The following is a 72,089-nucleotide window of genomic DNA, read 5'->3' as shown; positions in this document are numbered from 1 at the left end:
CTCAGGCTGTAACCCTCTGCTGTGGACTGAATGCTTGTGTCTCCCACAAATTCATATGTTGAAGACCTAATCCCCAATTGGTAGCATTTGAAAGTAAGGTCTTTGGGAGATAAGTAGGTAATGAGGGTACAACCCTCGTAAATGGGATTAGTGCCCTTATAAGAAGAGACATGAGAGAGATGATTTTTCTATCTTTCCATGATGTGAGGAAACAGCAAGAAGGCATCCATGTGCAAACCAGGAAAGAACCCTCATGGGGAATTAAATTGCCCAACACATTGATCTTGGACTTCTCAGCCTCTAGAACTGTAAGAAATAAATATTTCTTGCTTAAAGCACCCAGTCTCTAGTATTTTTTTATAGTAGCCCAGACTGACTAAGGCACCCTCAGGATACACAGGAGGGCTTAGAAAGGCAGCAAAGTATTAATGCACGGTCTAACTGGATCTAACTAGACAATATGCAGCACATTATGACCAAAGCTGGAGTCTCAAAAAGTATGTCTTTATTCATTCAAAAATATTTGTTGAGCACTTGTTACATGCCAGGCATCGTGCTAGAAAAAATAAAGAATTAAATACATACAGAATTAAAACACAGTCTCTGCATTGGGGGTATATTTATGGTTGAGTGGAAAAAAATACACATAAATAATTATAAAGCATTGTGAAAACTTTTATAAATCTATAAAAATAAGGTGATATTTCTTTTTGTTTGTTGCAGTGTTGTACTAAAATGGTCAGGTGGATATTCTTCATATTTGAGGAGTACATTTAATATACAGGATATGTAGCAAGCCCAAAAATTCAGCTTGAGACCATAAATAAATAATCACCTGTCTGGGCTAAAAATTAAGGGACAATCAATGTCCCACGTAATTGCCACTTGGTTTTCAAAATGCCACTCCCTCTTGGTTCTCTTCCCGCCTACCTCAGTGGCAACTCCTTTTAGGTCTCCTTCACTGGTCTTTTCTCATGTCCTCAACCATGAGATACTGGAGAGCCTCAGGGCTCAGCCTTGGTCCTCTTCCCTTCTCTGGCTATGCTTGTTGAGCGATTACCAGTTCTTTGGATTGAAATATCATCTCCATGCTGATGAATCTCTAATATACGTCTCCGACTGGACTCTACCTCCAGACTCAATGCAAACACTCGACAGCTCACCTGAATGCCTATTAGCCTCTCAGACTTAAGTTTTAGCAGCTGCATGTCAGCACCCAATCTCCCCTTCTTCAATTAACATAGACTCCCAAGTTTTAGATAAGAATAAGGCTACTTAGCTAAAGACTATACTCATACAGTCAGCCCTCCTTATCTGCAGATTCCACATCTGCAGTTTCAATCAACTGCAGGTAAAAAATACCACCCCCATAAATACAACAATAAAAAAATACAAACAAGAACAATACAGTATAACAACTATTTACATAGTATTTACACTGTATTAAGTATTATAAGTAACCTAGAGATGATTTAAAGTATACAAAAGTATTATATGCAAATACTGCACCATTTTATATCAGGGACTTGAGAATCCATAGATTTTGATATCTGTAGGATGTCCTGGAACCAATCCCCTGAAGATACCAAGGGACAACTGTATTTACTCTCTTATTGCATGTGGCCATGTGACAGTTTTGGCCAATGGTGTCTGTGAAGAAGTGACACATGTTACATTCAGATCTTGTCTTTAAACAAAAGGGGTATCCTCTCCATTTCTCCTTCTCTCTCTCCTGTAGAAGAGAGATGGAACTCAACCTTCCATTTTTAGCTACAAGATGGAAACTCTATCTGTGGAAAGAATTGTGACAAAATAGAAGGAGATCGGGTCCCCAACACTATAGACACTATACCATCCCTGCATAACTTTACTCTCAGAATTGTTTGATTAGAAAGAGAGAAAATTCTGGTTTAATCCACTATTGGTTTTTGCTATGTAGGCAGACCTATATTGCTAGTTGCAAAAAGTCTAAATGAAAACTTTTATCCACCCCAATCCCTAAACCCGCTTTTCCTACAGTCTCCCTCATTTCACTAAATGTTAGAACAATCCTTCCAGTTGTGAGGCCCAAAATTTTAGTCACCTTAGATTCCTATCTTTCTCTCAATCCTAGATCCAATCTATCAGAAAATCCCATTGGCCCTACCTTCCAATACCAGCTGGATATTGGGAGATATTGAGGAATTCTTGTTGCTTCTTGTTAAGTATGATAATGTTATTGAGATATTGAGGTGATTTCTTTTAGTGATACTTACTGACATATTTACACATGAAATTATCTGATGTCTTGGGTTTGCTTTAAAATAATACAGATGAGGAGGGGATATGAATGAAACAAGGTGATTCTGAGTTTGTCATTGTGAAACTGAGTGATGAGTACTTACAGTTTCATTTTATTATTCTGTCTACTTTTATGTTTGAAAGTTCCCATAATAAATTATTAAAAATGTTTTCAGTAGTCCAGCACTTTCCATCATCATGATCCTGATCCAGGCCACCATTTTCTCTACAATTCTTTCTTAACAGATCTCCCCACTTCCACCCTTCCCATTACATCTATTTTCAACACAGCACTAGAGTGACCCTATCAAAATATAAGTCAGCTCATATCTCCCCTTTGCTTTAATCCCTCCAGTGATTCCAGTCTCACTCACAGGAAAAGCCAGTCAAGTCCTTACTGTGGCCCACAAGTCCTGTTCCCATCAGATCACCTCTTACGTCTTTGTTCTTATCTCTTCTTATCCTCCCTCACACTCACTCCTTTAAAGTCATACTGGCCTCCTTGCTATTCCTCAAACATACTAGATGAAATACTGCCTCAGGGCCTTTGCACTTACTGTTTCCTCTTCCTAATACTCTTCCTCCAGATACACTCATGACTCACTTCCTCACCTCCTTCAGTTTTCCGCTCAAATATCACCCCCTCAGTGAGGCCTTCCCTGACCACAAATCCTAGCCAGAAGCTACATCCATATTCTCTTTACCTTGCTTTATTCTTCTTTCTATCATACTTTTGTTCAGCTGACATACTAAAGATTGACTTATTTGTTTGTTTGTTGTCAGACTTTTTATGTTTCTCACGCACCTGGAACAACACCTGGAGCCTCACAGATTTTTCGTTAAACAGCTGTTCAGTGATGTCACCAAGATGGTGGAATAAATGATCCCCCAGTGTTGCTTCCCCACAACAGAACAACTCACAACTATTAAAACCCAAAATCTGCCATCCTGAAATCACTGGAACTCAGGGGAAGAGGAAGAGAGACCCACAGAATCTGTAAAGGTATGGAAGGCCATGGTGAGTGGGAGCAGGGATTACCCTGGTCAGTCCAAACCCCAGCTGATCCATAGGCTGGTGTGGCACAGCACACACAGTAGCTACCAGCACATGGAATAGCTACTTGGAGATGACAAACCTACAGCAGCACCCTTTATGTACTTGGTAGGGGAAATAGAGCCATGACTACTGGCAATAAGAAAAAAAATACTGCTTTTGAATGCACCATCCCATCTCCAGGCCAGCAAAACTACTCACAAGCTTACCCTGGACCCACATAGGAGAGAGAGGCTGAAGCTGATGGGAGGAAGTGATCACCCAGAGTTTGGTGAGTCTTCACAGGAAACTTGTACAAGTCCCACTCCACAAAAATTCTTCAAAGTGTTGGGGATGGGGGACTGATCCAACAGAGGAGCATTGGGGTGCAGCTCTGGAAGCTGTTCTGCCTTCTGTTTGGCACAGACACCACACAGTAGACACTGTTCAGTGAGATAGAACTTCAGGAGGAGCACTTTGTGGAAATACTCAGTCCCAGGCCAGATTTTCCACATAATCCAGTTGCATATGTGGATACCCCACATGACCAAAAAGTGACTGGAAGGCTGACAATTAAAATCCAGTCTGCACAAAAAGTTTTCCCGAGTCTGAGAAACAACAGCAAAGACACAACTTAGCTCAGGCACAGGAAGTTTCCCCCAATTTGGGAATTAACCACAGGACAGCAAATTAGTTCCTGTGCAATGTGTAAGTGGTGGTGGCTGCTACTAACTTGCCACAGAGTGGGAAAAAAAACACAAGCCAGAGGCAAAGTTCTTATATTGAGTGGTAAAGGTCTAACACTACCAAAGAACACTATAAAACCTGGAAGAGGTAGATGTCTTCTCAAATGCACAGTCATCAATGTAAAGACACAAAGATCAAGAAACACCAAAGAAATACAACACCTGTAAGGGAAACCAGCAAAGCACCAGCAAAATGGACCCAGAAAAACAGCAAGCTTATGCAATGTCTGACAGAATTCAGAATAATTCTCTTAAAGATGTCCAGGAAGTCACAAGAAAATACAGATAAGAAATAAAATGATATTGGAAAGTAATTCAGGAGCAGAATGAGAAACTTGACAAAGGAACAGAATCAATTTTTTAAAAACCAAGTAGAAATTCTAGAAATAAAGAATATGTTACCTGAACTAAAAAACATGATTGAAAGCTCAAACAGCAGACTTGATCAAATAGAGGAAAGAATCAGTGAGCTCAAAGACAGAACAGAAATTATCCAAAGAGCAAAAAGAAAAAATAATTTTTAAAAATGAAATAAAATTGCAGCATTTATGGGACTCCTTCAGGTGAAATAACCTCCACATAATTGGCATAGCTGAGGGAGGTGAAAAAGGAAGAGACCTAGAAAGCATGTTCAAAGAAATAATGGCTGAAAATTCCCAAGCATGGAGAAAGATGACAACATCCAGGCACAGGAAGCTCAGAGGTTACCAAATAAAATTTAATCCATATAGGAACATCCCAAAGCACATCATGATCAAATTATCAAAAACCAAAGACAAAGAATACTGAAAGCAGCAAGAGAAAAGAAACATGTAATATTCAGTGAAGCCCAAATAAGACTCTCAGAGGATTTCACTCTAGTGAGGATGATATATTTAACACACTGAAGGAAAAAGACTGTCAGCCAAGAATTCTGTATCCAGCAAAACTAACCTTCAAATATGAAGGAAAAACAAAGTCTTTCCCAGACAAATGAAAGGTAAGGACATTCATCAACACTAGACGTGCCTTATAAGAAATGCTAAAGGGAGTTCTTCAAGCTGAAAGAATCTAACACTACAGTGTAATGACAAAACATTTGAAGGTAGAAAACTCACTAGTAAATTAAGCACACAGACAATCTAAGAATACTCCAATGTTATAACAGTGGTGAATAAACCACTTATATCCTTATTGTGAAGATTCAAAGACAAACCCAACAAGATAACAACAAACTCAACAATTGTTTAAGAGATAGGTAATATCAAAAGATGTAACTTGAAACAACAAAATGTCAAAAAAAGCAGGGTTGGGGGGGGTGAATGAAGTCAAAGCATAGAGTTGGCCTTGGTTTTTTACTTTTTTCTTAGCTATCAAAATTAAGTTGTTATTAGTTTAAAATAAATTGTTATAACTATATTTTTTTGTAAGCCTCATGGAAACTATACCACAAAAACTTATAATAGATATACTAAAAATAATGAGAAATCAAAAAATACTACTAGAGAAAACCACTTAATCACAAAGGAAGACAGTAAGGCAAGAAGAAAAGGAAAAAAGGATCAGAGAAAAAGTGTCAAAATGACAGCATGAAGTCCCTTTATATCAATAACAACTCTAAATGTAAGCAAATCAAATTCCTCAATTAAAAGACACAGAGTGGCTGAGTGCATTATACAACAGAAACCAACAATATGCTGCCTACAAGAAACTCACTTCACCTATAAAGACACACATCAATTGAAATTGAGGGGATGGAAAAAGATATATCATGCTAATGGAAATGAAAAAAGGGCAGGAATAGCTATACTTATATTAGACAAAATAGACTTCAAGCTAAGGAAAGTAAAAAAAGATAACAAAGGGATAAAAGGATCGATGCGACAATAGGATATAACAATTCTAAATAAATATATGCCCAACACCAGAGCACCCAGATAAATGAAGCAATTGCTATTAAACCTAATGAGAGAGAGACAGAGAGAGAGAGGGAGGACTCCAACACAATAATAATTAGGGGCTTTAATACCTCACTTCTAGCAAAGGACAGATTATCCAGAAAAAAAATTAATCAAGAAACATCAGAGTTAATGTCCACTCTAAACCAATTGGACCTATCAGATATTTATAGAGCATTTCATCAAACAGCTGCAGAATACATATTATTCTCAGCAGTACATGGAACATTCTCTAGAATAGACCATATGTTAGATCACAAAACAAGTCTCAACAAATACTAGTGAACTGAATCCAACAACATGTTAAAAAAAATCATCCACCATGGTCAAATAGGATTCATCTCAGGAATGCAGGGATGGTTCAACATACATGAATCAACAAATGTGACATGTCCCATCAACAGAATGAAGGGAAAAAAAAAAACATATGATCATTTAAATAGATGCAGAAAAGCATTTGATAAAATCCAACACTCCTTCATAATAAAAAACACTCAGCAAATTAATTATAGAAGGAATTTACCTCAACACAATAAAGGCGATATATGACAAACCCACAGCTAATATCATACTGAATGGACAAAACCTGGAACAAGACAAGGATGTCCACTTTCCCCACTATTATTCAACATAGTACTGGAAGGTCCAGCCAGCACAATAAAGCAAGAGAAAGCAATAAGGGACATCCAAACTGGAAAGGAGAAGTCAAACTAACCCTATTTGCAGATGACATGATCATATATACAGAAATCCCTAAGGACTCCATGAAAAAAATTACTACAACTTAATAAATGAACTCAGAAAAATGGCAAAATACAAAATCAACACACAAAAATCAATAGTGTTTCTATATGATAATAAAATATCTGAAGAGAAAATCAAGAAAGTCATCCCATTCGTAATAGCTACCAAAAAGATGAATACCTAGGAATAAATTTAATTAAGGAGGTAAAGATGTCTACAATTAAAGCTACAAAATATTGGTGAAAGAAATTGAAGATAACACAAATAAATGGAAAAATATCCTGTTTTCATGAGTTGGAAGAATTAATACAATCAAAATTCCTTTATTATCCAAAGCAATAAACAGATTAAACACAATCCCTATCAAAATACTAATGATATTCTTTGCAGAAATAAAACAAAATAATCTGAAAATTTGTCTGGAACCACAAAAGACCCTGTATAGACAAAGCAATCTTAAACAAAAATAACAAAGTTGGCGGTATCACACTCCCTAATTTCAAAATATACTATAAAGCTATAGTAACCAAGATAGCATGGTGCTGGCATAAAAACAACAAATAAGTCAATGGAACAGAATAGGAAGTCCAGAATTAAATCATACATTTACAGCCAACCAATTTTTGACAAAGGTGCCAAAAATATACAATGGACAAAGGATAGCCTCTTCATAAATGGTCCCAGGAGAACTGGATATCCACGTACAGAAGATTGAAATTAGACCCTTTTCTCTCACCATACACAAAAACCAACTCAAAATCGATTAAAGATCTAAATTTAAGTCTGAAACTAAGAAACTACCAGAAGAAAACATAGGGAAACTGCTACACAAAAATGGGAGTGGGCAGTGCTTTTTTGAACAAGACTGCAAAGACAGCTCAAGCAAAAGTAGACAAATGGGACCACATCAAACTAAAAAGTGTCTGTGCAGCAAAGTGCATAATACAAAGTGAAGAGACTGTAAGAAATACTCTCACTCGTCCAATGCCAAAGGATGGACATGGAGACACAAGGTACGGCAAAGTGAGACTTTAATGGTGGTCTTGCAAGTTTGGGTGTCTGAAGGTCAGGCACCCCAGAAATGGTTACATCAAGCAATTTATTCCCTAATGTGCAAGTCCCTCCCCCAGTTCCTCATTGTCTGAGTACTATGGGTATACAATCTTCCCAAATGTCACCTAAGTTTCATTATTTCCTTATGAGGTATTTATTGTTCACTTCGTGCTGATAGAAAGGGCTAGACTCAAGACAAGCCTGTGAAAAAGGCCTGCCAAAAAGTTCTGAGCAGGGAGAAGAACCAGGAAGTAAAAAGGGCAGGTGACCAGTCACCATCTTGAGAAGTCACCCTCAGGAAAGTGTACTTTCAGGGGTTATCACACCACGAGTTAGTCAAGCAACCCTTGTTAAGATATTCTTGAAAATGAATCACTTAGGCTATGTTCCCACAGAGACAACCTACAGAATGGGAGAAAGTGTTTGCAAACTACACATCAGACAAGGGACTGAGACCCAGAATACATGAGGAACTCAAACAACTCAACAGAAAAAAACCCAAATAATCCAATTTAAAAATGGGCAAAGGACCCGAACAGACATTTCTCAAAAGAAGATATACAAGTGGCCAACAGGTGATGTGTCTTTGGTGACATTAGGTTCTTTAGATGCCAAAATGCTTGACATTACCTACTAATCATCAGGGAAGTGCAAATTAAAACCACATGAGATACCATCTCACTCTATTTAGAATGACTATTATCAAAAAGACAGAAAATAACAAATGCTGGTAAGGATGCAGAGAAAAAGACTCTTCTATATTGTTGGCTGGAATATAGATTGGTACAGCAATTGTGGAAAACAGTATGGAGATTCCTTAGAGAACTAAAAATAGAACTACCATATGTCCCAGCAATCCCACTACTGGGTATATACTCAAAGGAAAAGAAATCAACATATTGAAGAAACACCTGAACTCCCACATCCATTGCAACTCTGTTCACGATAGCCAAGAGATGGAATTAACCTAAATGCCCATCAACAGATGAGAGGATTAAAAAAATATGTGGTATATATACACAAGATACTCTTCAGCTATAAAAAATGAAATCCTGTTATTTGCAGCAACATGGATGGAACTGAATACCATCATGTTAAATGATGTAAGCCAGGCACAGAAAGACAAATGCTGTATGATCTCACTCATATGTGGAATCTAAAAATAAATAGATAACTAAAAAGTGGTTCTCATACAAGTAGAGAGTAGAATAATGGTTAGCAGAGTCCATGAGATGAGGGGGTAGGAGGGAGGGGAAGTGGTGAATTAACAGGTACAAAACTATGCTGTCTACCCTAAGTGAATCATTGTATAGTATATCAATATATTGAAACAACAGAGTATGCACCCCACAAACACATGTTATTAAATCTTAAAATAAAAATAAGAATAACTGTTGAATAAGTGAAAGGGCGAAGAGAGAAGGTGGAAATATAAAATGCCATCCCTCCATTCTGCTGGAACAGAGAGAGCAAGGCAGAGGAGGTGTTACCTTGGTACTTGTCAGAGAAGAGCTCTCAGAGTTGAAAGCTGGATGTCTAAAAGGAGCTAACGGCACCAAAGACACATCAGAAATCAGAGAGGACACTAATCTGGGGGAAAGTAGCTGCTGCCAGTAGGGTAAACGTGAGATGCAAAAGTCTAAGATGGCAGAGAAACTGACATGCTTCATGTGCTTGTCAAATCCACATGTGGATTTTTAAATCAGGATTGATCAAGGTATCAATTGTGGGAATCCACAGGTCTGAAAGGTGTTGTAGCTCCTGCACTCTTGTCAGATTTTTAATAGCAAACTTGATGAACTAAGCATAGTTTCAATGAACATGCTAAGAATTCTAAAACCCTATATGGTATGTATGTTCCAGGCCACTAAAGTCAGGTGTGCAAAATAGAATTTTCTTTACTTTCTAGGATTAAACTAGATTTCTCTCCTTAAAATTCCATTCTGATTGAAAACTTAAACTAATCAGCTGTGGGAAAACTCAAGTGCATTCTGATTTGAATTCAGTAAAACATCTGACTGAGAAGGAAAGAAAAAACAGAGGTAAGGATATATATTAGTTTTCTTTTGCTGCTATTACAAATTACCATAATCTTAGTGCCTTAAAACAATACTAGTTTATTATCTTACAGCTCTAGGTATGAGAAATATGATATGGGTATTGCTGGGCTAAAATCAAGGTGTCAGCAGCTGCATTCCTTCTGGGGGCTCTGGGGGAGAAGGATCTGTTTCCTTGATTTTTTCCACTTCTAGAGGCCACCTGCATTCCTTGGCTGATGGACCCTTCCTCCATCTTCGAAGTTGGCTTTATTACATATTTTTGATCCCTCCTATATTGCCAGAAAACTCTCTGACTGATATCAGCTGAAAATGTGCCTCTGCTTTTCGGGGCACATGTGATCACATTTGGTCCTCCTGGACAATCCCCCCACTCTCTGTGTCCATAATGTCAATCACATCTGAAAAGTCCTTTTGTAATGGGAAGTAATATACTCATAGGTTCTAGAGATTATAGCATAGACATCTTGGGGTGGGGGCTTTATTCTGCCTACCACAGGCAGTGATGAGGGAAATAATTCAAGAAATTTTTCCAGAACTGAAAGATATGAAAATAACTACATTTATGCATTCATTGAACAGAGACTTACTGAGCACCCACTTTGTGTGGGGACTATTCCGTGTCTTGGATAGAGTGGTAAATGTGTCAGTAAGCAACTACTCTCTTGAAACTTGCATTGCAGATGAGGAGAAAAGACAATAAACAAGAGCACATTTCCTAGAAAGGAAATGAAAGGGGTGTCATGGTGGAAGTGGAATTCTCTGGGTAGAGAATGTATAAAGGCCTCTGAAAGGAGATGTCATGAAGGATGGGAATCGAGAAACTATGTGAAAGAAAAGCACTCTGGTCAGAAGAAAAAGCATGTGCAAAGGCCTTGAGGTAGATCTAAACTTAGGATTTTCAATGAACAGAAAAAAAGACCAGAGTGATGGGTATATAATGAGCCAAGGGGAATATTTGTGATAAATGAGGTCAGACTGTTGGATGGAGCCAGCTTTTGCAAGGCCTGGATGGCCACAGTAATTTTGTTATTAGTACACAGGATTTTGTGGAAGGAAGTGACACAATCTTTTAAAACTTTTAAAACATTTTTAAAAGTTCACTTTGTCCATAAATTAATGAATAGATTTTTTTTAAAATGTAGTACATTCATGGGGCTGGTGGCGTGGGGCATCCCCGGCCAGTGTCAGGAGGGCAAGGAAATATGGGCTGGGCTGACTGTCACTCCACCGCACCCTCGGCTCTGGCCCCCGGTAAACTTCCTGTTACCAGGAAGCAGATACCATCACTGCAGCCACCAGTTCGGGAAAACGCCTAACTAATTTCTGGTTAGGAATAGTGTGGTCGGAGAGTTCCTGAGTTCGCTTGAACCTGCCGGAGAGCTGACTGCGGGTGGGCACCGGACTCGGTCGGTGCCAGGGGGATTCAAAGGTGAACCATGTGCTGCAGGCTCCTCCCCCAAGGAGCTCAAGCTCTGGTGTGGGAGATAAGACAAGTACACAAATAACCACGATACCAGGAGGAAGATGATAAGTCCCAAGAAAGATCTACACAGTGCTACAAAGGCACCCAGAGCGAACGGTCGTCTGCACCTAGCAGAAACCTGGTAGACTTCCTGGGTGAGGCGGTGCTGAGCAGGGTCTTGAAGGCCCAGCTGATAGATGAGGGCTGCAGAAGACACGCCCCAGCACAGCCCAGTGCGCACAGAGCGGGGAGACGTCCAGCTAGGGAGGCAGAGACACGACAGAAACCACACACCCTCTGGGGTCACCACTGCGTGATCCAACAGCCCGGGCTAGAGCGCGTGGAACGGGGAGAAGTCATGCATGGGAAGTGGAAGCTCAGCAGAGACCACACACCCTGCTATACCGCCCCATGATCCAGCAGCCCAGCAGAGTCCAAGCTGACCAGAGAGGTGGCTCCCCGGAGAGGCCCAAGACCCATGGCAACAACACACACAAGGCACTAGAGGCCAACTGAGCAGTCACGGAGGTAGCCATACCAAATTGGCAACCACAGCAACATCTTATTTAGTCAATAGTCTCAAACCGATGGACTGTGAAACCCCCTGCCACAATGAATAAACATCAAAAAAAAGATACCAGAAATACAAAAAATCAAGAAAGTACAGCACCAAAAGTTAATAAATCTCAAGCTCTAGATCCTATAGAACAAGAAGCCCTTGAAATGACTGACAAGGAATTTCGAGTGATAATTCTAAGGAAACTGAAAGAGATACAAGAAAACTCAGCTAGACATGATGAAATGAGGAAAAGTATACAGGACCTGAAAGAGGAAATGTACAAGGAAATCAATGTCCTGAAAAAAAATGTAGCAGTGGGCCGAGCCCGTGGCGCACTCAGGAGAGTGCGGCGCTGGGAGCGTGGCGACACTCCCACCGGGGTTCGGATCCTATATGAGAATGGCCAGTGCACTCACTGGCGGAGAGTTTAACCAGCAGGCTTGTCGAAGTTGAAGAGAGAACATCTGAACTTGAAGATGGGCTGTTTCAAATAACACAAGCAGACAAAAAAAAAAAAAAGAAAAGAAAAAAGAATCAAAGACATTGAAGAAAATCTGAGAGAGATATCAGACAACCTTAAGCACTCAAATATCCAAGTCATGGGTATCCCAGAAGGGGAGGAAAACGGAGATTGCATTGAAAACATATTCAACAAAATAGTGGCAGAAAACTTCCCAGGTATAGGAAAAATCACAGATCTTCAGATCCAGGAAGCTCAACGATCTCCAAACGTTTCAACCCAAAAAGGCCCTCTCCAAGACATGTTACAGTCAAATTGACAAAACTCAGAGACAAAGAGAGAATCTTAAAAGCTGCAAGAGAGAAGCATCAAATCACCTATAAGGGAGCCCCAATCAGGCTAACATGAGACTTTTCATCACAAACCCTAAAAGCTAGAAAGGAATGGGATGATATATTCAAAATACAAAAAGACAAAAAAAAAAAAAAAAAAAAAAAAAAAAAAGACCAAAAGACAAAGATTGCCAGCCAAGAATACTCTACCTTGCAAGGCTATGCTTCCGAAATGAAGGGCAAATAGTATATTTCTCAGACAAACAAAAACTGCGGGAGTTCACTACCACACGACCACTCTTACAAGAAATCCTCAAGGGAGTGCTGGGTTTGGCTCCTGAAAAATAACTACCACTGCAATAAAAACCCAAGAAAAATCAAAACCCACTAGTATAATAAAAATGGCATTCATGAAGAGAAAACAAACAAACAAAAACGCTATCTACAACCTAAGGAACCAACAAACACAGAAACCAAACAGTAAATCAGAAAGCAAGGAACAAAAGACACCTAAGACAACCAAACAACCAATAAAATGCTAGGAATAAATCAACACCTTTCAATAACAACTCTTAATGTAAAAGGCTTAAATTACCCAATCAAAAGACACAGGCTGGCTGACTGGATCAAAAAGGAGGACCCATCTATATGCTGCCTACAAGAGACCCACCTCACCCATAAAGCTTCACATAGACTAAGAGTGAAAGGATGGAAAAAGATTTACCATGCAAACAGAAAAGAAAAATGAGCTGGATTAGTTATTCTTATATCAGACAAAATAGACTTTAAACTAAAAACCATAAAAAGAGACAATGAGGGACTCTACTTAATGATAAAAGGACTGATCCATCAAGAAGACATAACAATCATAAATATATACACACCCAATGTTGGAGCAGCCAGATTTATAAAACAAACTCTATTAGACCTAAAGAAGGAAATAGACACTAATACCATAATAGCAGGGGACCTGAACACCCCACTGTCAATATTAGACAGATCATCTAGGGAAAGAATCAGTAGAGAAACACAAGATCTAAACAATACTCTAGACCAATTGGAATTGGCAGATATCTACAGAACATTCCATCCAATAACCTCAGAATATTCATTCTTCTCATCAGCACGTGGATCATTCTCCAGGATAGAGCACATATTAGGTCACAAATCAAGTATCAATAAATTCAAAAATATTGGAATTATCCCATGTATCTTCTCAGACCACAATGGATTAAAACTAGAAATTAATAACAAATGACACTCTGGAAACTATACAAACACATGGAAATTAACAAGCATTCTACTTAATGACATATGGGTCCAAGAAGAAATCAAGCAGGAAATCAAAAAATTTATTGAAACTAATGAAAATAATGATACATCATACCAAAACCTGTGGGATACTGCAAAAGCAGTATTAAGGGGGAAATTTATTGCATTAAATGCTCACCTCAGAAGAACGGAAAGATGGTAAGTGAACAACCTAACACTTCACCTTAAAGAACTAGAAAAACAAGAACAATCCAAACCTAAAGTTAGCAGATGGAAAGAAATCATTAAGATCAGAGCAGAACTGAATGAAATTGAAACCCAAAAAACAATACAAAAGATCGAATCAAAAAGTTGGTTTTTTGAAAAGATAAATAAAATTGACAAACCATTAGCATGGCTAACAAAAAAAAAAAGAAGAGAGAAGACTCAAATAACAAAAATGAAAAATGAAAAAGGCGATATCACAACTGATTCATCTGAAATACAAGGAATCTTTCGAGATTACTATAAACAACTATACGCCAAGAAATTTGAAAATCTGGAGGAAATGGATAAATTTCTGGACACACACAAGCTCCCAAAACTGAACCATGAAGACGTAGAAAATTTGAACAGACCAATAGCAATAAAGGAGATTGAAGCTGTTATCAGAAGGCTCCCAGCAAAGAAAAGCCCAGGACCAGATGGATTCACAGCAGAATTTTACCAAACATTCAAAGAGGAATTGACACCGATTCTTTACAAACTATTCCAAAAGATTGAAACAGACGCAAATCTCCCGAACTCATTCTATGAAGCAAACATCATCCTGATACAAAAACCAGGTAAAGATATAACCCAAAAAGAAAACTACAGGCCGATATCCTTGATGAATATATATGCAAAAATCCTCACTAAAATACTAGCAAACAGAATACAGCACCACATACATAAAATTATTCACCACGATCAAGTGGGATTCATCCCAGGGATGCAAGATTGGTTCAACATATGCAAATCAATTAATGTGATACACCATATTAATAAAGTCAAACACAAGGACCATATGATCATCTCTATAGATGCTGAAAAAGCATTTGATAAAGTTCAGCACTCATTCATGACAAAGGCCCTCTATAAGTTAGGTAAAGAGGGAAAGTATCTCAACATAATTAAAGCCATATATGCCAAACCCACTGCCAATATCATCCTGAATGGGGAAAAGCTGAAAGCTTTTCCTTTAAGAACAGGAACTAGACAAGGATGCCCACTCTCACCACTCCTATTTAACATAGTGCTGGAAGTACTAGCCAGAGCAATCAGAGAAGAGAAGGAAATCAAGGGCATCCAGATTGGAAAAGATGAAGTCAAACTGTCCCTGTTTGCAGATGACATGATCCTATATATCAAACAGCCTAAAACCTCTACAAAAAAACTCTTGGAATTGATAAATGATTTCAGCACAGTAGCAGGATACAAAATCAACACACAAAAATCAGTAGCATTTCTATTCTCCAATAGTGAACATGCAGAAAGAGAAATCAAGAAAGCCTGCCCATTTACAAGAGCCACCAAAAAAATAAAATACTTAGGAATTGAGTTAACCAAGGATGTGAAAAATCTCTATAATGAGAACTACAAACCACTGCTGAGAGAAATTAGAGAGGATACAAGAAGATGGAAAGATATCCCATGCTCTTGGATTGGAAGAATCAACATAGTGAAAATGTCCATACTACCCAAAGTGATATACAAATTCAATGCAATCCCCATCAAAATTCCAAAGACATTTTTCTCAGAAATGGAAAAAACTATCCAGACATTTATATGGAATAACAAAAGACCATGCATAGCCAAAGCAATGCTGAGCAAAAAAAAAATAAAGCTGGAGGCATAAAACTACCTGACTTTAAGCTATACTACAAAGCTATAGTAACCAAAACAGTATGGTACTGGCATAAAAACAGACACACTGATCAATGGAATAGAATAGAGAATCCAGAAATCAACCCACACACTTACTGCCATCTGATCTTTGACAAAGGCACCAAGCCTATTCACTGGCGAAGGGACTGCCTCTTCAGCAAATGGTGCTGGGATAACTGGATATCCATATGCAGGAGAATGAAACTAGACCCATACCTCTCACCATATACTAAAATCAACTCAAAATGGATTAAGGATTTAAATATACACCCTGAAACAATAAAACTTCTTAAAGAAACACTTCAGGAAATAGGACCGGACACAGACTTCATGAATACGACCCCAAAAGCACAGGCAACCAAAGGAAAAATAAACAAATGGGATTATATCAAACTAAAAAGCTTCTGCACAGCCAAAGAAACAATTAAAAGAGTTAAAAGACAACCAACAGAGTGCGAGAAAATATTTGCAAAATATACATCTGAGAAAGGATTAATATCCAGAATATATAAGGAGCTCAAACAACTTTACAAGAAAAAAACAAGCAACCCAATTAAAAAATGGGCAAAAGAGCTAAGTAGGCATTTCTCTAAGGAATATATACAAATGGCCAACAGTCATATGAAAAAATGCTCAATATCACTCAGCATCCGGGAAATGCAAATCAAAACCACACTGAGATACCATCTAACCCCAGTTAGGATGGCTAAAATCCAAAAGACTCTGAACGATAAATGCTGGCGAGGTTGCGGAGAAAAAGGAACTCTCATACATTGTTGGTGTGACTGCAAAATGGTGCAGCCTCTATGGAAAATGGTTTAGAGGTTCCTCAAACAATTGCAGATAGATCTACCATATGACCCAGCTATCCCACTGTTGGGAATATACCCAGAGGAATGGAAATCATCAAGTCGAAGGTATACCTGTTCCCCAATGTTCATTTCAGCAATCTTTACAATAGCCAAGAGTTGGAACCTGCCCAAATGTCCATCATCGGATGAGTGGATACAGAAAATGTGGTACATCTACATAATGGAATACTACTCAGCTATAAAAACGAATGAAATACTGCCATTTGCAACAACATGGATGGACCTTGAGAGAATTATATTAAGTGAAACAAGTCAGGCACAGAAAGAGGGGGGTCTGGTCCCCTTTTCCATGCTCCAGATCCCTGGGCAGGCCCTGAGGCACTGGCATGGTGTGTCTGGTTGTGGGAGGGGGTCCAGTTCCATTCTCCATGCCTCAGGTCCCCAGGCAACACCCAAGGCACTGGCACAGGGTGCCTGGTTGTGGGAGGGGTTTCCAGTCCCCTTCTCCATACCTTGGGACCGTGGGTGGGCCCTGAGGTGCTGGCATGGTGTGTCTGGTTGTGGGCAGGGGGTCTGTTCCCTGGCTGCTAGCCCTGAGTCCTGGGGCAGGCCCCTAGGTATTGGTGGTGTGCCTGTATGTGGGAGTGGGGTCCGGTCCTTGGCTCAATCCTTGGGTTCCCGGGTGGGGCCCCTAGGTTCTGGTGGTATGAGTGGTTGTGGGCAGGAGTTCTGCCTGTGGCTCCATGCCTCATGTCCCCTGGTGGGCTCCAAGGCATTCATGGTGTGCCTGGGCCCGAACTAAGTTTTTGTCCTTTGCTTACTTCTAAAACGATGGATCTTCCTTTGGGAACCAGTACTTGAGCTGTGTGGTTGAGGTAAATTGCCCTTGTGGGCCCCAAGGCATTTGTGGTGTGCCTGGGCCAGAACTAAGGTTTTGTCCCTTGCTTGCTTCTAAAATGGGGGAACTTCCTGTGGGAACCAGTACTTGAGCTGTGTGGCTGAGGTAAATCGCTGCTATGCTGCTGTTTCCCTAGGAAAGGCTTTCTGTGCAGCTCAGGGTTGAAAGGCTGATCTTGTAGGTACTTCCAGTTCTCCAGATACTCAGTGCACCTGGGCTGTGTAGAAACTCTGATCTGAGCCTGAGTTTTTTCATCAAACTGCACCCCATGGAATTCTACATTCCCGACCAGTCTCCTATGAGTGGTCCTATGCTGATTGGGGGGTAGATTGGCTGTCTCTGCTGTGTCCCAGTGGTGTCCTGGTGGGCCTGTCTCCCCCACCACCAGTGCTCCAGACACTTCCCATGGGACGGGCCATGTGCTGATCCCTTGTGATGACTCACCGGCCTCTGAGTGGTTCCCCTTTTTCAGCTGTTCTGGCTCCTCACTCCTGCGTGGGTCCATGGGAACCCTGTTAGTGGTCTTGCTGTCTTGGGGGCCATCAAATTCCTCTTCTCCCCTTCTGCCTCCAAGTAATTCCATCTAAAGAGCACAGCTGTGGCTTCTGCCGGCTCCTGCTGCATGTTCTCCAGCGTTAAAGCGGCCATGGCCCAAAGCGCTGAGAGCAGTTTTTTCTTTCTCTCTTCATGGTTGCTCCCGCCTTCATGAGTTCCATAGGTCTCTCCTCTTCCTCACCTGGGCTCCAGTGGCCCCAGCTTGGCTAATGTTACATTTTTATAGTTGTAAATTCGTTGATTTGTGGGAGAGTGTGATGCTGGGGACCGTCTATTCCACCATCTTGACCAGAAGTCCCAGTTATTCTTTCTTAAGAAAGGTGTTTCATGAAAAAAAAATAGTAGTTAGTTCAGCTTGCAATTGCACAGCAAAAGTAATTTTCCTTGAGGCAACCATCCTACTTCATATGCAGCAATACCACTTTATGCATACTTCTCATTGGCACACTGATTATTAAAAAGATGTATACTTGAGGGTGACAACTTAATAATATTAATAATTTTTCTGCTTCATGAAAGACATTCTTAAGTAAAATTGGCATTTTATTTCTATTTTTAATGTGTGGTAGTGAAGAATGCAAAAACCATTAGTACAGTGTAGTACCCTATAATTTCTTACAATTCCTTACAATAAATAAAACCTTACATAAATAGATAAATAAATAAACCTTTACAATTCATTACAATAAATCTCTTCATATATATGTATATCTTCATATGTATACATATGAAGAGATTTATTGTAAGGAATTGGCTCACATAATTGTAGAAACTGATAAGTCCAAAATCTGCAGAGTCAGTTGGCAGTCTGGAAACCCATGGGAGCCAATGCTACAGTTCCAGTGCAAAGGCAGTCTGCTATAGAACCAGGAAGAGCTGCTGCTGCCCATGAAGTCCAAAGGTGGTCTGCTGAATAATTCTCTCTTTTGCTTGGGGGAGGCTGGTCATTTTATTCTGTTCAGGCTTTCAACCAATTGGATGAGACCCATGCACACTATGGAGAGCAATTGCTTTACTCAAAGTCCACTAATTTAGGCCACTGTAGATGGCAGAATAGGAAGCCCCCGGCCCTTTTCCCTTTGACAGATACACCAAATCAACAACAATACATGGACCAATTCCCTTTGTGAGAAATCTAGAAACCAGTTAAGAGGTTCCTGCACCTGGAGCAAGCACAAAACCAACTGCATCAAGACAAACAGAAAAAATTATGGCACTCACCTGCCAAGTCTTCTCCCTCTAGTTCAGTATGGTGTGGTTGGAAGGAAACTTCCAGCTCCCTGCTTGTCCCTGGACAGATAAAAGAAGACTGGACCACATTTTCAATGTTCTGACCATTCAGGGGGTCTGTTCAAGGAACTACATTCAGCCCTGGCTGAATCTAAGTACTGATGGGAAAGGCTGCCAGGTTGGAGATTGCTGAAAACAAAAGTGATATTTGGGATAAGGAACACTCAATACCTACAGTCCCTTCCTCCAGCTTAGTGTAGAATGAGCAGGAGAAAATCCCTAATTCCTTGCTTCTCCCTAAAGAGAGAAAGAGTTGGAGTGTGTGTCCAACATTTGGTCTTTTGGGAGTATTTTCCAAAGGTACTGGTCTATGTCTCATCTGTCTTGGAGTGATGACAGGACCTAATATACTCTGGGTTCCTGGGGGCCACTAAGAATAAAAGAGAGCTTGTCACCTTGCTGCCACTATAGAGGACCAGAGGTACAGAAGTAACAGCCAATATACTTCAACAGCTTATTCCTTGATGGCAGTAGGGGAAAGAAGAGTGGAGCATACATCAAACATTCCAGCTTTTGAGGGGTATGCTGCCCAAATGATTGTTTTCTGTCTTGCCTAACTCAGAGCACTGATGAAACCTAACATATTCTAGAAGCCTAGGAGGTGCTGAGAACAAAAGAAAGCTGGGAGAGCCAGAGAACTTGCAGTACCACAGACAGGTCCCAGAGAAGGCAAAAGATTATGAATACCTGGAAAAAGAAAACAGAATATTTCTCTAATTGGAAATTTACATACACAAGTCCAGAACAGATGCATCCACAGAAAAGTTTTGAGAGACCCTTGAATCTCTAGCTAGGCTGACTAATGAAGGCCTTTTCTTTTACAAAGCCAGTCAATAAAGATGGAAAGAGATGCCCTTTTTTTAAAAAATGCATAGATCTTAACACAAAATTATAAGGCACATGAAAACACAAGAAAATATGACCCAAAGAAAGAAGGAAATTAAATCTCCAGAAACTGATCCTAAAGAAACAGAGGTATATGAATTGCCTTAAAAAATTCAAAATAAACATCATAAAGATGCTCAGTGAGCACAAGCAAATGATGCAAAACCAAAATGAGAATATCAAGAAAAAGAGAGAAACTATATATAGAACCAAACAGAAATTTTGAAGCTAAAGAATACAATAACCAGTTTTAAAGATTTACTAGAGCATTTAACATCAGATTTGATCAAGCAAAAGAAAGAACCAGCAAGTCTAAAGATAGGGCACTTGAAATTATCCAGTCAGGAGAACAAAAAGGAGAAAGAATTAAAAAGATTGGGGAAACCCTAAGGGAGTTATGGGATACCATCAAGTGACCAAACATGTGCATTATTAGAGTCCCAGAAGAAGAAGAAGAGAGCAAAAAAGGGGTAGAAAGCTTATCTGAAGAAATAATGGCTGAAAACTTTGCAATTCTAAGGAAGTAAATGGACATCAGATTAAAGAAGCTCAATGGACTCAAAACAATGAACCCAAAGAAGTCCAACACACAGACACATTATAATCAAGTGGTCAAAATGACAAAGAGAGAAGCAGCAACAAAAGGCATCCAGATTGGAAAGGAGGAAGTAAAATTATCTCTGTTTGCAGATAATATGATTTATATGTAGACAACTCTAAAAAATACATACACACACAAAAACTGTCAGAACTAATAAATAAATTAAGAAAAGTTACAGAACACAAAATCAAAATACAAAATCAGTAGTATTTTTATAAACTAACAATGAACAATCTGAAAAGGAAATTAAGAAAACAACTCCATTTACAATAGCATCAAAAAGAATAACATACATGGGAATAAACTTAACCAAGGAAGTGAGAGACTTATGCACTAAAAACTACAGAGCATTGCTAAAAGAAAATTTAAAAACACAAATAAATGGAAAGACATCTTGTGTTCATAGATTGGAAGGCTTAATATTGTTTAAATGTCCATACTACTCAAAACAAGCTACATATCCAAGGCAATCCTTATCAAAATTCCAATGGCAATTTTTGCAAAAAACAAAAAAACAAAAAAACTCTAAAATTCACATGTAACCAAAACAAACAAACAAACAAACAAACAAACCAAAAAAAAACCCCTAAATATTTAAAATAACTTCAGAAAGAAGAACGAAGCTGGAGGCCTTTCACTTCCTGACATCAAAACATATTACAAAGCTATAGTTATCAAAACAGTAAAGTTCTGTCATAAAGACAGATGTATAGATGAATGAAACAGAATAGAGAACCCCAAAATAAACCCACATATTCAGTCCAATGACTTTGACAAGTATTCCTAGCTTAGCAATGGGGACAGGATAACGTCTTCCATAAATGATACTGGGAAAACTGGATATCCACATGCAAAAGAATGACATTTGAACCCTTATCTCATATAATATACAGAAATCAACTCAAAATGGAATAAAAACTTAAATATAAGCTCTGAAACAATGAAACCCTAGAAGAAAACACAGTGATATTCTTTATAACATTGGTCCTGGCAGTAATTTATTGTACATGTCACCTAAAGCACAGGCAACACAAGCAAAAACATACAAGCATGACTATATCAAACTGAAAGAGCTTCTACACAGTATAGAAAACACACAATAGACTGAAGTCAATCTATGGAACAGAGAAAATATTTTTGAACCATGTATCAAATCAGGGGCTAATATCCAAAATATTTATTAAAAATCCCTACAACTCAGTAGCAAAAAACCACAAAAACACTCTTTAAAAATAGGCACAGCAAGAAGCTGTTTAGCTCTGTTTGTTAGAGTGTGGTGCTAATAAAACCAAGGTCCAGGGTTCAATCTCTTCATTGGTCAGCTGCCAATAAACAAAAAAGTAAGCAAAGAACTCAAATAGACATTTCAACTAAGAAGACATACGAATGCCCAACAGGTATATGAAAAGATGTTTTACATCACTTATCAGGGAAACACAAATAAAAACCACAATGAGCTATCACCTCATAACTATTAGAATGGCTATTATTAGAAACAAATACAGCTAGGCATGAGCTGGGGGCATCTCCCACCACCTGGCAGAAGGCAGGAGCATGCATGAGGTCCTAGGGAGGAGCCGTGGTTAGCCCCTACCACCTAGCAGAAGGCAGGAGCATGCACAGGAACCTAGGAAAGAGCCATGGACAGCATCCCTGCCTGGCAGAAGGCAACAGCATGCTGAAAACACCACTTCTGAGTAATTGGTCCACCTTTAGCCATTACCACAGTCACTGCTGCCTCAAGTGTGGCTCACTGCCACAGTACTGGCCACAGCAACCATGCAGATGGCCCACAAACTGGTCAAATGCATTGACACAAGTCACCAGCAGAAAACAGAAAAAGAAGAGATGTCTCTCTCCTCAAAGCCCACGCGAGAGTAACAGAAGAAACAACTGCTCTACCAGATGACTAAACATCAATGTAGAGATAATAGAATTATGAAAAACCAAGAAAATATGACATCACCAAAAGAATGCAGTAATTCTCAAATACCAGACCCTATAGAGCAGGAAACACTTGAAATGACTGAAAAGGAATTTCAAGCAACAATCTTATGAAAACTCAATGGGATAGGAAAAGACTTAATTAGACAACATGAGACAAGAAAAATATCCAAGATATGGAGGAGGAAATTTACAAAGAGATTAATACTTTAAAAAAGAATGTAGCAGAACTCAAGGAACTGATTCATTCAACAAAACAAAAAACACAACTGAGAGCTTAAGCAGCAGGCTAGAGCAAGCAGAAGAAAGAATTTATGATCTCAAAAACAGTCTTTTAGAAATAACCCATGGACAAAGAAAAAAAGGAAAAAAGAATTTTAAAAAATGAAGAAAATCTTGAGAGCTAGAAAACAAACTTTAGTGCACAAACATTCAAGTCATGGGTGTTCCAGAAAGAGAGGATAAAGGAAAAGGCATTGAAAACTTATTCTGTTAAATAATAATAGGAAACTTCCCAGGTATAGGGAGAGACACAGACCTTCAGATCCAGAAGGCTCAAAGATCCCCCCAAATATTCAATCCAAAAGATCCTCTCCAAGACATATTGTAGTCAAACCACAAAGCTCAAATACAAAGAGAGAATCATAAAAGCAGCAAAAAGAAAGCATCAAGTCACTTACAAGGGAGTCCCCATTAGAATAACAGAAGACTTCTCAACAAAAATTCTACATGCCAGAGGAAAACGGGATGATATATTCAAAATACTAAAAGAAAAAAACTGCCAGCCATGAATACTATACCCAGCAAACCTATCCTTCAGAAACAAGGAGAAATAGTATATTTTCTAGACAAAGAAAAACTGTGGGAATATACCACCACATGATCAGCCATGCAAGAAATCTTCAAGGAAATCTTGCATCTGGAATCTTAAAAACAATAATCACTACTACGAATACACAAGAAAGAACAAAACCCACTAGTAGAACAAAAATGCAAATGAGAAAGAGAAAGAAGCTAAATCTTACCACCTCAAAAAAACCCAACAAACATCAAAGACAAACAATAAGTGGGAAAGAAAGGAACAAAAATATTTAAAACATCCAAGCAAAAAACAATAAAATGGGAGGAGGAAAACAATACTTTTCAGTAATAACCCTAAATGTAAATGTATTAAACCCACCACTCAAAAGATACAGACTGACTGGTTGGATTAAAAAGCGCTACCCAACTATATACTGTTGACAAATGACTCACCTCACCTGTAAAGACACACACAGACTAAGACTGAAGGGATAGAAAAAGACATGCCACGCAAATGGAAACCAGAAACGAGCACCAGTATCTATTCTTGTAATGAGTATAATAGACTGTAAAACAAAAAACCATAAAAGAAGACAAAGAAAGCCACTATATAATAATAAAGGGACCTATCCAGCAAGAAGACATAATTATCATAAATACAGATGCACCCAACACTGGAGCACCCAGATATATAAAGCAAACACTGTTAGGCCTAAAGAAAGAGATAGACCCCAATATGATAATAATAAGGGATTTGAACACCCCTCTCCCAGCCCAGGAGAGATCATTTAGGCAAGAAATCAACAAAGAAACACAGGATCTAAACTACACATTAGACCAATTGGATATGGCAGATATCTACAGAACATTTTATTCAACAACTATAGAATATATTCTCCAGGATAGACCACATGTCAGGTCACAAATCAAGTCTCAACAAATTTTAAAAAATTAAAATCTTTTCAGACCACAATGGATTAAAACTACAAAACAATAACAAGCAAAACTGTGGAAAATAAACAAATAATGGAAATTAACATGCTCCTGAATGACCTATGGGTCTGTCTGTATTAGTCCATTTCTGTTGCTTATTTTAAAAATACCTGGAACTGAGTAATTTATAAGAAAATGAAATTTATTTTGCTTACAATTCTGGGACAGGTGCATCTGGCATGGGCCTCAGGCTGCTTCCACTCATGGAGGAAAGCAGCAGGGCAGCTGGTAGATACAAGCAGATCACATGGTGAGAGGAAGCAAGAAGGAGAGAGGGGGAACATGACAGGTTACTTTAAACAACCAGTTCTCACAGGAACTAAAAAAGCAAGAACTCACTCACAGTCCCCTCATCCCAAGGAAGGGATTAATCTATTCATGAGAGATCTGCCTTCCATGACCCAAACAGCTCCCAGAACTGCCACATTGGTGATCAAATTTTGACATGAGCTTTGTGGGGACAACATATCCAAACTCTATCAGGGTCCATGAAATTATACAGGAAATCAAAAAATGTCTTGAAACTAACAAAAATAAAGACACATCACACTGACACCTGTGAGAAACTGCAAAAGCAGTACTATAAGGGAATTTTATTGCAATAAATGCTCATATCAAAAGAATAAAATATTTCAAATAAACAACCTGATGCTACACCTCAAAGAACTAGAAAAGCAAGAACAACACAATTCCAAAATTAGTAGACAGAAAGAAATAATTAAGATCAGAGCAGAACTAAATGAAATAGAGACCCTCAAAGCAATACAAAAGATCAATGAAACAAAAAGTTGTTTTTTTGAGAAGATAAACCAAATAGACAAGCCATTAGCTAGGCTGACTAAAGAAGAAGAAAGAAGACCCAAACAACAAAAATCAGAAAGGAAAAAGGAGACATTACAACAAATACCACAGAAATAAAAAGAATCATTGGAAGCTATTATAAACAACTATACACCAACAAATTTGAAAACCTGGAGGAAAATGACAAATTTCTGGACACATACAAACTATCAATACTGAACTAAGAAATAGAAATAGAAAATGAAATTGAAAACCTTAACAGACCAGTAACAAGCAACAGGATTAAAGCAGTAATCAGTAGTCTCCCAACAAAGAAAAGCCCTGGATGGCTTTACCACTGAAGTCTACCAAACTTTTAAAGAGGAGTTAATAACAATTCTCTTCAAACTATTCCAAAAAATTGAAACAGAGGCCATTCTCCCAAACTTATTCTATGATGCCAGCATCACCCTGATACCAAAACCAGACAAAGATACAACAAAAAAAGAAAACTACAGGCCAATATCTCTAATGAACATAGATGCAAAAATCCTCAACAAAATATTAGCTATCAAAATACAGTAATACATCAAAAAAGTTATATGCCATTATCAAGTGAGATTCATCCCAGGGATGCAAGGATGGTTCAACATGTACAAATCAACAAATGTGGTACACCACATCAACAAAATCAAAAACAAAACCATAGGATTATCTCAATAAACCCAGAAAAAGTATTTCACAAAATTCAACATCCCTTCATGATCAAGACTCTCAGCAAATTAAATATAGAAGGATAGTATCTCAACACAATAAAAACCATATACGACAAACCCACCACCGATATCATCCCGAATGGTAAAAAGCTGAAAGATTTTCTCTTAAGAATGAGAAGAAGATGAGGATGCCCATGCTCACCACTCCTATTTAACGTAGTATTGGAAGTACTAGTCAGAGCAATCAGGCAAGAGAAAGAAATAAAGAGTGTCCAGATTGGAAAAGACAAAGTCAAATTGTCCTGCTTTGCAAGATGACATGATCCTGTATATAGAAAAACCTAAAGACTCTACCAAAAAACTCTCAGAGCTCATAAATGACTTCAGCAAAGTTGCAGGATACAAAATCAACACACAAAAATTGGTAGCATTTTTATACTCCAATAATGAAATAGCAGAAAAAGAAATCAAGAAAGCAAGCACATTTATAATAGTCACCAAAAAAATAAAATATTTGGGAGTCAATTTAACCAAGGAGGTAAGAGATCCCTACAATGAGAACCACAAATCACTGCTGAAAGAAATTAAAGGGGACACAAAAAGATGGAAAGACATTTCACGGTCTGAGATTGGAAGAATTAACTTTGTGAAAATTTCCATACTACCCAAAGTGATCTACAGTTTCAATGCAATCCCCACCAAAATACAATGACATCCTTCACAGAAATAGAAGAAACAAGCCTAATATTCATATGGAACAGCATAAGAGCCCAAATAGCCAAGAAAATCCTGAGGAAAGGAAATAAAGCAAGAGGCATTATACTACCTGACTTCAAATCATGCTACAAAGCTATGGTAACCAAAACAGCATGGTACTGCTATAAGCACAGGTACTTGGACCAATGGAACAGAATAGAGAACCCAGAAATCAACCACAACTTGCAGCCAACTGATATTTGACAAAGGCAACAGGAGAATACACTGGGGAAAGGAGGATTACTTCTTCAACAAGTGATGCTGGGAAAACTGAATACTCATACATAGAAGAATGATACTAGACCTGTACTTCTTGTTGCATACCAAAATCAACTCAAAATAGATTAAAGACTTATATATAAGACCAGAAAATCTAAAACTACTAAAAGAAAACATAGGGGAAACAGTTCAGAAAGTAGGACTGGGCAAAGTCTTTATGAACAAGACCCCTAAAACACAGGCAACAAAACAAAAAATAAACAAATGGGATTATATCAAACTAAAACACTTCTGCACAGCAAAAGAAACAGCCAACAGAGTGAAAAGACAACCTACAGAATGGGAGAAAATATTCGCAAACTATGCATCCAACAAGGGATTAACATCCAGAATATGCAAAAAGACTCAAACAAATTAACAGTAAAAAAAAGTCGGGGGTGGGGAAGTAACCCAATTAAAAGGTGGGTAAAGGAGTTGAATAGGCATTTCTTAAAGGAAGATATATGAATTGCCAACAGACACATGAAAAAATGCTCAACGTTGCTAAGCATCAGTGAAACACAAATCAAAACCACGTTGAGATATCATCTCTTGCCAGTTAGACTGGCCATTATCAAAAAGACAGAGAATAACAAATGCTGGCAAGGATGTGGATAAAGGGAAACCCTCCTACACTGTTATTGGGACTGTAAATTAGTGCAGCCATTATGAAAAACAGTATGGAATTTCCTCAGACAACTACAGATAAAACTGCTGTATGATCCAGCAATCCTGCTGGTAGATGTATACCCAAAGGAATGGAAATCATCATGCTGTAGGGATACCTGCACTCCCGTGTTTATCACAGCTCTATTTACAATAGCTAAGATATGGAGCCAGCCTTAAAGTCCAGCAATGGATGACTAGAAAGGAAAATGTGCTGTATATACACAATGGAATATTACTCTGCCATAAAAAGGAATGAAATTCTGCCATTCATAGCAACACGGATGAACTTAGAAAAAATTATGTTCAGTGAAATAAGCCAGGTACAGAAAGATAAGTACCATATGTCCTCACTTGTAAGTGGGAGCTGGAAGTAAAAAAAAAAAGAAAGAAAGATACAACAATCACAATAATTCTTGGAACTTTCAAAAGTAGAGAGTGGAACTGAGGCCACAAGAGTGGGAAAACGGGAGGGAGAAATTAGTAAAGGGCCACAAAAAATGTTTGTATTGTATAATGATAAAACAAAAAAATCACAAACTAAAAAAATAAGTAAATAAATAAAATGGCAAATGCCAAAAAATACAAAAACAGAAAATAATAAATGTTGATGAGGATGTGGTGAAATTAGATCTGTTACTCACTATTGTTGGGAATATAAAATGATGCAGGCACTATGGAAACAGTACAAAGTTTCCTCAAAAAATTAAAAAGAGAATTACCATATGATTCATTAATTCCATTTCTGGACAAATATTTAAAACAATTGAAAACAGGATCTTGAAAAGATGTTTGTACTCCCATGATCTTTGTAGCATTATTCATAATAGCCATGTGATAGAAACTACTGAAATGTCCATCAATGAATAAATGTATAAATAAAATTACTATATGCATACAATGAAATATTGCTTACATGGCAAAAACAGAAAATACTGTCATATGCTATAACATGTATGAACCTTAAGGACATTTTGCTGAGTAAAATAAGTTCATCACAGAAAGTCCAATACTGTGCGATTCCACTCATGAGATACCTATCGTAGTCAAACTCATAGAAGCAGAGAGTAGTGTGGGGGTTGCCAGGGGTTGCTGGAGGGGGAAATGGGAGTTGTTGTTTTATGGATATAGTTTGTCACACAAGATGAAAAAGTTCTAGAGATCTGTTACACAGCGATGTGCGTATAGTTAAGTGTACTGTGCTGTACACTTAGAATTTTGATGAGTATAGATTTCATATTATGTGTTTTTTACCACAATAAAAAGAATCCACAGATTTAAATCCTAATATCATCCAAAACACCCCCACAGAAACATCCAAAATAATGTTTGACCAAATACCTGGGTACCTTGTGGCCCAGCCCAAGTTAACACACACAGTCAACCATCACATCCACCATTGCTTTTTCCAATTAGCACAAATGTCAACACAGTGAAAAGGGCAAATGACACCTTAATATTATTACAAAGATAGTTTTGGCCTTGTTGATCACCTGAAAGAGTCTCAGTGACTCTCAGGGGTTCATAGGCCACACTTTGAGAACTGTTGCCCTAGAGTAAAACCCACCATTCAACTCATGAACACAGAGTTTTATCCAGCTTCTTAGTGCACAATTTTCAATAAGAATGGTCTGCCAAGTATGTCTGGACATTTGATGAAAATCTGTACTATGAAGGACATCAAAACAATAACAAGAAGGAAAAGGAGAAGAGGAAGGAGAAAAAGGAGGAGGAGAAGGAGGAAATAGAGAGGAAGAGAAGAAAAAGGCCAAGAAGAAACTCATAAGAAACACAATGAAAAGAGAGGGGAGGGAATCTCTCTCTATACATAGATATATGAATCTAGTACTCTTTTGAAGAGATACCTGCACTCCCATGTTCATCGCAGCTCTATTTACAATAGCCAAGAGTTGGAACCAACCTCAATGTCCATCAACGGATGACTGGATAAGGAAAATGTGGAATATCTACACAATGGAATACTACGCTGCCATAAAAATGAATGAAATACTACCATTCGCAGCAACATGGATGGACTTTGAGAAAATTATATTGAGTGAACTAAGCCAGGCACAGAAAGAGAGATACTGTATATCCTCACTCATAAGTGGGAACTGAAAAATAAACATGTAAATATAAAGAAAAAAAGGAAGGAAGGAAGAAATAAAAAATAACAATCTCAATGATACTTTGAACTTTCAAAAGGAGAACTGAGGTTACCAGAGGTCGGAAGGGGGGAGGTGGGGGAAGGGAGGAACTGGTAAAGGGCCACAAAAAACAATGACATTGTATATTGTTGAATAGGCTAATTATTCTGATTTGAGCATCATATATTGCACACAGGAAATGATATTCAACTCTGTACTCCACAGATATGTACAATCAACTATGTTCAATAAAAATAAAAATTCAAATATTAAAAAAATAATAATCAGAACTGAAAATAGCATCAGCCTACTGACCAGTAGCACTGGAAACTGTAAGTGAATCTATTGAAGACTTCTAATTTTGAAGGGACAATTGTTTTCTTTTAAATATAATTCAGACTAGATAAGACATATCACAGGTATAAAGAATAATATAATAGACAACTGAGTATCTTTCAACTTAAAAAAGGAACCATTGCCAAGACAGTTGATACCCTCTGAGTCGCTTCCATGTCACATCTATCTCCCTACCTCCTAGACGCGAAGACTGTCATCATTGTCATCCAGGGTAGTATCTGATGCCTCATATTTCTTTGTATTTTACTTCATACGCATGGATACTTAAGCAATATTGTTATTTTGCATGTTAAAACTATAGATTGAATTATACATGTGTATAATGCATATAAAATTATCATCATGTATGTAGTACATGTAATTTTCCTTCTAGCATTTTGTTTGTAAGACTTATCCATGTTAATAAGTATCGTTCTGGTTCATCGTCACCATGGTATGGTATTTTATGTATATAATCATAATTGGATTGCTTGGATATATGTGTATATCATCATTTATTTATCTTATTTCTTATTTGTGGATGTCAAAATCGTTGGCAATCTTTTGGTATTAGAAAGCATAAATGGGATGTTAACTTTCAGGTTCCTACTGAGACGCCGGGGAATAACAGCCATGAGATACCGAAGTGAACGCCATGCACAGACTTTACAGCAGGAAGAATCCAAAATTAGTTCCATGACTCTTGAGCCCCTCACCCACATTGAGAACATAACAGAAGTGAACACATCTGATCTCCTACAGCGCAGCAGCCCTGTATGGGTTTTTTCCTGCTCACTACCAATCTTTTATAATGCCATTTTCTAAACATTTCTGAGTTGAAGTCCCAGCTTCAAGTTGTATAATACTAAAATCAGGAGAACTCCTTGTTTAAACGACGACAACAACAACAAATCTGTTACGGTACACACTTGGTTAACCTATAAAATGTTGAAAGGAAATATCTCACATGAGTAATCTTTTATTAAGTTTTATCATGGTATATAATGTGTAAAAATAAATTACAAAAGAAATTATGAATACATTGATATGAGTATGATCTCTGAAGTTCAAAACTGTGGTGCAAGTGCTCTGAAGATTTAATGTGTTTATTTATTTATTTATTTATTGTTTTTTGGTGACCTTTATTTATTGTTTTTTGGTGACCAGTAAGGGGATCGCAACCCTTGGCTTGGTGTCACCGGCACCACGCTCAGTCAGGGGGTGCACCAGCCATCCCTATATGGGATCCGAACCCGCGGCGGGAGCGCCACTGCGCTCCCAAGCGCAGCACTCTCCCGCGTGAGCCACGGGGTCGGCCCTAATGTGTTTATTTAAAGGTGTCTTTTTCTGTGTCAAAAGTTAAAAGAAATATAAACATTTTCTAATGGAGGTTGAAGGAGGGAAGAGGATTATTGGAGGAGGTTTTGTCTGAAGAGAGATTTTGCAGTGATATCAGTCTCACCATCTCCCTCAACGGTAGATGGGGGCTATCTGTCTCTCACCTTAAGCCTAATGAGAGATCTCAACAGAGTTTCTTGTGATCCCTGCAGTTTAGGGGCCACAGTGAACTGCTGTCTGCCTCTGGCCCAAGAAATGCGGTAGCAGACAATAAGGATGGATGGATGGATGAATGATGAATAAATAAATGAATGAATGAGCAGGTAAAAATGAGTGACCACTGCGCTGGATCAACCTGGTCTCCCCAGCATAGGGGCAGAGGATATGTTTCTCAGGGACCAAAGATGTCCCTTGGGATGGAGAGATTGGCTTCAGTCATTTTAAATTTTTCCCAAGAAGACCCTTGGAAAAGGTGACAGCTGGAAAAACCAAACGCATCTCCTTTATCACACCTGCTCCCTCCCTCCTTTTCTAAGGTCAACCCAAACACAGTCAGCCCTGAAGGGTGGGGGAGGGAAGTCTTACATTTCAGTGAAGGTTAAAAATTCACTTATGTATTGAACTAAACATTATAACTTCTGAATTGTTACTCCATTCTCTGATCTAAGGTAATGGTAGGATTCTCTAGTTGGTTACAGTAAGCAGAAAAGTCATGGGTCTGCCCAAGTTCTTACCCAGGGCCAATAAATTTTAAAGAGACAGTGGCAGTCAAAATAAAAGTGCTTTGTGATTGCACCCTGTGAGTCATACATACTGCATTGCTTACACAGTAAGTTGTGCAGGTGTTCTCATGTATATGTGCAAAATTGTCTTTAGAATTTATGTTTGGGAGTGGAATTTCTGGATAAAAGGAAATGCACTTTTTAATCTTGCAATACAATGTCAATCTATTTTCCTAAGGAAAAGTAATTTTTCACTTGAGAGTCTGTATGCAGCCAAATTGCCTATAGGGTATAGAGATAGGATAAAGATAAAGCAATATCTCAAATAGCAATCATCAGCACATTTAGCAGGTGAACACCATCAAAAAAAGATACTATGGACCGAAAGTGCCCCCCCCCCACACCAAATTCATATGTTGAAGCCCCAGCCCCAATGTGACTGTATTTGGAGTTAAGATCTTTAAGGAAATAACTGAGGCTAAATGAGGTCATAAGGGTGGGTTCCTAATCCAATAGGACTGGTGTCCCTATATAAAAAGGAAGAGACACCAGAGATCTCTCCTTCCCCTCACACACACAGAGGAAATGCCATGTAAGGACACCGAAAGAAAGTGCCATCTGCAAACCAAAAAGAAAGGCCTAACTAGAAATCAACCCTGCTGGCACCTTGATTTTGGACTTCCAGCCTTCAGAACAGTGAGAAAATAAATTTCTGTTGTTTAAGTCAAAGAATCTGTGGTATTATTTTATGGCATCCTGAGAAAACTAACATACAGGAAAATGAACTTAAAAAGACCCAGATACAAGAAGTAATAATTGATCCAACAAAAGAGAAAAGTGAAGGGAATTCTGTGGAAGACTGTGACAGATCTGCAGCATCCTGAAAAGCAGAACCCTAGGAGAAATAAAAATTGTACAAAAACAAGAATATTATTCCAAATTTGTCTTAGCATTATACAGCATATACTATAGTCACAATAATAGAACCATGAAAAGTGAATTTAACAAAAAATTGTAATAGAACATTTTAGAATTCTGAAGGAAGAGGGTGTGTAAAAGAGCTAAAATCTTGATTTATCATAATAGGAAGTCAGTAAAACAAGGGTTAAAATCAGAGAATCAACTCATAGCTGGCTAAGCACATTTTATTAATTATTATTAAAATATGCTTTCATAACTAGAAGAAACAGCTTTTAAAGGTGAAAGTAATTGCCTTTGAGGAGCATATTTATATGGAACAAGGGACAACTAATATAATTATTGTCTTTCAGCAATCTTTCTCTTTCTAAATACACTGTGCATGTATTTCTTTGGAAAAAAATTAAAACTTAACTTTAAAAAAAGAAGAATTAGAGCCATCTCCCATTTGAATTTTCACAATGTGGTCTATTTAATAAACCTGGCTATTGCCAAATCTAGGGTGGGATGAAGGTTGAGATTGGAAGTGTTATGGGAAGAGAGATGTTGTAAATAACTTCTAGTAGGTTCAAAAAACGTTGTTTCAGAGGAAATGATTAGAAAGTCAGGCCTTGGGTGTGGCTGGAAAATAAAAGGCAAAGGAGAGCATGAAGGAGGCCCCTGTCATGGACAGGCCATGTGGATTGCATCAGCTCACTCAGGCATTGACTGCCATACTGGGGAGCTGCCCCTCTACCTAGAAGCGATGGGGCCCATCTGAAGATCTTTGAGTAGGGAATCGATGTGGCAAAATGTAGGAAAAGTAAACTAGGGTGATAAGGGCTCTAGAGTCAGAGAGTATGGCTTTACACATCTGCTTTACTACCTACTTGCTGTGTGATTTTGGACATGTGACACAACCCCTCTGAGCCTTAGTTTTCTCATCTTCAAAATGAGAAAAGGAAAAGTACCTCTTACTCAGGATTGCTGTACTTATTAAATGTAATTATCTACATAATGCAAGTGTTAGAGTGCCTGGTACATAATTGATGCCCGATGAATATTAGCAATTATGATGACGATGGTGGAGGCAATGATGGTGATGTTTGAGGAAATCCCTTCAGTAGCTACCATAAAGTGTGTACTTCAGGAAACAAAGAGACTAGATTGAAAAAGTTCAACTGTTTGGCAAGACCTGGAGCTGAAACCTAGTCCTGAGAACCAGGTAAGTGAGAGTCATTGCCAGACACTTGGATGACAAACTAGGGGAAGAAGGGAGAACCACTGGGCCTCCTGTTCCCTAGAGTACACTGGACTGAAAGTCAGCAGGGCAGAAAACCAAATCCATAAGTGAGGAGACCTTGAGGGTGGACAGCAAAGAACTGGAGAGTGAAAGAGGGTGGCAGGAACAGAGTTATCTCTTCTTGGTTCCTTTATGCCTAGAGAGGATGTTTCTTAAACCAAAGGAATAGAAACTCAAAGGCTCCTTGCTATCCTGTTGATCAAATTAATTTAAAAAGAAGAAGACTTTTAGAAAGGTATTATGAGTCGGGTGGGAGAAGAGTGGATAAAGGTGCTGGTCCTCTTAAATCATCCCGAGTAAGAGTTGCCTGCTGAAACTCCCGCTAAGGCCAGCCTGGCCCTTTCCACCACTTGGTAGGTGAGATAACTTCTGTGTTAGGAACTCAGCTATTATGTAACTAAGCCACCTGTGAATGCACCATGTAAGGAAGCAGGTAGAGTCAGCTCTCAAACCGAACAACCAGCCTGAGCAGCAATTGCCAACCAGAGAGTTTGAGCCTTGCTTTTTCTTTTTAAAGTGACACCTTCGACCACATTCCTAAAAACAAAAAAACAAACCAAGAAAAAACCTCACATGGCCACAGAAACTAACAATGAGGGGCACATTCACTATCAGGATGACCTCCCTCCTCTGAGCACCTAACATGACCAGGAAGGGGAGAGTCTGATGAGAGCATTTGTCCAACTGCAATTTAGCAAGAACAGAACTAATTAATCTCAGAGGCAATTAAGTGAGTGTTTTTATATGAAAAGCAGAACATGCTCATAACCTTTTCTGAGTCCTCTGGGACACCTCGGGAGAGAGATTTGAGGTTTCCTGGTCATGTTACTTCAGCTTTGTTAGAAGTAACTTTGTTAGAAGTTATTCCCTCTTGTCACATGAAACGGGAACGAATCAGACACAGAGGTATCAGACAAAGGGGCCTGGCCCATAGGTTCAAATCTGTCTCTTTACTTCTCAGAAGACAACATTGCCAAGTTTCCCTGTGACTCTGGGGCACATGTTCTCTCTGAAATATATTTTTCCTAGCAGATTATATGAAGGACTCTGCTTTTTAATTTCATGCAGGCCCAGGAGCTTTCTGAGAGCTCTCTAGAAGAGAGTGGTATTTATCACCAATTACTTAATAGTAGCTGTCACCAGCCAGATACCCTTCCCTGATATGGCTCGACATAACTGGCTCCCCTTGCATTCACAGGGTGCCTGATGTTTCCAGTGATGTCAAAAAGTTAGCGTCATCTGACCTCTGATTATAAAGGCATGAATTCAGCCACTCCTAAAAAAGGGAGTTAGAGTAAAATTATTTTATTGATTAAAACTTGTCTGTGTAATAAAGATAATAGTAATAAAGATAATAACAACAATAGTGACAATAATAATAGTTACCATTTATTAAGTACAGTTATTCCTGAACCTCCCACAGATACCAAAATCTATGGGTGCTCAACTCCCTGATATAAAATGGTATAGTATTTGCATATAACCTACACACATCCTCCCACATACTTCACATCATCTCTAGATTACTTATAGTACCTAATTCAATGCAAATGCTATGTAAATAGTTGTTATACTGTATTGTTTAGGAAATAATAACAAGAAAATAAGTCTGAACATGTTCACTACAGACACGATGATCCATTTTTATTCCTGAATATCTTCGTTCTCTGGTTGGTTATATCCACGGACATGGAACCCACAGATATGGAGGGTGGACTCTACCTATAATGTATCAGCTACATACAAATCCTTTGAGCTGCAAAATAACCTTGCAACATGGGTATTAGTGCTCTCCATGTTACACACAAGAAAATTGGTGGAGGGGGGAACCTGGCCGGACCAGTGTTACATAGCTAATGTGCTACATGCATGAGATTTAGACCTACATTCGGCAAACTTGTTGATCCCACTATGGTAATGTGTCACGTGTTATTTATTCCAAGCTGGACACATGCTGGAAGTTAAAAGAAATTCCTGGCTCAACTCCAAACTCAGGGAGGAGGTCTGAGTGTGGCCCTTCCCTCTCTGGGCTTCAGGGCCTGGGTCTTTGTACAGGTAATCAAGTAAAATGAAGCCATTAGGGTGGGCCCTAATCCAATATGACTGATGTCCTTATAAGAAAACAGCCATGTGAAGACACAGACACAGGAGGGGAGGATGTCATGTGACAACAAAGGCAAAGACTGGAGTTGCGCAGCTGCAAGCCAAGGAATGCCAAAGATTGCCAGCAAAGCACCAGAAGCTGGAAGAGGCAATGAAGATTCCCTTACAGGTTTCAGAGAGAATGTGGCCATACCAGCAGCTCAATTTTGGACTTCTGGCCTCCGGAACTGTGAGTCAATAAGTTTCTGTTGTTGAAACTACCCAGTTTGTGGTGCATTGTTACAGCAGACCTGGGAAACTAATGGGCACACCAACTTTGTTTTCTAAGGATTTTTCTGATGATTTACTACATTCCTTTTGCATTTTTACAACTACAATATATTAATGAATTATTTGTGTTCCAAAATATACACAGCTGATTATTTAAAAATTCAAATAATACATATATTAGTCAGGGTTCTCCAGAGAAACAGAACCAATAGGATATATATGAGATTCACTATGGAAATTAGCTCACATGATTATGGAGGCCAAGAAGTTCCACGATATGCCATCTTCAAGCTGGAGAACTGGGAAAACCAGTTGTATAATTCAGTCAATATCCAAAGGTCTGAGAAACAGGGGCCAATGGTGTAACTCCCAGTCTAAGGCCAAAGGCCTGAGAATACAGGGAAGGGATGGCGGGTGGTGGGAGAGGTGGGAAAGTGGGGGTGGGGTGGGGTGGCTGGTGTAAGTAAGTCCCAGAATACAAAGGTTTGAGAAGCAGGAGCTCTAATGTCCAAGGGCAGGAGAAGATGGATGTCGCATCTCAAGGAGAGAGAGAGAAAATTTTCCTTTTAGTTCTATTTGGGCCCTTAACAGGTTAGATGGTGCTGTCCCACATTGATGAAGGAAGATCTTCTTTACTTGGTCTACTGATACAAATGCTAATCTCTTCTAGAAACATCCTCACAGATATACCCAGAAATAATATTTTATACATATATGGACATTCCTTAGCCCATTCAAGTTGACACATAAAATTAACCATCACAATACAAAAGGGAATAAAATAAAAATTAATGCCCCCGCCCTAATCTAACCTCTTCGCCATTACTTGTTTACGTGTTAAACATATGTCTATTGATTACTACTTTATCCCGGACTAAGCATTGTAGACACACTGGTCAAGAAAACTGACTTTTTCTGTGCACTTGTAAACTCTTGTAGTTTTGTTGGTTCAAAATGCCTGAGTTTTTGCTGAGTTTCAGCATTCATTACTTTTATTGTCAGAAAAAAATAAAGACAGAAAATAAAATTTCAGGTAAGAAGAATGAGGAAGAAGTCTACAGGAAATGTACCTGCCATGCTCCCTTCCCCTCGGCTCAGGGGAGGAGAAGGGAAATCTGGCATTTCTCCTAAATGAGTGGCCCACTTGCTTGCAAATTTATCTACCCAGAACTGCAGGGCACCCTTAGGGATACCATGGAGCTAAAAGCTTGACCTCCTGCAACAAACAGACCTAGCTTTGAATCCCAGCTCTGCCCTCTCTTTCCCATACTGTATTGCTGAGATGTACCCCTTAACTGCCTCAGTTTCCTCATCTGTAAAATGGACATAATAGTACCTGCCAGCACTAGACTATCTCTGAGCTCCCTTTAAGCTTTAACACTGCCTGACTTCCATTCCTCCTTTCAAAAGGAGGTCTCTTTGTGAGCACAATGAGAAGAACTTTAATTTTCCTGGCTTTTGAGGACCAAGAAATCCCACAGTCATAGCACCATGTGACTTCTCTCGAATCCTGTTATTTCTCTCAGTAGTGAGTTTTATTTGGGGTTAATCATTCAAGTGATGATCAAAATGGTTCTTCCCACGACAACAAATCACAATGTCTCTTTCTTTTGCCCCCCAGGGGAAAGGTGATTTTAACATGGCACCATATTTGTCTGGAAAGGAAAGATAGAAGGGTGATTTCTAAACTTTGACTTCCTGTAAAGACTTTTGCTGGGTGCTACAGACACAATGATGAATCTCACAGTACAGTGGAGAGAAGGGAATTATTACTAAAAAAAAACCCCACTAACTGTAGTATAGAGTGGCAAGGGTTCTAGTCGGTGTGTTGTGAGCTCCTGGGACGGCAAGAGATGCAAAGGGACTGGGGAAAGTCTCCACAGAGGAGACAGGTATAAGCCGAGTCTTGAGGAATCAGTGAAAATAGCTGATATTTATGTGGCACCTATTAAAGGCCAAGCTTGGGCTAACACTAAGCAAATGTTATTTCATCTAATGCTCCACAACAGTGCCCTGACGTAGGTATTGTCATTATCTTTAATTTCTAGAAGAATCTATCTTGTGCCATTTACCAGAAGTGTAATCTCAGGAGTTTCCAAATTTGGGGCCAGACTGAATTGTTTATAGGTATTAGTTATCTAATGCTGCATAACAAATTACCACAAATTTAGCAGCTTAACACAGTACACATTTATCACCTCACATTTTCTGTGAATCGGGAGTCTGGGCACAGCTGAGCTATGTCCACCGACTCAGGGTGTCTTACTAGGCCACAATCAAGGTATTGACCAAGGCTGCAGTCCTCTCTAGTCTCAACTGGGGGTGACTCACTTTGATGCTTTTAAGTGGCCACTGGGCTGAGGCACTTCTTAGTTCCTGACCGCGTGGGCCTCTCCACATGACAGGTGGCCAGAGTACACAATCAAGAGGGTAAGAGAGTACCAGCAAGACAGAGGCAACGTCTTTTATAGCCTGATCTCGGAAGTCATCTCATTGCTTCTGCTGCATTCTGTTGGTTAGAAACAAGTCACTAGGTTCAGCTCATACTGAAGAGGAGGGGATTGCACAGGTGTAAATACCAGGAGGTGGCCAATCAGTGGGGGCCAATTTAGAAGGCTGCCCGCCACACTGGGACAATTGAGAAGAAGTTGAGCTCAGCCAGCAGGAGACCGCTCTGCTCCTTCTCCAATTTATTAGAAAAAAAGGAAAAAAAAAATGTGTCTGTGTGTATGACATTTTTTTTTAAAAAGAATGTAGTTTGAAGGAATACCAAATTATTAACCTGGATCTCAAGGGAAGGATTGTCAGTAGTAATAGGAGATGGTCACAACCATATTTTAGGATATTACACCCTGAGTATTGATTTGAACAGATTGCATTTCTAGGTCAGTTTCCAAGAAGGTAGCAATGCCAAGGAATGAGGGTAAGTGGGTGAAAGCTGAGATGCGAGAGGAATAGGGCTTGAGGGATTGGGGGTAGGGAGGAAAGACCACGTAAGCCGGAGCTGGAAATTCCTTCCAGACTTAATAATCCCGGGCATCATTAGTAACCAAAGCAAGACTTCAGAACATATGTTTTGTGTTGACAGCGGACCCTTAATTAAAACAGCCCCAGTGAAGAACAGCCTGATTAAAGAAAAGTGGTGCTTAAAGAATAATTTGGCTGTCGAGTGACATGGGTTGGCAGAGGGTGGGTAATTCCCTCTCTGGTTCTACAGTCCTCCGTGAGGACGGGGAGTCACACGAACAAAGCGCTCGCTGCGTGTCAGGCAGCGTGCGAGGCCATTTCACAGCCTGTCTTGTTTGCGCCTCCAAATCCCTTTTATCTTCGTGTTAGAGATGCGGGCACTAAGCCGGAGAGGTGCGGTGATTTGCTGGCGGTGCCTGGCTCGCTAGCGTGGTCACAGCCCTAAATTAAGCCGGGCCCTTTCTGTGTAGCTTTCACTGGTGCACGATCCTGTCATTTTAATGAATCAGAGTGTCTTGTCACTTACGGAAACCATATGCTTCCTCGCGCTCCCTCTTGGAAAACCAGCGGTTTCAGGTCCGCTAGGTGCTGCTCAAGGGCACAGCCGGCCTCCTGCCCACGTTTCATTTACGGTCCGGAAAATCCTGGGACAGAGCGGAGATGCCCTGGGCATTGTCTGTCTGCATTTCCAGGAAGTGACAGCGATGTCGACGTCGGGCCTGAGAACAAGGGGCACCTATTCCGTGAGACTCCTGAAATCATTTTGGGGTTTGATGACATGAACCCCTTCCTGGGAAAAGTAGACCTTTTCTGAGGAAATGAGGTTGTCTCAGGAAACAAACTCACTTTAATGTCGGCTTGGGGTAGGGGGTTTCATGGGAAAGGCAGAGAATCGGATCCCCCCAAAGGACACCGCTGCGGCTCCGCTCTCGTGGGTCCCCAGAGTCGCGCAGGCTCGGAAGATCTGCACCCCAAGGAGACACCCACCCTGAGCAGCTACCACTGCGGCTGGCCTCACTTCAAGCTTGCACCCAAGTCAGGAAATGGAGGGGAAAGAGCATACATTTTAACCACCTCTGTGATGCCTTCTGAAGGACTCTTTGTGTATAACAGTAGCAGCTAGCATTGATTGAGTACTTACTGTATGTTAGGCACTTTACCTGTATTATAGCAATTAACCCTCACAAGAGGTCTAGGAGGTGATACTGTTATTAGCCCCATTTAAACACTACCCTTTATTGGATTTTTTATGAGAAAGAGAATTTTTAACTACAATGAAATAGAAATTTATTATCCTAAATGATCCATTTTCATAGGTGAAATAAAAACCAGGGCTAGAATTTGATTGAGAGACCCATCTGGCTGGCATTTGCTTCCATGGATAGGTAGGACTGTCTGCCTTTCTAGAAATCTCCTCTCCCCCTGGCTAATTTGATAGCCTCCCTGGGAATGCTTTGTGATTCTTCCACTCCCACCCTGGTCATAGCTGATGGATCCCAGGTTAATCATTTGATCCAGCTGGGCCAAGAAGTCCCTTCCCTGGGATTTGATTTTAGAATCCAACGACATACCAGTCAGCTACTCTCTGGGAGCTGAAACTGTGTCAGTATAAACTTCAGACCCTGTCACCATGTACTCTACTGCAGGAATGCCGGTCTGCAGTAACAGAAAATAAAGATGCTTATAGAGAAAAGCCAAGAAATGAGGCAGAAATAGTGTTCCAGAACATTCTGTGTCCTGGTTCAGGTTTGTCCTGAGCCTAACTGAGTAACTACCCTTCCTGAAGCCTGGTTCTTCAGCCCTTCCTTGGATTTATGTGCCAGTAAAATCCTGTTTTTACTGAGGAGAGCTTGAGTTGGTTTTCTTGTACTTGCAACCAAGAGTCCTAACTAAAAAATACTTAAGAGCTTACCCTGGCCACCAGATCCAGTCCCCCTGCAAGATCAGGTGCTGCCACCAGGAGAGAAAGTTCCTGAGGCTTCTGTAACACCTCAGTTTCTATGTGTCCGTGCAGGGCTCAACCCAAGATTTAGAAAAAAGAACCTGAACCACCAGACTAAGGTGAATTCTTCACAATCAGCCACTGCAGTGGCCAGAAAGACAGTTGTTATAGTCCAGTCCATTCAAAGTATGTTAGAAGACCAAAACCCACAAGGTAGGTCAGTCTTTCAGGCAAAAATCTGAGAAATTCAGTGAGGAAATTAAGCCATTTTATCCCCTGATTTCCTTATGAAACTGAAAGGACTAACCAGTTTGATTAATGAAGGCGATACATCAAGGAGTGAGGTGATATGGTAGCTGGGAATGCAGTAGTGGGGTGACAGGTACCTGGGATAGATGGCCTGCAGCTGAATCCTGGAACCATCACCTGGTGGCTGGGGAGCCTGCACCTGTCTCTCCATCTGTGAAGTGGGCATAATGATGATCCCTACATGATAGAGTTACTATAAGGAATACATGGGATGCCCCATGTAGATAGGGCAGCACTGTGCATAGAATATTGCATGGAGCCCCAAAGATGTTCTTGGAACAAACCTCACAGATGCCACCATCAAGCAAGGCTGTAAAGTGCTGCACACGTTGCCCCCCTGGACAGTTACAAGCACATTAGCATAGTAAAAGCTCTGAGAAGTCTTACAGCAGAAACCTTTTTCATCTTTGATTAAACCAGTGTTTCCCAAATTTATTTAACTACAGAATCTTTTTGTTTGTTTGTTTTGTTTTCATGGACAACAATTTAACAATAGCCTAAGGATCTAATATCCCATCTGAACTAATTTTGCCCCAGGGGAAAAAACAAATCCTTTCACCAACAAATCTGCTATGCAATTCCCATATCACCCATTTTACTTCTAGGTGCTACTAGCCTGGTTTATTCCTCCTGGGTTCATGTGACTGACTTGGCAATGTTTTACAAAACAATGAGAAAATTGTATATCTGCCTTGATTTATTCAGAGGGAAAAAAACAGGTCACCTTGGATTGGGGAAGTTTTTAAATTAGGCCACCATGCCAGGAATCCAAACAACCAAACCAAAAAAGTGGGTTTTACTGCACTGGTTACTAAGGAGCTGAATGTTTAGATAAAAGAACACTAAAAAATTACTTATAAGTGAATCTACATATTGCAGCATACATATGACAAACTCGCAGCTTGGGACAAGTAGATACATGAGGAGTGACTGTGGAACAAAGGACAAGATTACGTTTCAGCTCTGATTTTTACTGACTGTGACCTTGGGCCAATCATGTCACTTTTCTTTGCCTTAGTGGTCTCTTCTGATCCTTGAAAATAATAACAATATCTCCCTCCTGCAGCTATTTCAATAATCTGGTGAGACTGTGGCTTATGACAGAATCTTGTCCTGTAAACTACTATACTATAATATAGATACTATAATTTCATACTATAATATGAAATGATATTAAATTTGTTTTGTGCCGTATCAAAATTCAGTTGAAGTTTTGTGGACAATATGTGTATGTAACAGGGGTGGGCAAACCTTTTCTGTAAAGTAAATAGGGCTCTAGTAAAGGGCTCTACAGGTCATCTGGTCATTCTGTCACAACTACTCGACTCTGCTGCTATAGAGTAAAAGCAGCCACAGACAAAAACATAAGTGAATGGGTGTGGCTGTGTACCAATAAAACTTTATTTATAAAAATAAGCAGCCCACCAAATTTGGCCCATGAGCTGTAGTTTGCCAACCAGGGACCCACAAGAAACCTGCAAAAAATAAAAGCTTAGTGTACAAGAATGGTGAGATTTTGTGGTCCTTAAAAAGTTAACTTTCCTTTAATATTACAATGTTCCTTTTACAACAAGTAAAATAGGCATCTTTTACTAAACTAACCATGTTCTAATAAGATTCCAAGGATTGTCAAGGGATTTCTACAGGCAGCAAAATTGTGGATCCTGGGAAGTTTGAATTCCCACTTCCTTTGCTTCAAATTCCAACTCTGTAGGGGTCCTTGGGACCTTTCCCACATCATAGCTAGGGCTGTATTTGTGAGAGAGGGGCCTACATACCATTCCAGAACCACTGTCTTAGAATTATGCAAGCTGGACTCTTCCCTTTACTAACTGCAACTAGATGTTCTCACACACAAAAAAGCACACTCTATATTAGAGGTTCTCAACTGGGGGCAATTTTGCATCCCCAGTAGACATTTGTCAATGTCTGGAGATGTTTTTGATTGTCACAACTGCGGGAGGGTGCTACTGGCATTTGGCAGGTAGAGGCCAGGGATGCTGATAAACACCCTACAATGCACATGACAGACCCCACCACAGCAAACAACCATCTGCTCCAAAATGTCAGTAGTGCTGAGATGGAGAAACCCTGCTCTATACTGACAAGCTTTATGTTCAAATTAAAAATCCCTTGTTTATATATTTACATTTTTGTGTCTCCCTTTATAATAAAAAGAGTTGTATTTCCCCAGATCTCTTTCTAGGTCTCTGGGGTCAACATGACCTATTTCATAATCAACACCACTGGGAAAATACAGAGGGAGCTTGCCTGGTGATATCGATTCATTTTTTAATATTATGAACTTAAATGTGAATTATGTGACATAATGTACCCTCAATTCCTCCTGGGTCTGGGTTACTCAAGGGGGAAACAAGTGCTGAAGGAACTGAAAATGATTTATTTGTAGCCAATTGTGTTGACATTTTTTTTCTTCTCTCCCTTTATTTACTTTTACAAAAATATTAAGTTTAATATTAGTAGTGAGGGATGGAGAAAAGGAGGGGGATTGTGTTCTGGAATCTTTTAAAATATAATACGAAGACTACTGGTAATGATTGTAACAATAATAATTGTATTAATAATAATAAAATTAAAGGGAAACACTATTTGACCATGTTCTATGTTCCAAACACTGTGTGAGGCAGAGACAAATTTGAAAGTCTCTTCTAGCCTCGCAGCATCCCAGGGAGGTCAACACCACCATTATTCAGAAAGTTTAATGACTTGCCCAAAGTCATACAATTCCCAAGTAGTGGAAGGGCGGGTAACTTAGACAGTCTGGCTCCAATCGTTAACTCTTAACCCCATCTTTGTATTTATCTTTCTCCATGCCCCCCCTCCCCCACCAGCCTAAAAGTTCTTGTTTATAGTCCCTGAAGGGCCCAGGACCAAGCCTCACTCCCAGCCAGACTCGCTAACCCCCTCACTTAATCAGCTTGAATCAAAACCAGATTTTGTCTCAGCGGAGAGTGAGCTTCTCGCAGGCGGCCGCGCGGGGGCGCGCTGGCGACAGCGGAGAGGGCGCTCCGACCCCAGCGCGAGCGCCAGCCCGGGCCGGAAGGGAAAGCTCCTGGGGGCTGGGAGGACTTCCCAGGGGAGGAGGAGCCGCCGCCTTGCTCAACACATTATCGCATGTTTTCTGCATGCAAAGACAAATATGGTTCCATCCGGGAGACGGCTGTAACCGCTTAGCTAAGTCTCTCTTACTGAAACAGAGAGTGGTGAATTCTAGAATTGCCGGCTTAAATGGCGCTGAGATACGTGCTCCCCAGGCCGGACACTGGCTGATCACACACATCTTCCTGCTGTCACTGTGCGCTGGGAGCGACACCAACGGCCGGTCTTCATTTGGAAGGGGGAGTTTGTCTGCAGTCCCGCCCATTTTCTTCCAGTGAGTTCTTTTTCTTTCATAAGCCTCCTGCTCACATAAGCCTTATGCTCTCTGTGGCGCCCTATCTGGAAGTCCACGGCCCTCTCTAGAGTGACAGCAAATCTTATGTCCTAAGTGGGACACTTTGGAGAGTGAAAGAGGGACCTGTCGATGATTAGGCCAGAACAACAGGCACGAACTTGATGTACGACCACTTCCCTTCTGTCTCCCTTCCTCCAGAGAAGCCTCCCCGCCCCATCCCATTTCTGGGGGACATCACCCCCTCAGACGGTGCAAGGCTGAACCAATCTCTACGCCCTTAACCTGCTTCTCCTCCCTTATTCCCCACCTGGGTCTGAGCAAGCCAGTTTGCAGGATGGCCATTTCCCTAAATGGTTCATTGGCTGAATGGCCAACGGCTAGTTCATAAAAAGTTTATCCCTGACTAGAAGGAGTTCTAACAAAGTCCGCACTCAACCACAAGCTCTCAAACCATCCTGAGAAACTCTGATTCTGTAGGTCTGGCGAGGGTGGTGGTTCTACTGTAGAAAGCACTCCTGGACTTCTCAGCATGAGAGTGTAGAAAACCCTGCCCTTTGGCACCAACCTCCTGTCCCCAGACCCACCCCACTAATCCCTCTCTGTCCCGCAACCTGCCTCCAGCCCCCACCCCCACTCCCACCGGCAGCCCCACCCTCAGCCCCACACCCTCCAGCTCAGCCCTCCCATCCTTCCTCAAGATGCCAAAATAATCTTTTTTAAAGTAGAAATCTGTCCCTGTCACTTCCCCACTGAACCATTCAGTGGCTCCTCCCTGGCTGGCCAAGGGACGCTGTGAAAATAATGCTTATGGGCCCTGCTGCCAAAGCTACAGCCTGGGTTAAAATATTAAGCTCTGGAGCCTTGGGGGAAACCCATTTGACTGTAAATCTTAGTAAACTGTAGATAAGAACAGTTCCTCAGGGTTCTCGCAGTGTTTCTCAACCTGAGCACTATTGATATTTTGGATGGGATCATTCTTTGTTGTAGGGGCTGGGCGTTGTGGGATCTTCAGTAGCGTCCCTGGCCTGTACACACTAGATGCCAGTAGCAGTCCCTACCCCCCCAAAATGTTTCCAAACATTGACAAATATTCCCTGGGGGTCAGACCTGCTCCCTCTCCCACCCCCAGTTGAGAACCACTGGAATTTTAGGATTAAATAAGAAATTCACGGGAAGCGCTCAGCCCAGTGCCTGGCACATTTAAGAATACTTGTGATTTACCTCTACCCTGCCACTCCAGGCTTCTTTCCTGCCTCTTTGCCATCTTCCTCCTGAAGTATCCAGCATTTTCCTGATACCTCCCCTCCGTCTCTACCTGCAATCAGGTTTTCTCCTTTCTCAACATTTATCCCACTGTGTTATAATTGTCTTTCTTTTTTATTGCTTCCCTGCCAAGACTGTGGGCCACTGGAGGGTAGAGGTGGTGTTTCATTTTCCTCTGTGACCGTGGTACCTATCACACAGTTAACAATAATAATTGTTATACTGTTACCACACTAGTAATGATGACTTGCTAAGTCCTCGTTATGTGCCAGGCTTTACGTTGCCTGAGTCACCTTCCTTACTCCTCACCGCTGCCCATGTGGTTTGTGCCATTCTCATTCTTACTGTACAGATGACAACTGTAAGACTCAGACAGGTGAATACTATGCCCAAAGTCACGTAGCTAGTCAGGCCCCAAACCCAGGTCGGTCTGGCTCCAGAGTCCATGCTCCAAATCAGGACTTAGCAAACTTTTTCTGCAAAAGACCAACAGTAAATATTTTTGCGTTGCAGGCCAAACAGTCTCTGTCTCAACTGCTCCAACTCTTGTAGTAGCACAAAAGTGGCCATCGGTGATGTGTAAGTGAGTGAACGTGGTTGCCTATCAATAGAACTTTATTTATGGAAACTGAAGTTTTAATTTCATGTAATTTTTGTGTATCGTGAAATATTATTCTTGTTTTTTTAAAATTTAATTTAATTATATTTTATTTTGTCAAAATACAATGTGGTTGATTATTATTATTTATTTGGATTTTTTTCCAATGATTTAAAAATGTAAACCCCATTCTTAGTTCATGGACCATGCAAAAACAGGTGGTGGGTCAGATTAGGCCTGTGGCTGTAGTTTGCCAACCCCTGCTCTTAGCCAATGCTCTTAGAAATGAAATGACTGCCTGCCAGAGAGACCACGGACACTGGGAATCCAGGCTTCTGTTTTAGTGGTACCAGAGGTAGGTGCAGCCTCAGTTTTGCCTTGGGCTGTTTCCGAGGGAGCGATAATTACAAATCACAGAGAGGGCTGATGCATCTTATGTAGAATTGGGGCTGGAAGAGTTAAGTAGCACAAATAGAGAGAAGTCCAGCAAACACCCTTTATGTCTAGATGCTGGAAAGGCTTCCTGACCACACTCAACAAAGAAGCTGTATGCAAAGCCCTCCCATCTCAACTACAGAGGGCACCTTTCATCAGGAGGTATTTCTGCAAACTCATCGCTTTGATGCCCAAATGCACTGGCTCAAGTCACAAAGAGGAACCAAAATTGTGAGACTACCCAGGAGTCCCATTGAGCAATGGTTATGACAGAAAGGTTTCTGTACCCTAATCACTGAGCCCTGGAAAAATTTCAGGCCAAGAAATCTTAATAATTATCTAAGCATCCTGATACAAGACATTTGTTATGGACTACATGTTTTTACCCCACCCCCCCATTCATATGTTGAAATCCTAAACCCCAATGTTATGGTATTATGAAATGGGGTCTTAATGAGTAGAACCTTCATGAATGGGATTAGTGCCCTTATAAGAAGTCATGAGATTTCTGTCCCCCTCTCTGCTTTCACCATGTGAGGATACAAGAAGACAGCCATCTGCAAACCAGGAAGAGGACCTCATCAGACATCACATCTGTTGGTGCCTTGATCTTGGACTTTCAGCCTCCAGAACTGTGAGAAATAAATGTTTGTTGTTTAAGCCACCCAATCTATGGTATTCTGTTATAGCAGCCCAAACAGACTAAGAAGTTAGAAGCCAAAATGGTAGATTGTGGGACAATGATAAACTAAAAGTAATAATTGCAGGTAACATTTATGAAGTGCTCACAATGTCGCAGGCTACATACATATATATATATATATATATATGTGTGTATATATATATATATATATATATATAATTTCATTTAATCGTGGGATGCATGTATAACCATCATTTCCATTTTACACATGCAGCAGAATCTGAGGTTTAATGTCATTAAGTAAATCACCCAAGATCACGCATTAATGTGGGGTAGAGCAGAGGTCTTAAACTCCCTAAGAGGACTCCAGCACTGACCTTTGAGCTGATACTTCACACTACCTTGGCAAGCATGGTCTTTTTTACTCTGGCAATTTTTGTCCACCTGGAAAATACTCTTCCTCCTAAAAATTACCTCCCTGTCTTGGCTTTGTCTACCTCCCTCACCCCAGTAAAACTATGTCTGCTTTCTCTGGACTTGCAAATAACATTGTTCATCCAAGAACTAAGGCACTTATCACATTGCCTTGTAGCTATCTCTTAATGTGTCTGTCTCAACCTCCAGTCCATAAGTGACCTGTCCCTTAACCATTATTTACCTCCAACCTTAGCTAGTGGCCAAGCTTCTAAAACATTGTAAAGGTAAATTTAATTGAGTGGATTTAAGAAAATAAGGTTTTCCTGCATGTTTTAATTATGAAAATTATATGTGCTGGAATACTACTCATCAATAAAAAGGAACAAATTGTTGGTACACACAACAGCATGGGTGAATCTCCAGGGAATCATGCTGAGTGAAAAGAATTAATTCTCCCAAATCACATACCATGTGATTCCATTTTTATACCAGTCTTGGAATGACAAGATTATAGAACTGGAGAACAGATACGTGGTTACCAGGGGTTGGGCTGGGATGATGAGTGTGTGGGGAGATGGGTGTGGCTATTAAAAGTCAACACAAGGGATACTTGTGCTAATGGAATGTTCTGTATCTTGACCATGTCAATGTCAACATCCCAGTGTGATATGGCACTATAGCTTTGCAAGATAAAATGAGGAGTTTTGCAAACTAGTACTGGGAAGTACTGCATAAAGGACATAGGGCATCTTTCTGATTATTATTTACAACTGCATGTGAATCTATAATTCATACAAAGTAAAAAAATCATTTAAAATAGTCATATATGTGGTGGCATTAGTAAAAATGGTGGACTAGGGAAACATCCTTTTACAAAAGCAACAATAAATTGGCAAGCACTGTCAGAATCAAGTTTATTGGAATTCTTGAAACTAATCAAAAGTTTACAGCAACCAGGTGAATGCTTAAATAAGACAAAACCAATTGAATCTTGATAACAGAACTTCGTGACATTTTACCCTGGCCTATCCCCCTCTCCTCAGCTTAGCAGAAAATTTGAAGAAAACAACCCAATACTGGTTTTTAGTACTAGAGGGAACATAATAATCTTTATTCTTAATGAATTATGGTTGTTGTTTTGACCTGTCTGGTTTCTCCCTGAAGGACTGTTCAAAGGGGTTTCCTTTATTTTGCCTAACACAGAACTCTCCCAAGGCTCAGGTGGCTACCCAAGGGGGAGAAGGTTTTTGTTAAAAATAGTTAAAGGCAAATATATTAGCCACTGCCACTTAGGACAAGGGATAACAGCTGGAGCATAGAAAAGACTAACTGATAAGCTTGCAAAGAAAGGCTTCAGGGAGTAAGAACTTTGAAATGCTTCTACTCATTCCTGGGAACCATGGCCACATGCATGCCTAGAGCTGGATGCATGCTCAGAAAAGTCCAGAAGTCTTAAGTTCTCACTCCTGGCAGACCTACAGGCTCTTCACAAGTAAGAAATGAAAGCTAAGGCAGAGTTATAAACTATCTTGCTGAGTGTTGAAGGCATGTACCAACAAACACAGAAAGTCAGTCAGCAAAGACTGGGAATTTGAGGTTTTGGGTTATAGAAATTTAAAGAAGTTTCCATTGAAACACTAGTTGATCACTAAATTAATGGAACAGAGACTTCAGTGGCCATACAACAAAGAACACAGACTTTACAAAATTAGATTAAGAAATTCACTAAACAACAAATACAACAACAACATCAAACTCTGGGAAAAGAAGAGAATCCGTTTTCCAGAGTTGCCAGTTAAAGTATTCAAATTTCCAAGTTTTCAACAACAACAAGAAAGTTATAAAGCATGCAAAGGAACAAGAAAGTATGTGCCATACAAAAGAAAAAGAAAAAGAAATTAATAGAAAATGTCTCTAGGAAGCCCAAATATTGGACTTACTAGACAAAGACTTTAAATCAATTATTTTAAATGTGCTCAAACAAAATACAAACAACTAAGGAAACCATTATAATGATGTATCATCAAAAAGAGAATATTAATAAAGAGATATAAATTTAAAAGGAAGCAAATAGAAATTCTTGAGTTGAAAAGGACAATAATTCAAATTACAAATTCACTTGAGAAATTCAATAGCAAATTTGATCAGACAGAAGAAATAATTAGCAAACTTAAAGGTAGATCAATTGAAATTATCCAGTTGGAGGAGCAGAAAGGAAAAATAATGGCAAAAAATAAACAATGTTTCAGAGACCCATAGGACACCATCAAACATATCAACATGTTCATAACAGGAATCTCAGAACAAGAGAAGAAATAAAAAAGGAGGAAAGAATATTTGAATAATTATTGGCCAAAACTTGCCAAAATTTGATAAAAGACATGAATCTACACATCCAAGAAGCTCAAGGAACTCCAAGAAGGATAAACTCAAAGATATCAATACTGATACACATTATAACTAAACAGCTGATAGCAGAAAGCAAAGAGAAAATTCTGAATGCATCCAGAGAGGTGACTCATCATGACATAAAGGGATCCTCAATAAGATTAATAGCTGATTTTTCACTAGAAACCATGGAACCAGAAGATAGTGGAATGACAAATTTGAAGTGCTTCAAGAATAAACAAATGAAACAACAAAGAAACCCTGTCAACCAAGAATTATATAGCTGGCAAAACTATCCTTCAAAAATGAAGGACAAATTAAGATATCCCCAGATAAACAAAAACTATGAGAGTTTGTTACTAGCATACCTGCTCTACAAGAAATGATAAAAAGAGTCCTTTAGGTTGAAATGAAATGGCACTAGAAAGTAACACAAATTCACAAAAGGAAATAACACTGGTAAAAGTAACTACATAGGTAAATATAAATTTGATGGCAATGTATTTTTGGCTTATTCCTCCTCTTTTTTCCCATGTAATTAAAAACAAACAAACAAACAAAACCAAACAACAACTACAACAACAACAAAAAAACTACATGAAACAGTATTGAAAATCTATAGGAATGGGACCACAATGTATGAAGATGTAATTTGTAACAATGACAACACGAAGGGAGACCGTGCTATACAGGAGCAAAGTTTTGCATATGATTGAAAATAATTTGGTATTAATTCAAACTAGATTGCTATAAATTAAGGTGTTAATTGTAGTCTCCAGAGCAACCAATAAGATAATAACTAAAAAACATATATAGTAAAATAAGCAAGATGAAAATCAAAATAGTACACTAGGAAATATCTATCTAACACAAAATAAGGCAGTAATGGAGTAACTGAAGAACAAAAATTATATGACATACAGATAACAAACAACAAAAGGAATGAAGTAAGTCCATCCTTATAAGTAATTGAGTCCTTTCTCTAAATGTAAATGGATTATACTTTTAAATTGAGATTAGAGAATGCACAGATTGCATAGACTAGCAAGAATAGATGTTTTTTTTAAAAAAGCTTTCTTCACTTTAGATTCAATAACAATAATAAGTTGAAAGTGAAAGTATGGAAAAAAATTCTGTGCAAACATAACCAAAAAAGACCTGCAGCAGTTATATTAATACTTGTATCAAACAATACAGCCTTTAAGACAAAAATTGTAACAAGAGACAAAAAAGACATTATATAATGATAAAAAAGGACAATTGATCAAGTAGATATAACAATTATAAACATACATACACCTAAAAACAGAACCCCAATATATGCAGTAAAAATCAACAACATCAAAGGGAGAAATAGACAGTTCAACAATAATTGTCAGAGACTCCTATGTCCCACTTTCCATAATGGATAGAACAACAGACAAAAGATAACAAGAAATCAGAAGATGTGAACAACACTATAAACCAACTAGATCTAACAGACATATACAGAACACTCAACAACAGCAGAATATATATTCTTCTCAACTGCACAGTTGAGAATATTCTACAGGTTAAATCATGTTAAGCCACAAAAGAAGTCTCAAAAATTTTAAAGTGTTGAAGTCATTCAAAGTACCTTCTCTGACCACAATAGAATGAAATTAGAAATCAATAGCAGAAGTAAACCTGATAAGTTTACAAATATGTGGAAAATAAACAACACACTCTTAAACAACCAATGGGTCAAAAAGAAATCACATACACACACACACACAAAGGAAATACTTTGAGAAGAATGAAAATAAAACAAAACATACTAAAATTTATGCAATGCAGTGAAAACAATGCTCAGAGGGAAATTATAGCTGCAAATGCCTACATTTCAAAAAAGGAAAGATCTCAAATTAGTAGCCCAAACTTCTATGTTAAGGAGCTAAATAAAGAAGAGAAAAATAAACCCAAATCAAACAGAAAAAATAAATAATAAATATTAGAGCAGAGATCAGTGACATAGAGAACAGAAAAACAATAGAGACAATCAATGAAACCAAACGTTGGTACTTTGAGAAGATCAACAAAATTGACGAATCTTTGACTAAACAAAGAAAAAAAGGAACACTCAAATTACTAAAATCCAGAAAGAATTATGAGTATACTATTAAAAATTATATTACAAATGGTAATAAATTAGATAATTTAAATCGATTGAACAGATTCCTAGAAAAACACAAATTACCAAGACTGACTCAAAAAGAAATAGAAAATATGAATAAACATATAACAAGTAAAGAGTTTATTTTATTTATTTAATTTTTTTAAAAGATGACCGGTAAGGGGATCTTAACCCTTGATTTGGTGTTGTCAGCACCACGCTCACCCAATGAGCTAACCGGCCATCCCTATATGGGATCCGAACCCACAGCCTTGGTGTTGTCAGCACCACACTCTCCCGAGTGAGCCATGGGCTGGCCCAACAAGTAAAGAGTTTAAATCAGTAATCCAAAAAAAAAAAAGGCAAAAAAACCTTACAACAACAGAAGTCACAGGACAGGACTAATTCGCTGGTGAATTCTACCAAATGTTTTAAGAACACCAATATTTCTCAAACTCTTCCAAAAAACTACAAGTGGAGAAAATGCTTTCTAATTTTATAAAGCCAGCATTACCCTGATACCAAATCATAAAAAGACATCACAAGTAGACTACAGAACAATATCTCTTAAGAATTCAGATGCAAAAATCCTCAACAAAACACTAGCAAACAGAATCCAGCAACATATTAAAGATTACACACCATGACCAAGTAGGATTTATTTCAGAAATGGTTCAACATACAACAATCAATTAAGGTACAGGCCATATTAACAAACGAAGAAAAAAACACATGATCATGTCAATTGCTGAAAATCCACTTGACAACATCCAACACCCTTTCATAATGAAAACACTCAACACACTAGGAAGGAAATTTACTCAACCTGATACAGGGCATCTCTAAAAAACCCACAGATAACTTCACACTTAATGGTGAAAGACTGAAAGTTTTCCCCCTAAGATCAGAAGATTTTGCCACTTCTATTCAACATTGTACTGGTGGTTCTAGCCTGGCAATTAGGCAAGAAAAAGAAATAAGAGGCATTCATATTGAAAAGGAGGAAATAAAACTATCTCTGTTTACAAAAGATATAATCTTGTATAGAGAAAATCCTAAAGAATATACACACAAAAAAACTTTGAAGAGCTCTTAATGGAAGAATTCAGCAAAGGTGCAGGATACAAGATCCACACACAAAATCAGTTGTATTTCTATACTCTAGAGAAGATCTGAAAATGAAATTAAGAAAACAACTCCATTTATAATAGCAGCAAAAAGAATAAAATAAATTTAATCAAGGAGGTGTATAAGTTGTATATATAAAACTATAAAACATAACTGAAAGAAATTAAAGAAGAACTAAATAAATGCAATGATATCCCATGTTCATGTACTGTAATGTTGTTAAGATGGCAATATTCTCCAAATTGACCTATAGAAGCAATTCAATCCCTACCAAAATTCCAATGGCCTTTCTGCTAAAAAAAAAAAAAAAAACAGTCCCCAAATTCATATGAAATTGAAAGGTGCGTGGAATATCCAAGACAATCTTGAAAAAGAAGACAAATGTAGGAAGACTCACACTTCCTATTATAGAACTTACTGCAAAGCAACAATAATCAAGATTGTGTTAGTACTGGCATAAGGACACACCTATAGATCAATGGGATAGAACTGAGAGTCCGGAAATAGACCATCATACTTATAGTCAACTGATATTGAATGACGGTGCCAAGACCATTCAAGAGGAAAGAATAGACTTTTCAAGAAATGGCACTGGGACAATTGGATATCTACATGAAAAAAAAAAAAAAAAAAAAGAAGTTGGACCCTTACCTCTTACCATATACAAAAATTAACTCAAAATGAATCAAAGACCTAAATGGAAGAGCTAAAACTACAAAACTCTTAGAAGGAGTAAGAGCTTTTGCCCGTAAGGGTAAATCTACATGACCTTGGATTTGGCAATGGATTCTCAGACATGACACCAAAAGCACAAACAATAATAGAAAAAAATAGATAAACTGTACTTCATCAAAATTAAGAACTTTTGTGCATCAAGGACACTATCAAGAAAAAAAAACACAGCCAACAATATGGGAGAAAATTTTCAAATCATATATCTGATAACGGTCTGTTTTCTTAATATATGAAGAATGCTTACAATTCAACAATAAAAAGATGACAACACAATAAAAAATGGACAAAGGCTGAATAGACATTTTCCAAAGAAGATCAACAAATGGCCCACAAGCACATGAAAAGATATACAACTTCATTAGTCATTATGGAAATGAAAATCAAAACCACAACAAGATAATACTTTACATTGTCCAATGTGTTAAAAATAAAATTTAATAACTGTTGATGAGGATATGGGAAATTGGAATCCTTGTTCATTACTGGTGGGAATTTAAAATGGTTCAACTGTAACCAAATGACTAGAACAGAGGAGAACAGATGTGCACATCACAAAGAAATGATTAAGTTCTGCAATGATGAATAGGCTAATCACCCTGAATAGATCAACATGCATTGTATATATGCATTGAAATACAGCTCTGTACCTTATAAATATGTACAGTCAATATGTTTCAATAAAAAAATTTAAAAATTAGTAAATAAAAATAAGTGGTGCAGCTGCTGTGGAAAAGTTAGGGCAGTTCCTCAAAAAGTTAAACATAGCATTACCATATGACCCAGCAATTCCACTTGTAGGTATATACCCCTGAGCATTGAAATTAGGTGTTCAAACAAAACAAATCTTGAATATTGTATACAAATGTTCATAGCAGCCTTATTTATAATAGCCAAAATGTGAAAACAACCCAAATGTCTATCAACTGATTAGTAGATAAACAAAATGTAGTACAACCATGCAATAGAATATTATTCAGCCATAAAAAGGAATTAAATATTGACACATGCTACAACACAGATGAACCTCGAAAGCATTATGCTAGATGAAAGAAGCATTGAATGAAGTACAAGTACCCTCGTAGTTCAAAAAATTTGTGGAAAAATGGAATTGAAAGATAATACTAATCTCTCTATGAACTTTTTGAAGACCTCTTGTATGTTTCCATTTATATAAAATGTCTGGAATAGGCAAGCCCATAGAAACAGAAAGTGGATGAACAGTTGCCAGGGGGAAAGAAAATGGGGAGTGACTGCTTACTGGGTATGGGGTTTCTTTTTAGGGTGATGAAAATGCTCTGTAACTAGTGGTAATAGCTGTGCAACTTTGTGAATGTACTAAAAACCACTGAATTGTACACTTTAAAATGGTTAAAGTGATGAATTTTATGTTATGTGAATTATAGCTCAATTTTAAAAAAATATCACATATGCTCATTTAAACATTTTTAAAAATACAGTTATATAAATTAAAAATGAACATTCCTGTCTTTTTCCATTAGGCAGAGCTAATCATCATTAATTGTTTGTTGTGTGTCCTTCTAGACCTTTCTGCTACACCTACAAACACACCCACATAGACATGCACACATGCACATACACACAAAGACAGAAGTTGAGGTTTTGTAAAAAGGGATAATAATCATAATATATGTCTGCAATCTTCTTTATTCATTTAATGTGAACACCTTTCCTCATCAGCCCAGGTAATGGATGGTTTACATTCTGTTTTTGAAATTACTTAAGTTTCTGTAGAATAGAGGTGCTGTCATCTTTTATAACCATCATTGTATGGATAGACACTGAGAATGTGTACAACTTTTCATTTTTAACAATGCTGCAACTAACATCTTTGTGCATATGTTTTTGCATACTTGAAGAGGCACCCTGTAGGATGGATTGATTAAATTTGAGTTGCTGACAAGAACATACATTGGGAAAAAGACTGCCTCTTCAGTAAATGGTGCTAGGAAAACTGGACATCCATATATAAAAAATGAAACTAGGCACGTACCTCTCACCGTATACCAAAATCACTTCAAAATGGATGAAAGACTTAAATATAAGACCCAAAATTGTAAAACTCCTAAAAGAAAACATAGGAGAAACACTTCAGATATAGGAATGGGAAATGACTTTATGAATATGACCCCAAAAGCACAAGCAACAAAAGAAAAAATAGGCAAATGGGATTATATCAAACGAAAAAGCCTCTACACAGCAAAAGAAACAATTAACAGAGTGAAAAGACAACCTACAGAATGGGAGAAAATATTTGCAAACAATGCATCTGACAAGGAATTAATATCCAGAGTATACAAAGATCTCAAACAACTCAACAGTGAGAAAACAAGTAACCCAATCTAAAAAATGGGCAAATGAGCTGAATAGACATTCTCAAAGCAAGATATAGAAATGGACAACAGACATATGAAAAAATGCTCAACATCACTCAGCATCAGGGAAATGCAAATCAAAACCACACTGAGATATCATCTCACTCCAGTTAGACTAGCCATTATCAAAAAGACAGACAATAACAAATATTGGTGAGGATGTGGAGAAAGGGAAACCCTCCTACACTGTTGGTGGGACTGTAAATTAGTGCAGCCATTATGGAAAACAGTATGGAGGTTCCTTAAACAACTACAGATAGGACCTCCTTATAACCAAGCAATACCATTGCTAGATATACCCAAAGGGATGGAAATCATCATGTCGAAGGAATTCCTGCACTCCTATGTTTATTGCAGATCTATTTATAATACCAAGGGTTGTAATCAACCTAAATGTCAATTGACAGATGACTGGATTAGGAAAATGTGGATTGTATACTCAATGGAATACTACTCTGCCATAAAAAAGAATGAAATTCTGCCATTCACAGCAACATGGATGAACTTAGAGAAAATTATGGTAAGTGAAATAAGCCAGGCACAGAAAGAAAAATACTGCATGTCCTCATTCATAGGTGGGCACTAAAATAGAAAGAGAGAAAGAGAGAAAAGGAAGGAAGGAAGGATCACAATAATACATTAAACTTTCAAAAAAGAAAGAGAAATAACTGTGGTTATTAGATGTGGGAAAGGAGGAGATGGAAGGGGGTTGGCAGAAAACCAGTTAAGAGTCACAAAGATTGATTATGCTTTGTAAAATGAGTACACTAATTATCCTGATTTGATCACCACATATTGTACACGTGTTGATATTTGATTCTGTACCCCACAAATATATGTAATCAATTATCTTTCAATTAACAAAAAAAGAAAATTTTACATGGATTAAAAAAAATGAATTACTGTTAGCATGTATGGGATATTCTATCAAGGAGTTCTCTGGGGCATATGGAAAAACCAAGTTGCATCTTTTCTTGCCACTCTAATGGCACAAGGGGTAGTTCTGGCAAAGAAAGAACCTTGAGGGCTATTGCCACCAGAGAAGCAGGGCTATGTGATAGAGAAGACTCTGAGAATTCTGGAGCTGACACCTTCCAGAACTGTGACTCCAGCACCTCTCAGAGCTTCCATTTTCCAATTTACAAAAGAGTGATGATAGCAGTGCTTACTCACGGACTTGAATCTGAGAAGATGGAACAGTAGTAGCTGGAATTACTATTGCCTGTGAAAGCAATGACAATCAAAGGCCCTTGGAAAAGAGCAAATTTATTTTGAAACATGCCACTCACTTCTCTATTTAACTTCTGCAACTAAAGATCCTTGTCAGTGGTGGCTAACTTAAATCCTAGTATATGCAAGTATTCGGACATCTCAGTTCTTCAACTCCTCTGTTTGCCTAGATGAATCCCATTCACCTTTGAAAGGCTGGCTACATGGATAGGAGGTCAGTCTGATGGATAACAGGAACAGGGAACGAACTAGAACCTGATCCCATGTAGTTCCAACCCCAAGGCCTAGACACATAGAGTTATGGGGTCCCAGAAGCTGATGAAATGTCAACTGGTGACCTAAATTAGAACTCATGTCCCCTAGTGTTCAATCTCTTCCCTTGGCTTTAGGATTTAATCTAACAGTGAGGAAAGGCCCAGGTTCTAGGAGTGCAGGTTCTTAGATGCTCCAGAAAGCCTTTGACTTCTGGGGTTCAGCAAAAACTCTATTCCATTATTGCCCTTTCTTCTCACACTCTGGAAATATGTAGGGGAAAGAGCTGTGGAACCTGGCAGACAAGAACTAAAAGCCTTACTTTGTCATGTTAAGAAAAATGATTCAAAACATAAACACAATTCAAAAAGCTTGCTGGCTAATAAGCTCATCCAATTATTTAATGTAATAATAACAAAGAATTATTTAATTCTCCAGGGCATGTGCCTTTGTTTGATTTGCTATTTACTGTTAATTAAGGCTCAAGCTCTGTGAAGTTGCATGTTAATTTGTTTTTGAGCCACAGATATGCATGAGGCTCATTGGGTTCTCTGGAACTCTGACTCTGAAGTGGGGTTGTGCCCACAAGAGGCCCCTAAGAGGGTGCTCTTGGAATCACCACAAGTGAAAAGGAAGAGAAAGAAGCAGAATTGGACAGGAGAAGTTGATCTTAGATGCTGGCCAGCATTTAAGTGTCCATCACAATGCAAAGGCAAATGATTTCTACCTGGAATAGAGAAGATAGCTGCAAAAGTTAGGGTTTTTTTACCCTGTATGACATAAACCAACGTTGTCTCTAACAGCAAATTTATCTCAGCATGCCTTTCCCAGTGGACTATATACATCTCAGATCCTCAAATGCTCTTTGAACAGGCTCTAACATCTTGCTGCCTTACTGTTAATAAGATAAAGAAACCTCTGGCATATGCTTACCATGTATCTGAATGAGAGTCATATTTTCAACTATTTTAAAACTATTCTTGGAATGTTACTACCTGCTTCAAACACCCAGTGGCTTTTCAATGCTCTTAGAACTCAGTCCAAACTCCTTCCTGTGGCCTGTGAGGCCTGGCACCCTCTGGGCTCAGCCCACCTCCTGGCCTCTTCCCCATGGTTAACTGCATTCCAGTCACACTGGCTTTATATTCTTGGGTGTGCCCCCTTATCCCACCTCAGGGCCTCTGAACAAGCTGTTTCCTCCACCAGGAATTCTTGGTTCCCAAATTATCTCAGAATCCCACCTTCTCATCACTCATAAGCCACCTTCTCTGATCTCTAGAGCTATACTGCCCACACTCCCCACCCATTCCCAGTCACTCTCTATCATCTCACCCTACTTCTGCATAGAACTTAGTTATTTCTGATATGATCTTGTTCATTCATTTGTCTATTTAAATATTGTCTATCTCCCTGTTAACTGTGGGAGCCCCAAAAGACTACCAGAAAAACCTGTTGATCAAGCAAAGCTAAGTGTATTGCAAGTTTGGCAATAAGTTAGTAAACCTTAACAGAATCTCAGTAGTGCTTGAAAATGGGAATTTAGAAAAAGGCATTTATAGGGTTTTAGGTCCTGGGGTGGATGATTGCAAGGCAGAGAACTGGTTAAGCTTGGGCAGAGTTGATGACAGTCCTAGATTGGCGAGCACACAAAGGCAGGAATTTTGAAGCAACTCTTGATAACGAAGCTGTTAGTCTTGATAAGTAAGCCAGTTAGTTCACAGTCTTACCTTCCAGAAGCAAGAATTTTCTGGAGCTTGCAGATAAGTTAGTTTTTGCTGGGTCCCAACATTGTTTAACACAGACACAGGGAGCTATGTTTGTTTGAACTCTCTTTTCACAAATACACTGGAAGCTCCCTGAGAACAGGAACCATATTCTTCTTGCTGTTCCTGCTTGTTATTGCATGCCAGGATCCTAGAACAGGACCTGCCATGTAGGTGCTTAACAAATATTTGTTGATTGATTTAACAAATCATGACTTGTCATTAAAAGCGGTTATGACCCCAGGTAAGACACTTCACCTCTGCAAAATAAAGACAGATAAAGATAAGATAAATAAATGTATTCAGTCCCTGCCATTTGCCAGATACCCTCCTAAGTGCCACTGATCCAGTGGTAAACCAAAGTTAATACTCCAGTGCAGAAAGGCAGACAATAAGGAATCTTAACAAAGATACAAAATAATCACAGATTGAGGAAACCCATATTTATGTGTAAGTCTTGTTAGTAAGCCAGATGTTTCCTTTTGAGAATGAATTTAGAGAAAAGCTGCACTCCAGGGAAAATCATGATGAAGATGGTTTTCTTAAATTGTATTTTATTATTGTTTTAATTACAAAAGCAATATGTGCATGTTGTAACAAGTGAAATAATTTTCTTAAGTATACAAAGAAAAAGTTAATAAATCCATCACTAGAACACTCAGGCATCTGCCCAGTGGGGACCCTTTCACATATTTTCCCAGGATTATATAAATATATAAAGATATATAATAGGCTCTTGTCTTACTCTCAAAAAATAGACTTTATACTCGTACATAACACTGCAACTAGATTTTAGCTTTTAGGGATGCATTATTAACATTTCTTCCGGTCAACAGATAGAGATCTACTCAATCTTTTCAACAGGTGTATAATAATCCAAAGGCTCCAGGCTGCTTCCCAGGTTCAGCCAGTCTCCACTGGTGACCATTTGTGGAAGTCACAGATGCAAACTCAATGCCCAAGCCTAGCAAAATCTGACTCGATAAATCAGCATTTTGCCTGTTTTGAGATAGACCACGACAAACATTCTTTTTCAGGTTATCACACTCAAGGAGCTGGTGTCACAACAAGCTCTCTGATATGAAAAGTAAGTGTAGAGGCTAACATTTGATCAGAATCCTTTATCACTTAAATTCTGTTTTCTTTTGGTTTCCAGCTTTAAAAAAAAAAAAAAAGCCATGATTCTATTTACATTTATGTTTATAATATGTTTCTGACACTTCCCCTGGAAATCTTGCCATTGTAAATATTTTTAAGAGATTTGCCTTTTGAACTGAATGGGGAATCATGACAATACTTGCAAATGGATATTTGCAAACATAAGGGAGTTTTTAGACGGTAGTATGGAGTTAATCGTTGAAAAGGGATCTTTTTGTTGTTGTTCTCTTTAAGAAAATGCTGACCAAACATTCTGCTTCCTTAATAATTTCTAATATTTAGTTATGGATGGAACTATTTTTTAGATTCTGTCAGAGGGACTTTCTACCTGGTCCCCATCTGAGAGCTTCTAAAATGTTCCTTGACTCCTTCGGGTTTTAAGGTACTGTTTGGTTCCAGCATTGCCAGGGTGAGAAAGAGACAACCTCAGGGCACTAAAACTGCCTCAAATTGCTGGTTGACACCCATTAATGGCAAACAATTCAGTTTAAGGGTGAAACATCTCAGTGCTAAAGACCAGGCTCAGCTCCTGACCCTGCCTCCTGCTAACTGAGACCTTGGACATAGCACTTAGCTCTTCTGAACCTCACTTTCCTCATTAGCAAAACAGAAAGATCGGTGATGATTTCTGTGTCATGGGCTTACAATGACCTATCTAGAGCACCCAGCCTAGCACATAAATTGTAGCTGTCATTACTATGAATAAAACATAATCTCCCATCTTTAGAGTGTACCCTCTTTATGGGCAAGAGATATATAAATAGTAAATACCATAGATAGAAGGCAAGACTACAGCAGGAACAAAGGCCTTTGGAAACTCAGCAGAGGTGCGTGGAAGGATGATATTGCAGCTACTTTGAGAAATACAGGTTAGAATTTGCAGAAGGAAGAAGGTAAAAGCAGGAAGGTTTGGCATCCTGGCAGTGGGAACTGATTATGCAAAAACATGGAGGTATGACAAAATAGGTCAGGATAGGAAATGCTGTTACTGAGACTGGGGCACAATGGAAAGTGGTAGTAGGCAAGAAAACTGCTTCCATGGGAAGACCTGGGTTTGACCTCTGCTGCCCTGTTATGGTAGAGCTGTCCCTTCTCCCAGTCATGTTGACCACTGTGGCTGACCCATGGTCCTGTATGCTTAGAGAAGCCCTAAAGGCAACTATAAAGTCCCTGTCTGAGCCTTCAAGCCCATCCGTGAGAGAAGGCACTGGGCCTGCCTTGCCTGTCACACATTTGCTACAATTCCCCAAATTCTTCTGACACTAAAGGGGAGCTATTTCTACTTACAGCTCTTAGGAGAGAATCAGGCCTTTCTGTGCTGAGACCCAGTGTGGAACATAACTGTGATTTACACACCGTAAACTTTTGTGAGTTTTATTCACCCCAGTGGTCTGATATTAAGCAGGCTCGTGGGGGAGCCATGGGGACTGGTGGCTTTTCCGTGCAGCTTGACACTGGGTTAGTAGAAAGACAAAGCAAAACAGGTGAAAGTAGAGCACGCTCTGGTCTTTAGACTCCTGGTGATCTCCTCTTGATATCAGAGGTCACAAATTGTTGGCCCAAGGGCCAAAATCGAGCTCATCTACAGTTCTCCTTGGGTGACACAGTATGGACCTAGACCTTCTTTAAAAGAAAGGTTCGTCATGTGCAATGCAAAAGGACAAAGTGAGCCAGAGGGTAATTGATGAGGATATATACCCAACTCAAATGTCCCTGGGAGGTAGGCTCCATGAGAAGAGAGACTTGACACCTTAGTAGCTGTCCTCAGTCAGTTGCTGGCACAGAGCAGGAAGCTCAGGGTTGGGCCCTCTCTGCTCCTCAGAGACCCAGTATACCAGCCTTCACTACCCCTTCCCTAGTTCCACAATCTATGAAAGCCCAAATTTCTCCCCCAGTTTCCAGGTGTTCTCTGCCTCCAGCCCCCAGCAATGGGTCCCCATTGCTGTGCTTAGCCAAACCTCCACCAGCCCAGAAAGGGTTGCTTGTCTGGGACCCATGAACACTCAACTGAGCACAGGTCCCACTGAGTTAGGCAACCTCCCCAAAAACCTGGAAGAGAAGCATCCTTTCTCCAACTCCTTGCAACTTCCTTCTCTCTTCCCCACTCACTCTTCTTTGAGTAATGGACCTCCATCCCCAGTTAAGCCTTCAGATGACTGTAGCCCTAGCTAACTTCTGGCTGCAACCTCATGAGAGATTCTTAATTCTCAACTTCCCAACCAAACTGCTCACAAACTCCTCTCCCTTTCATCTGAATCACCAAGGAAGCTCTAAATATTCTTCCCCTAATATGTAGAGTATTTTGGTTCTCCCCGGCACCTGGTCCCAAACTTGTGTACCCAAACCCAAGTAAGTATTCCAGTTATACCATCAGGCCCAACAATTAGGGGGATGACCCAGCTTCAAAGGTAGTTAGGATTATAAATAGTAAGAAATGTTTTCTTTTTAAGGGATCCACACTTAGTTCAAAGAGAAGGACCAAATCCCACTCAGGAGAAGGAAAATAGCCAGACTTGGTTTTCCTGCTGTTCATCTAGAACTAATACATTAATAATCTAATGCACCACAGATTAATGTAAAATTTAGTGAATTAAAACAATAATAATCATTATAATGAACTCTTATAATTTTTGTAGGTCAGGAATTTGTGAGAAGTTTGGTTGAGAAGTTAGGGATTGAGGGTCTTGCATGAGATTGCAGTCAGTGGTTGGCCAAGGCTTGGCTGGGGCTGGAGGATCCATTACTCAAAGAATAGTGATTCACACAGCTGTTGGTAGGAAACCTCAGTTCTTCTCCATATAGGCATCTCCACAGTGCTGCTTGCGTAAGCTCACAGCATGGCAGTTGGCTTCCTTCAGAGCAAGTATTCTAAGTGACCAACATGAAACTTACAAGGGCTTTCACATTCTAGCCTCACAAATCACACCATCACTTGGTCACACACACGGACCTGCTCTGATTTAATGTTGGGAGGAGACTACAGGATGGTGTGAGTGGCAGGGGGCGAAGAACCCCGGGGGTGGGAGTCAGGTGGCATCTTAGAAGCTGGTTTCCACAACCAGCTCACAATCTATGCTCTTTTCGCGCCAGCTTGGTTTCATCTCTATCCCTTCTAGTTTGGTGGTTTGGTCCATTAGCCCTTACAGCTCTTTGACTTCCCTGATTTGAGGTTCACCTCGTCCTTCCTCTGTCAGTTAAAAATAAATGACACACTTGGTAATCATAAAATGGGGATTTCACTCCCACCTTCATACAACTGTTGTATGTAGTAAATGTGTGTAAAGTGTCTAGTGCAGCACTTGGCTCATGTTGGGTATACAATAAATGCTAATGACTCTTTTTATTATTGTTATGATTATTATTTCTATTACCATTAATATTAACTCCATCACTGCCAATACAGTTATGCCATTATAAACTGTCTTGTGAAAAGTCTAGGTTAGAACCTTAGTCCTGTAATAGATTAGGAGATGGTAGGGACCTTTGTCCTCATCTCCTTTTCCCCCACCTTAGTGACTTTCAACACACAGCGTTGCATTAAAAAAAAAAAAAAATTATTGGGCCCCAAAAGCCTTGGAAAATAATAATCTCAGTTTTCACTCAAGTCTTTTGAAGAGGAAGCAAGGAAGGATGAGGGTTTTATCCCAGAGCTCAAAGCCGCATCTTCCAAAGCCCTCTCTAGACAACGCCTCCTCCCCTGCCCCAGCAGCCTGGGAGATGCTTCTCTAAGGCTCTGCTTTAACTTTAGCTTCTCTTCCATATGTTCTCTTGCCTAACCTTCCAACTTTCCCAATCTTTTCTTTTCTCCTTGAAGAAGATTTCATAGGAAAAACTTAAGGAGTGTTTAAAAACATTGATATTAATTTAACATTGTGCCGATATTCAAGCCCTTCCTTGAAGTCACTTTACAATCACTTTCCTAGAAATCCATTTTTTATTGTATTTTACAGATTTATTAGTCTGCAATAGATTAGAAATGAGAAGCAAAAAACAAAACAAGCTGAGCCTTCTCCAAAAATAATTTTGAGAAACTCTAGAGTTCCCAAGAATACCTGAGCTATATGTCAAAATCCCTTTTCTCGGCTACCTCTGGGATCTTACTGCAACCGTTCACCAGCACATTGCTGGAGAGAGGTGGGAAGCCTGGTTTGAATCCGAGCTCCACAGCAACAGCTTTGTGGCCTTTTCCAAAGCTGCTCTTTTTCAGTCTTGCTTTTCTTATCAATAAATTGGGGATCATAATGTCTGCCTCACAAAGTTACCTGAAGATACATAAGACAGTGCTCATCAAACACAAAACATAGTGCCTGGCATTGAGAACCTAATAAATAGCTATTATTATGCCTGGTAATATTTTTCATGGGACAGCAGAGGAAAATTATCTCATTAAGTGTCTTCAGTTCCTGAGATATCCAGTAGACCTACCTCATTTACAAATAAGGCCCAGAGAGGGGAAAAGGTTGGCCTGCATCATCCAACAACAGAACAGAGCTAGAACAAGGATTTCCTGATGGGCAGGCCTTTTTTCACCATGTTGCAAAAGACTATAAGTGGAAAACTGTTGAAAACCACTAAAGCAAAATATTCAGAGGAGATAGAGAGAGAGAGAGAGAGAGAGAGGGAGAGAGGGAGGGAGGGAGGGAGGGAGGGAGGGAGGGAGGGAGAGAGAACATGGGTGATTTTGAAGCTACAGGGTCTGGGTTCAAGTTTGATGCCACCCCTTGGTGGTCACTTCAATTTTCAGCCTTTCAGTTTCTTAATCTGAAAAAGGGTAAAAAGAATAACACCTTTTCCACAAAGAAGTGGTGGGGAATTCAGTAGAGTATATATGTAAGGAGCTTGATAAGTAATGGCGTACTGTTAATTCTTTATGTTTATAGGAGGGTACCTCAAAATGTTCATGGAAAAACTGAATTAAAAGACAATGTGAATCTTTCCATGAATTATTCTGAAGATCCCTCCTATGATCAGACTACATGCTTAGAAACAAATAGAAAGGTAGGTCATCTTCCTCTGAACTCCTGTAGTGCACTGTGGCTTTGCAGGGGGCTGCTCTAAGGTAAGTTCATTATCAGGGTCCTTCTGGTACAAGCTTGCGGAGGGAAGCACAGACCATTGCAACATGGAAATACTCACAAATGAACTGGCCACTTAAAAAGTTGAGTCCCTCTCAGACAGAGCTTCCCATGTAACACAAGCTCCTCTCAAGACCCTCATCTCTCTGCTGCTGTCCTGTGTTGTCACCCAGCAATGCACACAGCAAAGACACAGGACTGCATGACATCTGGGAGAGCAATGGTGGCCAACAGCCCCAATCCCTCAGTAAGGCTTGGACGAGTGAGGATATGGTGGAGTTAGAACAGTTAAGAGTTGATGAAAAGATCGTTTTAAGTGATAACACTTCAAAAGTGAGTAAACTTAAATGGCGACGTTAAAAGTGAAGCTTGGGAAATCAGGAGAAATCCTCAAATATTTTTATGAAAACAATCCTTTCCATGACACACTGTGGAAGTCAGACATGATCTGAAGGATGTGAGCTAAAACCAAGCATCATTCTTAGGTTAAGGTTTCGCACTTACCTGCATTTATTATCTATATTTTGTTGTACATAAGATAAACATCCATTATGACTTTTTCATTTTGTTTTTTAAGATATCATCCTAGTCATACTCTTTATTTCACTATATTTGCTACAAAATCCTAGTTCCCTATTTTAAAGCATCTACTTCTGTGGCCTTTTTCTGCTGCAATTTGTCCTGGAAAAACAAGAATCTCTATTTCTCTTATCCCGGTTTCTGACTTGTTTTACCTGGGATGCTTCCCTCCCAGACATGCATGTGGCTCACTGACTCACTTCTGTAGGTCTTTGTCAAATGTCTCCTCCTCAAAATGGCCTTCCAGACCTTCCTATCTTAAAAAAGCCTCCTGTGTGCAAATGCACACACATTCTCACTGTCACATACATCCACACCTCTGCACACACGTACTCCTCTGCACAAATCCATACCCCTACACCAACCTTCATACACACATCCATACCTACGTACGGGCACACATGCACACAAACATACCTACCTACCCACACAACCCTCTAATCTATTCCTCTCTATCCCCTCATCCTGCTTTACTTTTCTCCATACATTTACTACCATCTAGCATGTTAAACACATTTTTCAATTATTTGTCTGTTAGCTGTCATGAGATCATGAACTTCAAATATTTTGTACAATATTTCGTTTCCAGTAATGGGGATGTAGGAGATCAATATTTATGGGTAGGTAGATGGATGGATGGGTAGATGGGTGGATGGATGGGTGAATGGCTGGCTGGCTGGCTGGCTGGATGCATGTGTGGGTGGATGGATGGATGGATAGATGGATGGATGGATGGATGGATGGATGGATGGATGGATGGATTGATGGGTGACTACATGGCTAGTTGGATGGATGAATGGGTGGATGAATGGATGGATGAACGGATGGATGGGTACATGAGTGGAAGGATGGGTGAATGGCTCTCTGGATGGGTGGGTGGATGGATGGATGGTTGGATAGGTGGATGGATGGGTGAGTCGGAGGTAGATGGCTGAATGGCTGGCTGATTGGATGAATTCCAAAAACACTTTTGGCATTTTATTGAAATATTCTATTTAATCCTCTGTTTCACTCCAGACTGAAGATGCCCTGAAGGCAGGGTTGATGGCAGGGAGCCTGACACTGAGATTCTCCACAAACACTTGCTGAGCTGGAATAAAGTCTCAGCAGAGTCTTCCATGTTCCCAACTTCTGAGTGTGTTTTAAAAGCCTCAGCCCCAAACTCTGACATCAGCAGATGGTGCTGCCCTGGTGCCCAGGCCTGGGGCTTTTGCCATGAGTGTTTCTGTGTCATAAAAAAGAAACAAAAGAATGAATACACTGTAGACTCTCCAAAATAAGCACTCTACTTCAAAGGCCAGAGGGCATGGGAAGGAATAAGATGCAGAGGCCACAGGAGGGGGTATGAGGTGACGTAGGTAGCTGCCTGCCTGGAGCACAAAGTCCTCAGTGTTGAAGCTGCACTCCAGGTTTATTAAAAATGCCAAGCTAATGAGCCTGTGTGGCCAGCCCATGGAAAGTGGCATGCTGTGTGTGATTGGCACGGGTTCCTCGCTAGGGCTCTAAATCAGCTCAAGATGTGTGGGCAGCTGGTGGGCAGTCACTGGCAGCCAAGGAGGAGAAACTCAGAGCTCTGGGCACAACCCCAGGGCCACTCCTTTGGCTGATGCTTATCAACAGGACAGTGGGAAGTGAAGCCGGGTGGGCTGTAACCAGCTGTGGTTATTTCATACATACACACCGATTTTTCTATCCTATCCCATATAGGCCATGAAGAGCCCCTGAGAAGCCAGGCCTGGCCCTCCCTCCATACAGGGTTTCCTCAGCTTGGAAGAGCACCTGCCCCAGCGTGAGACTCTGTCCAAGGAACTCCCTCATCGACTTCTGCACTAAGCCCCATCCCTGTTGTACAGCTCGGGAAACTGAGGCTCCAAACATTGAAGGGTCTTGCCAAGGGCCACATGTCAGTGAGTGATGGAGTCAAAACGCCAACCCAGTTTTGATGTACCCCAGGTTTAAACTGATCTCTTTTAAACCCAAAATGGAGGTAAAAAGGGGCCATTTGTGGGCTTAGGAATGGCCTGGATAAAGAAAGTTTCACCCTTCTTCTGCTTAGCTCAGTAGTGGTGATATCAGGGGGCTCTGGAGACTTTGATGGCAGGAGAATGCCCACCTGCCCCTGAGTCCTGCTAACCTGGGCACTTAACCTCTCTGTGACTTGAGTTCCCCCACATGCACCACAAGGGCAGTAACAAGACACACCTCACTGTGGTTATCAAGGCTGAGTAACATATACCTGGCACAGAATAAGCTCTCAAATACATATTTACAACAATTATTAAGCATAAATGTTAGTTATTACTATGCTCTGAGAGTTCAAGAGAGATGCAAGGAAATATAACTGATATAAAGGGAATGAAATGTCAGACAGGCCAGTTCATAAGTCTCCTGGGTCTTGGGCAAGACACCCCCTCTGTCTGTCCTTTGGCCTCTGAACTATGCAATGCTTTGCTGTTCTAACAGGTCACTTCTGGCTTGGTGTCTCCAAAGAACTTGCAGAAACATCTATAACAGCACTTAGCCTTCCTTCAATTTACTTGCCCCTGTGCCCAGAAAACTGCACCTTCACCCACAGAGGGAACAGACAGCAATCCTGGAGCTCTAACTCCATAACAGGGACTGTACCAAGCCCATTTTTTAAAGCATTTCATCTATTACGGCTTCTCTATGAGCTAGTGCTAGTATCATCCCCATTTTAAAAGAAAGACTCATGGGCTGGCTGGTTAGCTCAGTTGGTTATAGCATGGTGCTGATAACACCAATATCCAGGGTTTGATCCCTGTACTGGTTAGCTGCCAAAAAAAAAAAAAAGAGGAAGAAGAAGAAGAAGAAAAGAAAGAAAAAAGTTAAGAGGAAGACCTAGAGATGCTAGGTGAATGCTTAGAGACTCACATCCCATTCAGAAAAAAATTTAAATGTGTGTGCCTGTCTACAGCTTTTACTTTCTCGTGTCACACTTGGCAAGTTCACCCTCTATACTGCATTAGTCTAGGGAAGCCACTCCAAGGTCCAAATATAAATTCAAGAGAAGGTTGTCACATAGTCTGTCTGATTGATCTCGTCTGTGTTCGCCATCTCCTGTATAGTACACATATCTACACAATGGAATTCTATTCTGCTATAAAAAAGAATGAAATACGACCATTCGCAGCAACACGGGTGAAATAAGTCAGGCACAGAAAGAAAAATACCACCCACCTGTTCTCACTTATTTGTGGAATCTAAAAATAAATAAATCCACAAACAAACAGGGGGGCGGGGAAGAAGATACAACAATCACAATTCCTTGAACTTGTTAAGACAAGTGAACAGATATGAGGTTGATGCGCGGGGTGTGGGGGAGGGAGGAATCGGTAAAGAGACACGAAAATCAACTACACTATATATTGATAAAAAAAAAAAGAAAAGAAAAAAACCTTTTTTTTTTTTTTTTTTTTTTTTAGGCATATACAGGCACCTGTGATCTTCCTAGTAAAGAAAGCTCAAGAATCTAAAATTCCCACGCTGTGGCGGGTTTAGCCAGGGGTGCACTGGAGGGCATGGGGACAACTGTTTACCCCATTAGCCCCTCCCCCGCTCCCCACCTCCCCACCTCCAGGTAAGGGAACTGTGACCTTAATGAATGTGTGTCCTTCCCTCCCTCTGAAGACAGGAACAATCAGTAACCTTTGGACAGGATTTTACAGTTCACATTTGAAGCAATCCTCCACCAGCTCTGGGAGGTAGGAATCGGATGCCGGTTTTTCAGACGGGGAATCTGCGGCTCTGAGACGCCGAGTGTGGCCAGGGCTGCCGCTGGAGAAGCCCGCACCGACCCGTGCCCATCTGATTCCCAAGCCTGTGGGGTTTCCCGCTTCACAGCACCGTCCCTCCACGGACGGTACAAACTCCCAGGGCGATCCGACATCAGGACTTTGGCCCAGCCGCAGGCTCAATTGAGACCACTGGAAAAACTGTGTCACTGAGACCGTCTCCTCAGAGGTCCCTCGGTTCCTTCAGCTACTGTCATGTGCAGCAATTTCCGGGCAACATGAAATTCCCAGCTGGGCTCTGGTGTGTCTGTCTGCTGGGCTGAAGGCACCGCCCCAGTGGTTCCCACCCCACCCCGCGTCTGTGTGGGGCTCCTGCCCTCCCGGGTGCCAGTAGAACAACTGGGAGGTAAACCTGCTTCGTCCAGCCTCTACCTCCTTCCTTCCCATTTCCCTGGGATTCTTCCCTTTTGTACCAGGAGCCTCAGAGCATAAAACCGTGTGTTTAAATGCATAAAATAAAATAAATCAAACTACAAAGGAAACCAATTAAAATACAATTGTAAAAATGTTTTAAAAAATTTGCAATAAACCAGTATAAG

The sequence above is a fragment of the Cynocephalus volans genome, chromosome 2 (assembly GCF_027409185.1).
Source record: "Cynocephalus volans isolate mCynVol1 chromosome 2, mCynVol1.pri, whole genome shotgun sequence".
Lineage (NCBI taxonomy): Eukaryota > Metazoa > Chordata > Mammalia > Dermoptera > Cynocephalidae > Cynocephalus > Cynocephalus volans.
Note: the sequence above shows the minus strand (reverse complement) of the source record.